This window comes from Musa acuminata, chromosome BXJ2-9 (assembly GCF_036884655.1).
Source record: "Musa acuminata AAA Group cultivar baxijiao chromosome BXJ2-9, Cavendish_Baxijiao_AAA, whole genome shotgun sequence".
Taxonomy (NCBI): Eukaryota; Viridiplantae; Streptophyta; class Magnoliopsida; order Zingiberales; family Musaceae; genus Musa; species Musa acuminata.
In genome coordinates, this window is record NC_088346.1 from 21,008,587 (window position 1) to 21,080,675 (window position 72,089).

The 72,089-nt window shown below is 38.2% G+C and overlaps 2 protein-coding genes across 6 annotated transcripts; both read right to left on the reverse strand.

The window, feature by feature from the left end:
* Positions 1–25,827: 25,827 nt before the first annotated feature.
* LOC135581334 (calcium-transporting ATPase, endoplasmic reticulum-type-like) lies at positions 25,828–41,755 on the reverse strand. Of its 5 annotated transcripts, none has more exons than XM_065126096.1 (9): positions 41,566–41,755; positions 39,378–40,860; positions 38,608–38,713; positions 38,395–38,516; positions 28,775–29,053; positions 28,281–28,664; positions 27,775–27,884; positions 27,468–27,696; positions 25,828–26,632 (listed from the first exon to the last, which is right to left on the reverse strand). In XM_065126096.1, exons 2-9 carry the CDS (start codon positions 40,797–40,799, stop codon positions 26,072–26,074), a joined length of 3,213 nt encoding a protein of 1,070 aa, XP_064982168.1. In that variant the 5' UTR covers positions 40,800–40,860; positions 41,566–41,755; the 3' UTR covers positions 25,828–26,071. The 5 variants fall into 5 exon arrangements, with proteins under 5 accessions (XP_064982168.1, XP_064982167.1, XP_064982166.1 ...); XM_065126095.1 differs by lacking the exon at positions 41,566–41,755 and adding an exon at positions 41,406–41,559; XM_065126094.1 differs by lacking the exon at positions 41,566–41,755 and adding an exon at positions 41,189–41,559.
* LOC135623299 (uncharacterized) lies at positions 29,866–33,195 on the reverse strand. The gene is made up of 4 exons (XM_065126099.1): positions 31,582–33,195; positions 30,678–31,487; positions 30,481–30,599; positions 29,866–30,393 (listed from the first exon to the last, which is right to left on the reverse strand). The coding sequence occupies exons 1-4, from the start codon at positions 32,549–32,551 to the stop codon at positions 29,938–29,940; spliced, it is 2,355 nt and encodes a 784-aa protein (XP_064982171.1). The 5' UTR covers positions 32,552–33,195; the 3' UTR covers positions 29,866–29,937.
* Positions 41,756–72,089: the final 30,334 nt, after the last annotated feature.

Below are 72,089 nucleotides of genomic sequence, written 5' to 3' on the forward strand. Positions count from 1 at the left end.
GATGAGAGGAATATTGCATAAAGGTTTGTTTATGCAAGACACTACTCCACATATCATGAATGTAAGTGTCTAAGAGGAAATGAGATGAGGTGAACAGTGCATACCTATGGCATTGTAGGCTAGGTCATATCCATGAGGGAATGATTCAAAAGTTACTAAATGATGGATATCTAGATCCATTCGACTATGTGTCATATGCAACTTGTGACCCTTGCATTCGTGGAAAACTAACCAACTCTCCATTTAGTGGAACTCAAGAGGGATCCATTGAGTTGTTGGAACTCATACATAGTGATGTATGTGGACCCATGTCAACTCATGCCATTGGAGGTTACTCCTACTTCATTACATTTACTGATGATTTCTCAAGGTATGGATATGTGTACTTAATGAAGTACAAGTCCGAGGCCTTTGAGAAATTCAGAGAGTATAAGAATGAGGTGGAGAACCAGACTGGAAAGAGTATCAAAACTCTTCGATCAGATCGAGGAGGTGAGTACTTAAGTACGGAGTTTACTCAGTTCCTCAAGGACCATGGGATATTATCCCAATGGACACCTCCTTATACACCTCAACTCAATGGTGTCTTTGAAAGGAGAAATCGTACGTAATTAGACATGATACCGTCCATGATGAGTTTCGCTGACCTACCCATCTCATTCTAGGGATATGCCCTAGAAACTGCAGCTTATCTTCTGAACAGAGTTCCAACTAAGTCGGTAGTGTCTACACCATATGAGATATGGAAAGGGAAGAAGCATGATCTTAAGGTTGTTAAGATTTGGGATTGCCCTGCCCACGTTAAAAGACACAACCCCGATAAGTTAGAATCAAGGACAAAGTGATGCAAATTTGTGGGATACCCTAAGGAAACTTGTGGGTATTATTTCTATCATCTCGAGGACCAAAAGGTCTTTGTAGCTAAGAGAGCAGTGTTCCCTGAGAAGGAACACATTCTTGGCGTAGACAGTGGGAGAATGATAGAGTTGAGCGAGGTTAGAGAACCAAGCTCAAGCACCACTCTACAGCCCAAGTCTATTCAGGTACCTAATACACAAGTTTCAATTTTACGCAGGTCTGATAGAGTATCCCATCCTCCTGAGAGATATGTAGGACATATTAGAGGAGAGGATGTTGAGGATATTGATCCTCAGACCTACGAGGAGGCTATTATGAGTATAGACTCCGAGAAGTGGTAAGAAGCCATGAATTCTGAGATGGATTTTATATACTCCAATAAGGTTTGGAACCTAGTTGATGCGCCCGAAGGTATTGTACCCATCGGTTGCAAGTGGATCTTTAAGAAAAAGATCGGAGTAGATGGAAAGGTAGAGACCTATAACGCAAGGCTAGTGGCTAAGGGGTATCGTCAAAGGCAAGGTGTTGACTACGACAAAACCTTCTCACTCGTAGCAATGCTAAAATCCATCAGAATTCTATTGGCTATTGCAGCACACTATGATTATGAGATCTGGCAGATGGATGTAAAAACCACATTCCTCAATAGGAACCTCAAGGAGGAGGTGTATATGATGCAACCTGAGGGATTCGTGTCCAAGAACTACCTAGATAAGGTGTGTAGGTTGCTTAGATCCATTTATGGACTAAAGCAAGCTTCTCGAAGTTGGAACATAAGATTTGATGAGGCAATCAGATATTATGACTTCGTTAAGAACAAATATGAGCCTTGTGTGTACAGGAAGGTAAGTGGGAGTGTTAACACCTTTTTGGTGTTATATGTGGATGACATCCTCATCATTGGGAATGACGTAGGAATGCTATCCACAATAAAGACTTGGTTATCTAGACACTTCTCCATAAAGGACTTAGGGGAAGCATCATATATCTTGGGGATTAGAATCTATAGAGATAGATCTAAGAGGATGCTTGACTTCTCCCAATCTAGGTACATAGAAACTATTGTCAAATGGTTTGGCATGGAAAATTCCAAGAGAGGTCTCATACCGATGAGACATGGGATATCGCTTTCTACGAGTATGTCCCCAAAGACTCCAGAAGAAAGGGCGAACATGAATATGATACCTTATGCCTCGGTAATAGGGTCTATCATGTATGCCATGCTATGTACTAGGCCTGATATAGTGCATGCTCTGAGTGTCACGAGCAGGTATCAGGCGGATCCAGGCTTGGAGCACTAGAAAGCAGTAAAGTGTATCCTTATGTACTTGAGAAGGACTAAGGATCCTTTACTAGTATATGGAGGTAATAGCCTTAAGGTTGAAGGCTACACTGACTCAAGTTTTTAGTCTGATGTCGATGATAGCAAGTCGAATTCAGGGTATGTGTACACCTTGAATGGAGGAGCAGTGTGCTGGAAGAGTTCCAAGCAAGATACTACTACTGACTCGACCATAGAGGCGGAGTATATTGCTGCATTAGATGTAGCAAAGGAGGGAGTATGGTTGAAGAAGTTCATTACAGATTTGGGAGTCGTTCCGGATAGCGAGAAGTCAACTTCCTTATATTGCGACAACTATGGGGCGATTACTCAAATAAGGGAACCCGGGTCTCATCAGAAGTGTTCTGAGGAGGTTCCAGCTTATCAGAGAGATCGTAACCCGAGGAGATGTAGCAGTGGAAAGAGTTCCATCCGAAGATAACATTGCAGATCCACTGACAAAGCCGTTGTCTCAGATTGTCTTTGAGCGTCACAGGGGTCTGATGGGGATCAGACACATAGGTGATTGGATTTAGGTCAAGTGGGAGATTGCTAGTCATAGGTGCCCAGCAAGCCAATCACGTGAGTGATGGCACGTGTGACTTGATACAGAATCTTTTCGCTTATTATATTTTGGCATATATCACTTTATAACTATTGCATATGTGCATATATATTGTGATGTCCTTGGATTTATGCAATGGGAATCGGATCGTGATGAGATCACGATAATGAGATCGATTCACCTTTAAACGCATATCCTAAATAATCCTGGTCATAGGTTACTCAAGAGGGACATCGTAATAACCGGACAGACTGGTGTGCTGTATACCCATCCATATGATGGATGCAGCTGGTCTCATAGCTGCTCGTGTAGGGACACTAGGGATATAGTACAGGTGCTCATTGGAGAATGAGTTCACTGATTAATCCGCTTACGGAATGCTGGATGGTTGATGATGCCTTATTGTCAGAAAACAACTATGTAGTCCTAGTAGTGTATATGGTCCTTAGACATGAGACACCAAGGATATCCTGTATGAGTGCTCCACTCTTTGATACCAGACTTATTGGTTTGGTAGTCCCAGATCTAGTACAGCTGGTCATTGGGAGTGGTAGTCGACCTTACGAGGGCTATTGAGTGTCGATAGAGGATCATCCACTCTCGGCGTCATGAGAGGAATATCCCATGTGTTCTTGCTCAGATAAATCCTTGGCCAGGGTCATTCGGGTTGAGAGAGAAAGAGTTCTCCGGGAGAATCCGATTAGAGCGAGACTCGAGTAGAAACCGTATGGGTCTGACAACACCATGCTCGATATACGGTCTCTGGGATATTAGATGGATGAGGGACTATAGGTACACGGTAACTGAGGACAGACATGTCCAATGGATTGGATTCCCCTGTATCTTTTGGGGACTACGGCATAGTGGCCTAGTACGTCCGTAGTTGATAAGTCAAGTGAATTATTACAGAGATAATAATTCACTGAGTTAGAAGGAGTTCTAATGGGTATGACTCACGGCCAGCTCGATATTGGGCCTAGAGGGTCACACACATATGGTAAGCATTACGATGAGTAGAGGTTCGGATATGAGATATTCGACGGAGCCCTTGTCTTATTGGATGCAGATCCAATACCCACTAAGGGAGGACCCATTATGGTTTGATAGGGGACCTCTATAAATAGGAGGGATTCAGAGCCTCATAGGCTAGAGTCTTTGATTGCCTTTCCAATTCTCCTCTCCCTCTCCACCTCAAAGCAGGCCTGGAGTTTTGAGGAGCGTCGTCGCAACCCTACTGTGTGGATCACCGCTAGAGAGGAGGACGCTTGACCTCCTTCATCCTCTCCTAAGGATCTGCAAGGAAACAGGGATATACGATCTCCCTAGGTAACACAATCTACTCTATACGCAGTTTTAAGTTTCGCGGATATTGCGCACCAATCTTCGCACGACGACGAACATCTCTTTGGGAATCGGGGATTTTGTTTTCTTGTTCTTCCGCTGCGCATATGATGTCGCCCCCAAGATTTCCTAATAGTTTCTAATCACGATACTAAGTTCATCTTGCCTATTTCTGAATCCTCATTTAGTACTAATTACCAAATGGTCACTAGGTCTAGGAATAAGCTTTCATACCTCATTTCTCTCAAATTGATTTAATTCCTCATGCTTTGCAAGGACCCATGAATCATCTTTCAGGGCCTCGTCAATACATTTAGGCTCAACTTGAGATAAAAAAGTTGCATTTGCATAAAAAATTTTAAGAGAAGAACGTGTTGAATCTCGGATTTTTATGATAAAATCAATTGATGGGTTAATTGATCTAATCCATATTATTGAGTTAAGTTTGCAGAATTAACTACAATAATCATAAAACATAAAGAAAGAATACCGGAGTCAAGTTCGATGGACGTTTAAGAGTCCGAAGAATCGTTGGAGATGCTGCCAGAACCAACCGAGAAGAAATCAGGAACTTGTCGGAATTTTCGGAAGTTCGCTGAAGAGATCGTCGGAGGTTCGCGGAGATCACCGAGAAGGCTTGGCTACTCGTTAAAGTCGTCATAAGATTGGGAGCCTGCTGGGAATCTGTCGGAAGAAACCCGAGAGCATATCGGAAGTCCTCCGGAAGTTCGTCGGAAAGCTCGCCGAAACAAGTCTCGACGTTGAAAACTTGCTTAGGATGTTTTTAGTTATGTAGTTCACATGTAATTAGGATTAGGATTAAAAGATAATCCTATATCCTGGTTAGGGGCCAACTGGGCCCAAAATTAGACTTGGTTTGGGATGAAATTAAAGCCCAACCTGTGAACCGAAGGGTCTGGCGGTGCCACCGCCCAGCACCCGAGAGCCAAGCGGTGGCACCGCCCAGCACCCGAGTGCTAGGTGGTGGCACCGCCAGTACACTGTTAGTGTCAGACACTAACAGGCGGTGACACCGCCACTGACAGGCGGTGGCACCGCCAGCATCGGGAACCAAACAGAATTCAAATTTTGGAGCCCAAAATTTGAATCCTCTTGAGGCCTATAAATACCCCTCAATTCTCAACTGAGATTACAACTTTTTGAGAAGCAATTGATTAAGAGAAATGTCTTAGAAAAGTCTTAGCAAGTCTTGTTTTCAATTTGCTAAGAGTGTTCACCTCCTTCTTTCTTGCTGAAAATTTGTAAGAGTGTGAACCGCTTGTAAAAAGTTGTAAGAGGGGTATTTTCCCTTCCCTTTCAAGAGATTTGCTAGTGGAAGGTGGGAGCCTCATCGAAGAGGGCCTCACAAGTGGATGTAGGTCATTTGACCGAACCACTTTAAAATCGGCGTGATCTCTGGTTTGCATTTTATTATTTCTATTTACATTACTTCACACCTTCTTACGTGCTTTATTTCCTCATTACCTTTGCTGCATACCTTTACGAACATGCGTTCAAGTTCAATTTTTATCATATCAAGAGAGATGGCTTACTCCGGCATACATGAGGGTCATTCTATCACACGTCCACCCATGTTTAATGGGTCGGATTATACTTATTGGAAGACTCGTATGAGGATCTTCCTCATTTCCATATATTTCGAGCTTTGGACTATTGTCGAAAACGGATTTAAAAAATCTTCTCTTCCGATGAGCGAATGGAATGAATCGGAGAAGAAGGTTTTTGCTTTAAACGCAAAGGCTATGAATGCCTTGTTTTGTGCACTAGACAAAAATGAATTTAATCGTGTTTCAATTTGTGATTCAGCTTTTGATATTTGGAGAACTCTTGAGGTCACTCATGAAGGCACTAGCCGAGTGAAAGAGTCTAAAATCAATGGACTCAAAGCTCTTGGTAAAGATTTTACTAACTTTGAACTAGTAACTAAAATCTTAAGATTTCTCCCTAAAAGTTGGGATCCAAAAGTTACGGCCATTCAAGAGGCCAAAGACCTTAAAACATTCCCTCTTGAAGAACTTATTAGGTCTCTAATGACCTATGAAATGACATGTCAAGTTCATGACGAGCTCGAGAACCCCCTTCCAAAGAACAGGAAGGATATGGCACTCACATCACAAGAAGAACACTTGAAAGGAACATCAAGTGATGAGGATAGTGACAATGACATTGCACTTTTGACTCAAAAATTTAAAAAATATTTAAGAAAGAATAAATTTAAAAATAATATAAAAAATAAATTTGAACACAAGAAGGACCAAGTGATTTGCTATGAGTGCAAAAAACCGGGACACTACAAGAACGATTATCCTCAAGCCAAAAAGAGAACATCAAAGAAGAAGGTGCTCAAGGCAACGTGGGATGATTCAAGCGCGTCCGAAGAAGAGGAGTCCAACACCGAGCAAGTTGGTCATTACGCCCTAATAGCCATCGGGGAAGAGGTAACGGATTTAATTGATGTAGATTTACCTTATCATGAATTATTAAATGCCTTCCATGAGTTATTTGATGAATGTAAGATAATTAGTAGAAAATATAAATTACTAAAAAAGGAGCATGATAGTCTCACTTGTAATTTTGATAAATTAAAGACTAAATATCATGATAGTTTAGCTCCATGTATAAAATGTCATGATCTAGAAACTCTCCAAAAGGAGAACTTGCTACTTAAAGACACCTTGAAGAAATTTGAGATTGGTAGTAAGTCTTTAAACATGATCCTTACAAATAAGGGTTACGTTCCTAAAAGAAGTGGAATTGGATTTGTGAGAAGTCCTCACCAAAATCCAACCACCTTCATTAAAGACCCTGTCTTACATGTTCGACACCAAAGCAATTGCAACTTTTGTTACAAATATGGACATAAAACTTATAAATGTCCATTCAAGAAAATTAGTCCGAACAAACTAATTTGGGTTCCTAAAGGAACTATGATAAATTCTATGCAATATAATGAACAAGTCAGATCAGTTTTAAGGCACCCAAAAGAAAATGGGTACCTAAAAATAATCCCTTCTTGAGAAACATACACTATCACAAGCTAGGAGCAAGATATGATATCTCGATAGTGGATGCTCAAGACATATGACTGGAGATCCATCTCATTTCTCTATGCTCACTAGCAAAGAAGAAGGGTACGTCACCTTCGGAGACAATAACCAAGGTAAAATCATTGGCAAGGGAACCATAGGTAATAAATTAAAATTTTCTATTGATGATGTCTTACTAGTTGATGGATTGAAACATAATCTCTTGAGTGTTAGTCAATAATGCGATAAATGTTATATCGTTAGATTTGAATCAAATGTGTGTATTATTGAAAAACCAAATCATAACATAACTATGATTGCATTAAAACAAAATAATGTCTACACCATCAACCTTGATGAACTAACTAATGAAATGTGCTTCTCCGCTTTAAATGATGATGCTTGGCTTTGGCATAGGAGACTAGGCCATGCAAGCATGAAACTAATATCTAAGATCTCATCTAGAGAATTAGTACGAGGAATTCCAAATATGAAGTTTATTAAGGACAAAGTATGTGATGCATGTCAACTAGGTAAACAAATAAAAACTAGTTTCAAACCAAAAATTCAAATTAGCACCACTAGACCATTACAATTGATTCATTTGGACTTATTTGGACCAATTGATATGACAAGTCTAGGAGGAAGCAAATATGCGTTTGTAATTGTGGATGACTATACTAGATACACTTGGACCTATTTCTTAGCTCACTAAAGTGATTGTTTCAAGTGTTTCTCTAAATTTTGTAAACTCACTCAAAACGAACAAGGCTTCATGATTTCATCAATTCAGAGTGATCACGGTGGCGAATTTCAAAACCGTAACTTTCAAATTTTTTGTGAAGTTAATGGATACAATCACAACTTCTCCACTCCAAGAAATCCTCAACAAAATGAAGTAGTTGAAAGAAAAAATAGAAACCTACAAGAAATGGCAAGAACGATATTAAATGAACATAGTCTACCCAAGTATTTTTGGGCCGAAGCCGTGAATATGGTTTGCTACATCATGAATAGGGTTTTAATAAGACCGTCTCTATCAAAAACTCCCTATGAATTATGGAATAACAAAAAACTAAATGTTTCCTATTTTAAAGTTTTCGGTTGTAAATGCTTTATTTTGAATGAAAGGGATGCCTTAGGAAAATTTGATGCTAAATCCGATGAAGGCATCTTTCTTGGTTACTTTTCTATTTCTAAGGCTTTTCGGGTTTTTAACAAAAGAACCTTAGTAATATAAGAGTCTATTCATATAGTTTTTAATGAAATTTCTAATTTAAAGAAAAATGATTTTGATGATGATCTTGGTTTTGATAATTTGAATTTAAATGAATCCCCTCCTCAAAATAGCAACTTGGATGCACCTTCTTCCGAAATTTCCTTACCCAAGGAATGGAAGTATATAGATGCTCATCCAAAGGAGCTAATTATAGGAGATACATCAAAAGGGGTTCAAACTCGTTCCTCTTTCAAGAATTTTTGTGCTAACACCGCCTTCCTTTTTCAAATCAAACCTAAATACATTGACGAGGCCTTAAAAGATGATTTTTGGGTTATTGCAATGTAAAAGGAATTAAATCAATTTGAGAGGAATGAGGTATGGAAGCTTATTCCTAGACCTAGTGACCATTTAGTCATTAGTACTAAATGGGTCTTTAGAAACAAGCAAGACGAAAATGGTATCGTGGTTAGAAATAAGGCTAGATTAGTGGTCAAAGGTTTCAACCAAGAAGAAGGTATCGACTACGAAGAAACCTTCGCTCCTGTTGCAAGATTAGAAGCCATTAGGATGCTCCTTGCCTATGCTAGTAGTAATAATTTTAAACTATTTCAAATGGATGTCAAAAGTGCCTTCTTGAATGGTTTTATTTTCGAAAAAGTATATATCGAACAACCTCCTGGATTTGAAAATTCTCTTCTTCCTAATCATGTATTCAAATTGACTAAGGCTCTCTATGGCTTGAAACAAGCTCCTAGAGCTTGGTATGAAAGGCTTAGTTCCTTTCTTATTTTAAACAATTTTACCAAAGGCAAGGTTTATACTACATTGTTTATCAAATATTTTAAAAATAATTTTCTTATTGTGCAAATTTATGTTGACGATACTATTTTTGGCTCTTCGGATGAATCACTATGTGAATCATTTGCCAAATGTATGAGTCATGAATTTGAAATGAGTTTAATGGGTGAGTTAACTTTCTTTTTAGGATTACAAATCAAACAACTTAGTGATGGTATATTTCTTAACCAATCTAAATATACATTAGAATTGTTAAAATGATTTAACATGGATAATTCAAAAGCAATAAATACCCCTATAAGTACTTCAACTAAGTTAGATATGGATGAAAACAGTGAAAATTTCGATCAAAAAACATATAGGGGAATGATAGGTAGTCTACTCTACCTCACCGCGACTAGACCGGATATTATGTTTAGTGTTGGACTTTGCATTAGGTTTCAATCTAATCCTAAATTATTTCATCTTAAGAGTATTAAAAGAATATTTAGGTATCTTAAAGGAACTCCAAATTTAGGATTGTGGTATCCAAAATCTGAAAAATTCGATTTAATAGCTTATGCAGATGCCGATTTTGGCGGATGCAGGATAGATAGAAAAAGTACATCCGGAACATGCCAATTTTTAGGACATGCACTTGTTTCTTGGACTTCCAAGAAACAAAATTCAGTTGCACTATCTACGGTGGAAGCCGAATACATTGCTGCAAGTGCATGCTGTGCACAAGTTGTTTGGATGAAAAATACATTAGAAGACTATGGAATTCACTTCAAAAACATTCCCATAAAATGTGATAATACTAGTGTCATATGTCTTACCAAAAATCCGATTCAGCACTCTAGAACTAAGCATATCGATATTAAGCATCATTTCATACGCGATCATGTCCTTAACAATAATATTGTTTTAGAATTTATTGACACAAAGCATCAATTGACAGATATTTTTACAAAAGCCTTAAATGAAGATCAATTTGAATTCATTAGAAGGGAACTAGGCATGTTAAATTGTCCTTGAAAATAAGCTTATTTGAATATATTTTTCGAAAAATATCTCATCCTTTTTCGTTCTTCTATGGATTTGACTTCATCATTCTCCTTCGATTCAAAATAACATATTGAAGTATAACTCATTATATTAACCTATCTTGAGTCAAACACCTCTGAAAAACAAAAGGGGGAAGAAAGATTTTTTTTTTTCTTTTTCCGTAGCACGCTAGCGGTGGCACCGCCAGAACCAACGGTAGCACCGCCTGAGCGCTCGGGCGCCAAGCGGTGGCACCGCCTGAGACACCCTTTAAATACCGAAGGGTTAGGGCTGGCGGTGACACCGCCCCCAACCCGTGAAGACCTCCCTCAAACTCTCCCAAAATCTTCCTAACTCTCATTCTAACCTCTAGAAGTCTTGGAGAGGGATTCTTATTGGTCCAAGCTCTCCATTCTCCAAGAAACACTCCATAAGGTAAAATCTTTCCTTCCCCTTCTCATTGTTTTACCTACTCACTACAATTTCATTTTTTTTATCATCTTATCTAGATAATGGCTCCTAAGAGATCAAAAGGGAAAAGGATTGAAGGAGATTCATATGACCACGATCTTTTTAGATCCAAAGAAGTGGCCCTTAGGTTTCCAAAATTCGAAACAAGATGTATCCATAAGGGTAAACACGTTGATCTCAATGAACTAGGAGACTTAGAACTCATTAGGTGGTTTGCTCATCTAGAGGCCCTACCTCTCTTACAAATAGATGAACCAATTTATCCTAGGTTAGTTAGGCTCTTTTATGCAAACTTATGGGTAGATAACGATAACCTAAGTACTTACCTTTTAGGAACATAAATTAGGATTTTTGATAGTACTATTTGTGAACTAATTGGAATCACTGAAAAAGATAGGGGCTGCTATTTTAGAGGTAAATGAGATGTTAACATAATCGGAGCAACTTACACCGAAGCTGTTGAAACTATTTTTGCAAACTCGGACCTCGGAATAATACCCAAGAGTTGCGAACACTTACTACCTTTTAACTCTAAGATTCTTCATCATATCATAACAAGCATACTATTCCCTAAACAATTTCATCTTGATGAAATGAGTCAAATAGAGATAAGCACCATGTATTGAATTATGACCGGTCAACATAACTATTTTGGATACTCAATCCGGCAACACATGTAGGATATTATAGCTAAAGATACTATATTGCCATATGGGGGGTTAATCACTAGAGTTCTTCTTGCATATGACATTTGTATCCCACCTGATGACGAAACAATTCAAAGTGATAGATATAACATCATCAATAAAAATCTACTGAAAAGACTTAGGTGCACATTTAACAATGGAATATGGGTAAGGCAACCTAGAAGGACTGATCCTATTCCTCCACTAGTAGAACACCTAGAAATACCAATTCTTAGGGGAAATGAATCTCCTCCTCCTAGTCCCTTTGGCTCAGCACCTTCAGCTCCTGTTTCATCCTCTAAAGGACTCATTATGGCAGAACTATCTTAGATCAAATTCCAACAAGACCAACTCAAATCGCAGCAAGAACAGATTCAAATCCAGCAAATTGAAATTTTGAAGGAACTATGACAAATGAATCAAAAAATAGATGTTATGTATCAGCACTATGGATTACCTCCTAAGGATTAATTGATGTATCTTTTTATTCTGTTCTGTTTACTCTTAATATCAAGTTCGAAGCTTGTCATCTTTTGAATGAAAACTGAACCTTCCTTTTAGATGCATTTTTAAAAAAATTTGGATATATGCTGATTTTTTTTCTGGATGAATGCTGATTTTTGTCTTTTGATGAATTCTGGATAAATATTTTTGGCAAATTTGAATGATTAATCTTAATGCTGAATTCTTTCTCTAATGATTTTATGATCATAAATTATGTGCTTCAAAGTCTCATCTCCTTTTTGTTGATGACAAAGAGGGAGAAAAGTGATGACTTGTACCATTTTGATAGCATGACTTATATGAATTACAAAAGCTTGTGTGATATGAATGTCTTATATGCCTTGCAAAATCTTTGAGAATATCGCAAGATTGATTAATCATATTGAAAGCATGCCTTACATCTATATCATGAAATTCATATTGAAAATCTTTATCTCCTGTCATAGTAAAAATCTTCCCTTATCATTTGACTTGAAAATGATTTTCATCGAAGTTTCGTATTTACTATTGCTTAATGAGAATAATCATAAGTTCTACGGTTAGAACTTATCGGTTTATGCTTGAATTCAATGGGATGGAATTCAAGTGTTTTTATCTTCTTATAGCATATAGATAGGGGGAGTTACGTTTAACTCCGTCATCAATTGATTATCATCATCAAAAAGGGAGAGATTATTGAATCTCGGATTTTGATGATAAAATCAATTGATGGGTTAATTGATCTAATCTATATTATTGAGTTAAGTGTGTAAGATTAACTACGATAACCAGAAAACATAAAGAAAGAATACCAGAGTCAAGTTCGATGGACGTTTAAGAGTCCGAAGAATCGTCGGAGATACTACCGGAACCAACCGAGAAGAAATCAGGAACTTGTCGGAATTTTTGGAAGTTCACTGAAGAGATCGTCGGAGGTTCGCGGAGATCACCGAGAATGCTCGGCTACTCGTTGAAGTCATCACAAGATTGGGAGCCTACTGGGAGTCCGTTGGAAGAAACCCGAGAGCATATCGGAAGTCCGCCAGAAGTTCATCGGAAAGCTCACCGGAACAAGACTCGACGTTGAAAACTTGCTTGGGATTGTTTTAGTTATGTAGTTCACATGTAATTAGGATTAGGATTAAAAGATAATCCTATATCCTGGTTAAGGGCCAATTTGGCCCAAAATTAGACTTGGTTTGGGCTGAAATTAAAGCCCAACCTGTGAACCGAAAGGTTTGGCGGTGGCACCGCCCAGCACCCGAGAGCCAGGCGGTGGCACCGCCCAACACTCGAGAGCCAGGCGGTGGCACCGCCCAGCACTCGAGTGCTGGGCGATGGCACCGCTTGGCTGGGCGGTGGCACCGCCAGTACACTATTAGTGTCAGACATTGACAAGTGGTGGCACCACCAGCATCGGGAACCAAAGAGAATTCAAATTTTGGAGCCCAAAATTTGTATCCTCTTAAGGCCTATAAATACCTCTCAATTCTCAGCTGAGATTACAACTTTTTGAGAAGCAATTGATTGAGAGAAAGGTCTTAGAAAAGTCTTAGCAAGTCTTATTTTCAATTTGCTAGAGTGTTCACCTCCTTCTTTCTTGCTGAAAATTTGTAAGAGTGTGAACCGCTTGTAAAAAATTGTAAGAGGGGTATTTGCCCTTCCCCTTAAAGAGATTTGCTAGTGGAATGTGGGAGCCTCATCGAAGAGGGCCTCACAAGTGGCTGTAGGTCATTTGACCGAACCACTTTAAAATCGGCGTGATCTCTGGTTTGCATTTTCTTATTGCTATTTACATTACTGCAAACCTTCTTACATGCTTTATTTCCTCATTACCTTTGCTGCATACCTTTACGAACACGCGTTCAAGTCAAGCTTTTCAAGTTCGATTTTTATCGTATCAAAAGATTTGTCGAAACCAAAATTTTAATCCGTTGCACTAATTCACCCCCCCCTCTTAGTGCCGCTCCGATCCTAACAGAACGAGTTTGAACACCTTTTGAAGTATTTTCAATAATTAGCTCCTTAGGATGAGCATCTACATACTTCCAATCCTTAGGTAAGGATTCTTTGGAAGAAGATGCACCCAAGTTGCTAGTGGGAGGAGAGGGTTCATTCAAATTTAAACTATCAAAATCTAAATCATCATCAAAATCATTTTTTTTGGATTCGGAAACCTCATTGAAAACAATAAGAATAGATTGTTCGATAACTAAAGTTCTTTTACTAAACACACAAAATGCTTTAGAAGTAGAAGGATAACTAAGAAAAATGCCTTCATTAGATTTTACATCAAATATTCCTAAAACATCTTTTTTGTTTAAAATAAAATATTTATAATCAAAAACTTTAAAATATGAAACATTGGGTTTTTTATTATTCCACAACTCATAAGGAGTTTTGGAAAGTAATAGTCTTACTAGAACCCTATTCATGACATAGCATATCGTGTTAACAGTTTCGACCCAAAAATATTTGGGTAAGCTATATTTGTTTAACATGGTTCTTGCCATTTCTTGTAAACTCCTATTTTTTCTTTCAATTACTTTGTTTTGTTATGGGTTTCTTGGAGTAGAGAAATTATGGTTATACCTATTTGATTCACAAAAGTTATGGAAATCATGGTTTTGAAACTCATCACCATGATCACTATATATAGATGAAATCATAAAGCCTTTTTCATTTTCAACAAGTTTATAAAATTTTAAAAAATTACTTAAAATAATCATTTTTGTATGCCAAGAAGTATGTCCAAGTGTATCTACTATAATCATCAACAATTACAAAGGCGTATTTGCTACCTCCTAGGCTTGTTGCATCAATTGGTCCAAACAAATCAATATGGATCAATTACAATAGTCTAGAGGTGCTTATTTGATTCTTTGACTTGAAACTACCTTTTATTTGTTTTCCTAGTTGACATGCATCACACACTTGGTCTTTGACAAACTTGATACTAGGGATTCCTCTTATAAGTTCTCTAGATTAAATTTGGGAGATTAGTTTCATATTAGCATGACCTAACCTCTTATGCCAAAGCTATGCATCATCATTTAAAATCGAAAAGTAAGTTTCGTTACAAAACTTATCAAGATCAATGGTATAGATATTGTTGGTCCTTAAGGCAATCAAAGATCTATTCATATGTGGTATTTCTATAATGCAAGCATTAGATTCAAACTTGATGTTGTAAGCTTTATCACATGATTAACTAATGCTTAGCAAGTTATATTTTAAACCATTTACTAATAAAATATTTTCAATCAAAAGGTTTGATTTGTTACCTATATTTTCTTTTTCAATAATTTTTTCTTTATTATTATCTCCGAATGTGACAAATCCTTCATCTTGGGAGCTTAGAGAAGTATGTTGGATCTCTAGTCATGTGCCTTGAGCATTCACAATCAAGGTGCCATCTCTTGCTCCTAACTTATGATTGTAGACATATCTACAAGAAATAGAGTTTTCTTTTAGGTACCCACTTTATCTTTGGTTCCTTATAAATAGATCTACCTAACTTATTTACATTGAGTCATTTAAGGTTCCTTTAGGGACCCAAATTAACTTATTTGGGCTATACCTCTTAAATAGACATTTATGAGCATAATGTCCAAATTTGTAACAAAAGATGCATTTGTTTCAGGATGAAATATGCAAAGTTGGGCCCTTAACAAAGATGGTTGGCTTTTTGTAAGTGTTACTCATAAAGCCAATTCCATCTTTTCTATTAACATGATCTCTTTTTGCAAAGATTATGTTTAAGGATTTGCTTCCTATTTCAATTTTTTCTAAGGTTTCATGTAGTAGCAAATTCTCCTTTTTAAGCATCTTTAATTCTTCACATTTTGTACAAGGAGATAATATTTCATTATCATGCTCAATATTTAATCTATTGAATTCACTAACAAGAGAGGAATGCTCCTTTTTCAATAATTTATACTTTTTGCTAACTAATTTACATTCACCAAATAAATCATGAAAAGCATTTAATAATTCATTAAAGGATAAATGAGCTTTAATTAAGTTACTTACCTCGTCGCCGAGCACCATTAAATCATAGTTAGCAACTTCTCTGTTGGTTGGCTTCTCGTCTTCAAATGTGTTTGAATCGTCCCAAGCAGCTTTTAGCGTTTTCTTCTTTTTCGGTTGCTTTTTCTTCACTTGGGGGCATTCACTTTTGAAGTGCCCCGACTTCTTCCATTCATAGCAAATTATTTGGTCCTTTTTAAATTTATTTTTATTTTTAATATCATATTTAGTTTTGTTCCTTTTAATGAATTTTTTAAATTTTATTGTTAGAAGTGTCAAGTCATCATCATCATCATCACTTGAGTTTTTTCTCAAGTGGTCTTCTTGAATTCTAAGCGCTAAATCCTTCCTGTGTTTTAGAAGGTTGTTCTCAAGTTCTTCATATGTATTATACATCATTTCATAGGTCATCAAAGACCCAATAAGTTCTTCGAGTGAAAAGTTATTCAAGTCCTTGGCTTATTGAATTGTGATTACTTTAGGATCTAACTCTTTAGAAGGAATCTTAATATCTTATTAATAAGTTCAAAATTAGAAAAACTTTTACCAAATGCTTTTAGATCATTAACGATATCCGTAAACCGGGTGTATATGTCTCCAATAGTCTCGCTTGGTTTTATATTAAACAATTCATAACTATAAACTAAAAGATTAATTTTTTACTCCTTAACTCTACTCATGCCTTCATATGTGATTTTAAGTATATGCCAAATTTGATAAGCTGTGTCACAAATAGAAACTTGATTGAATTTATTTTTATCCAAAACACAAAATAAAGTATTCATAGCTTTGGCATTTAAAGAGAAGGTCTTCTTCTCCAAATCATTTCAATCGTTCATTGGAAGACAAAACTTTTGAAATCTATTTTCAATGATATTCCATAACTTGAAATCCATAGAAATTAAAAAAATTCTCGTTCTAGTTTTTCAATAAGTGTAGTCCGTTCCATTAAACATGGGAGGACGTGTGATAGAATGACCCTCATGATTGTCGGCAAAATTTATCTCTCTTAAGTTTTAAACCAAATCAAGAGTAACCTTGCTCTGATACCAATTGGTGAATTAGTGTAGCAACAAAAATTACATTGATTTGAAAATTTTCGTTTGATAAACTCATTTCGACAAAGCCTACATCGGAAAGTAATGAAAGTAATGCATTAGAGTAAATGTAAAGTATAGAGTGCAGCTAAGTAATGAAAGAATGCATTAAGGAAAGAACACACTGGATTTATAGTGGTTCGGTTGTTGTGACCTACGTCCACTTCCAATTCCTCCTCTGTCAAGGTCATCGGCATCCATTAATGGTCTTCCTTCAATGGGTGAAGACTAACCACCTTCTTACAAAGCTTTCTCCTTTTCATGGATTTAAGAGACAACCCTTATAAGCCTCACACCTCTTCTCTAATTATTACAAAGCTGAAGAAAGAGGAGGAGGACTCTTAGTACTTTTACAACACTTTTATACCCCAACACTTAAATATTTTTTCACACTTTTCTGCTATTTTTATTACCCTTCCAAACAAAAAGGAGTGGGGTATTTATAGGCCCCAAAGGTTTCAGAATTTGAGCCAAAAAGTGTTTCATCCTAGATTTTCGGGACACTAGCGGTACCACCGCCAGTACTGGGTAGTACCACCACCTGACACTCTAATACTAGGTGGCACTACCGCTTAATAGAGCCTCGGAGACTAAGCTCTAGCAATACCATCGTTTGGCAGCATTAACTATTAGTGGTACACCGCCCAGTCTAGGTTGTTCCATCGCCCAAACCACCTTGGAGGTTGAGTCTCAAGTGGTTCCACCACCCACCCTCGGCGGTGCCACTGCCTAGCATGGCTCCAAGTGGCCGAGTGGGCCTTCTATCCAGCCCAACTTAGCCCTAAATCGGGCCCAACTGGCCCCTAACTGAGTTAGTAGGATTACCTCCCAATCCTAACTCAATCTAAGTTCTAACTACGACAATTAAGGTATTAACTAAGTAATCTTTGTCTGGTATGTCAATTATTCTTCTGGTGAAGTCTCGACGAACTTTCGATGAACTCTTGGCTCCCTTTCGACGAACTCCCGACGAACTCTCAGCGAACTCCCGACGAACTCTCGGCGAGCTCCCAATGGACTCTCGGTAAACTCTTGACAAACTCTTAGTGAACTCCTAACGAACTCTCGGCGAGCTTTCGACACATCGTCCGAATCTTTGACGTATCATCCGATCTTTAACTCCGACCCAACATCTATTTATGCCTTATTCATTATCATAGTTAAACCTATAATACTTATCTCAACATATGGATTAGATCAATAATTTATTAATTGATTTTATCATCAAAATCTGATATTCAATAGCTTTAACTGAGTTAGTTTACTGTGAACCAGGGTTCAATTGGAATTGATCCATGTCAGGGCTCAAGTGGCCTGAACTGACTCTAGATGGTCTAAGCCGATGAATTGGTTTGAATCTACCTCAATTGGTCCAGACTGCAACTCAACTCAATTCTCTGAAGTAAGATATTCGCTTGTACTAGTCATAAATGGTTTGAATCTACCTCAATTGGTCCGAACGGCAACTCAACTCAATTCTTTGAAATAAGATATTCGCTTGTACTGGTCTTAATTGGTTTGAACCGAAACTTAATTTTTTTGAATCGAGATTTAAGTGGCGACCCAATTGGCCTTAAACTAGTCCAATTATACCTAAACCAGGTTTAGTACACGTCCAAGCCTAGCTACAATCCAGACCACCGGTTCGGCCAGACCGAGCCTAACTGCTTTGATTCAAACCCAAATTGGTTTAATTCTGACCGGTCCTTGCCTTTCTAGGCACCAAATCTGAATATATGACCCAGTTCAACATGTTTAGATTCGGCCCATTGTCTTTTAGCCCAATAAAGATGGTCATGCTTGTGCTCGTATGGGTGCGCTTCTTGGGCTCGGGCCTAGGTGCAACTTAGTCAGATTCAGCAAGCGCGCGCCTGGGTCCTAATCACGACCAACGGAACCATTCTCCTTGATCGGGTCAACAGGATCCGACCAAAGTCAAACCTGGTTAAGAGCCGCCCAAACCTGCACTTAGGCATTGTTGAATCTCGGATTTTGATGATAAAATCAATTGGTAAATTATTTGATCTAATCCATGTGTTGAGATAAGTGTGCAGGAATAACTATGATAGCAGTAAGACATAAAGCAGATGATGGGCCAAAGTCGAAGACTCGAACGATATACCAGGAGCTCGCAGAGAGTTCATCATGAGATCACCGGAAGCACATCAGAAGACTCACCGAAAGCTCATCGGAAGATCGCCAGAAGCACTCTGGAAGACTAGCCGAGAGTTGGTCGGGAGTTCGCCGGAAGCTCATTGGAAGACTCACCGAAAAGTTCGCCGGAAGATCGTCGAGTGAAAAATCGACATACCAGACCATGCTTGCCTTAATCATAGTTAGAACAGTAATTAGAGTTGATTTGGAATGAAATCCCATCAACTCTGTTAGGAGCCAATTAGGCTCAGAGTTGGGCTGGTTTGGGCCGGAGTCAAGGCCCAACCAGGATGCTGAATTCTTGGCCGGCAGTGGCACCGCCTGGAAAGCAGCACCCCAGCTGGTCTGGGTGGTAGTATCGTCGGTAGTTATTGCTACCGGCAGTGGTACCACCCCTGTTAGACGGTGGTACCACTAGAGCTCGGTCTCAAAGCTCTGTTAAGCAGTGGTACTGCCCAAACTGAGCGGTAGTACCACCCAGACTAAGCGGTAGTACCGCTCAGTGTTAGGTGTTAAGCGGTGGTACTGCCCAGTAATGGCGGTGGTACCACCAGTACCACGAAAATTCGGGATGAGACACTTTTTGGCTCCATTTTTTAAAGTCATGGAGGCCTATAAATACCCCCCTTTTATGCATGAAAAGGTACTAAAGTGTGATTATAATCTTGAGTTATTGGGGTGTAAAAGTATTGTAAACAAGTGCTAGAGTTCTTCTCCTCCCTTTCTAAATTTTGAGATAATTCAAGAGAGGTGTGAGACTTGTAAGGGTTCTCTCCTAAACCCGGGAAAATGAGAAAGTGCTATAAAGAGGTATTTGGTCTTCACCTATTGAAGGAAGGTCTTTAGTGGATGCCGAAGATCTCGTCGGAGGAGGAATCCGAAAGTGGATGTAGGTCTCCTCTTAGTGCCACTCTCGATTATGAAGAAACCTTCACTCTTGTAGCACGATTAGAAGTTATAAAGATGCTCCTTGCCTATGCTAGTAGTAATAATTTTAAGTTGTTTCAAATAGATGTTAAAAGTGCTTTTCTTAATGCCTTTATCTCCGAAGAAGTTTATGTGTTTGAGAATGATAATTTTCCTAATCATGTATTTGAATTAACTAAAGCTCTCTATGGATTGAAACAAGACCCAAGGGCTTGGTATGAGAGACTTAGCTCATTTCTAATTCATAATAATTTTTTTAAAGGCAAGATCGATACTACATTGTTTATTAAAAATTTTAAAAATATTTTTTTTATTGTTCAAATTTATGTTGATGACATTATTTTTTGTTCTACAAATGAATCCTTATGTGAATCATTTGGCAAAAGCATAAGTCTAGAATTTAAAATGAGCCTAATGGGAGAACTAACCTTCTTTTAAGCCTTATAAATTAAATAACTTAGCAATGGTATTTTTCTTAATCAAACAAAATATGCTTTAGACTTGTTAAAAAGATTTAATATGGATAGTTCAAAAGCTATCAACACTCCTATGAGTACCTCCACTAAGTTAGATATTGACGAAAGTGGAGAAAGCTTTGATCAAAAAACTTATAGGGGTATGATAGGTAGTTTGCTTTACCTCACCGCAACTAGACCGAACATCATGTTTAGCATAGGACTTTGTACTTAGATTTCAATCTAACCCTAAGTAATCTCACTTAAAAGTTGTTAAAAGGATATTTAGATACCTAAAAGGAACTCCTAAACTAGGATTATGGTATCCTAAATCTAAGAACTTTGAATTGCTTGGTTATGCCGATGCGGATTTTGCTGGATATAGTTTAGATAGAAAAAGCATACTCGGAACGTGTCAATTTTTAGGACACACACTCTTTGCATTATCTATAAACGAATCTGAGTACATAGCTATAAGTGCATGCTGTGCTCAAGTTATATGGATGAAAAACACTTTAAAAAATTATGAAATTGACCTGAAAAACATACCTATAAATTGTGATAACACTAGTGCAATATGCTTAGCTAAAAATCCTATTTAACATTCTAGAACTAAACACATTGACATTATGCATCACTTTATATGAGATATTATTAATAATCATGATGTAATAATCATGACATTATGCATCAATTAGCCGATATCTTTACAAAACCCTTAAATAAAGAACAATTTGATTTCATTAAAAGGGAATTAGGGATGTTAAATTATCCGAACTCATGAATTTGTTAAATTTTTATTTTTGGACTTTCTTGATCACTCACCTAAATCATAATCTTATAGTATGTGCAATGAGCCATATGCATTTTTCCATATGAGTTATTAGGTTGCTTGCGTATAAATTTTATATGGTGAATCATGAAATTACAATAAGCATTTTTTTTACAAGTTCTATACAATGTTTGAGTATAGTATGTATTATATGATGAATCATGAACGTATAATCTTCAATACGAATCTTCTCCTCTTATGATACGAATTTTACATGATGAAGTAAATAAAGTTGTGTGCTTCACAACAATAAAAATCTTGCAAAATTGAAATCACCTGTGATAGCACCACACACCAATGTGAGCAGTGCTTACTGCCTATAGGCGATGGCACCCCAGCTAGCGGTAGCACCGCTAGTTGTCACGGGTGGAAGGCAGTAGCACCGCCCAACTAGCGGTGCCACCGCCCGCAACCTCTGCCCTATAAAAAGGCACTTAGGGCTGATGGTAGAACCGACCCTAAGCATTCCTACATTCCTCCAAACACCTCTCCACCCCTCATTCTCTTTGATCCTCCTCTAAAAGCTCAAGGAAACCCTCCTCTTCTTCAAATTCAAGGATCAATCTCAACGAAGATTACTGCAAGGGTAATTCTCAAACCTCTTCTCTTAATTTATTAATAGATCTTGCCTCTTATGTGTAGTTCTTTCATCATTTATGTGTTTAGTCTCATGGCTTCTAGAAGATCCTCTAGGGACAAAGGGAAGAGGAGATTAGATGAAAATTATGACTCCCTACTTTTCGATTCTAATTAACATGCCATAAAATTTCCATTAATATAGTCTAGACATGTTCATAAGGGTAAATATATTGATTTAGACGAATTAAGTGATTTGAAACATATTCAATGGTTTGCTAATTTAGACATTCTCCCAATCTTTCAAATGAGTGATCCTCTCTATCCTAGACTTGTTAGGTTATTTTATAATAATTTACATGTAGATGAAAATGAAAGGGTATTTACCTATCTATTAGTACATTATATACCCATTACGGATAGATCAATTTGTAACATCATAGAAATTCCAGTAAAAGAAATAGAGTGTTATTTTAGGAACAATTTTTGGTAATCCTAACTTAACGATTCTTCCAAAAAGCTGTGAACATTTACTACCTTTAAGCACAAAAATATTTCATCACATCCTGATAAGTATCATTCTCCCAAAGAAATATCATCATGATGAAGTAAGCCACATGAAACTAGGTACCATGTGTTGGAGTATGAAGGGACATAACAATTATTTTGGTTACCTAATCCAATAAAACATGATTAAACTATCAAAAAAGGACATGATACTTCCATATGATGGCTTAATCACAAGACTACTCCATGCCTATGATATTACCATTCCACCCGATGAAGAAGTTATAAAACTAGACAAATTTAACATCATAAATAGAAATCTACTTCGACGGATGAGATGTACATTCAGAAATGATATATGGACTAGACTGCCTAGAAGGACTGATCCCCTCCAACTTGAACCAGAACCTAAAACACCAATTTTTAGGGGTAATCTATCTCCTCCAACTGGTTCCTTTGAGGAATCACCTCCAGTAGAGCAAGTACCTCCCTCATTTATCGACGACATAGGGAATCAGATAGATCGATTTGAACAACATCAAGATCGACTTGAACAATGCCAAGATCAAATTTTGATTGAGCTGCAGTAGATTCATCGACAACTCAATACCTTGTTTAGACATTTTGACTAGCCACTACCTGAATAATTAATTATGGCCTTTTGCTAATGACAAAGGGGGAGAAATGGATGAAATCTCCTTCTTTTATTCTACTTACCTTAATATTCTAATCCTATGTTGTTTACCTTGATGTTGTAAACTTAAAATGCTACTTACTTTGATGATTATAATTCTATACTTTGATTTCCATGTTATCTCTTCAAATAATGAGTATGATATCATGCTTACCTTGATGCTGAAAATTTCTGTCAATATCATGCTTACTTTGATGCTAAAAATATATGTGATTTTGACTCGAAAATGGATGTCATGTCTTGACATCATTTTTATCGTCGAATATGTGATATCATCTTTAGATTTGGTAAATCATGATGTGCATGATGATAATAAGTCTAAATTAGCAATTTAATGCTTGAATTCAAAGGCGTTGAATTCAAGAGTATCTTTTCTCAATTATGGCACATAGATAGAGGGGTTAGGATTAACTCCATCACCAATTGGTTGTCATCATAAAAAAGGGAGAGATTATTGAATCTAGGATTTTGATAATGAAATCAATTAGTAAATTATTTGATCTAATATATGTGTTGAGATAAGTGTGTAGGATTAACTACGATAGCAATAAAGCGTAAAGCAGATGATGGGCCGAAGTCAAAGACTCGGACGATATACTGGGAGCTCGCCGAGAGTTCATTGTGAGATCACTAAAAGCACGTTGGAAGACTTACCGAAAGCTCGTCGGAAGATCACCGAAAGCACGCCGGAAGACTAACCGAGAGTTGGTCGAGAGTTCGCGGGAAGCTCACCGGAAGACTCACCAAAAAGTTCGCCGGAAGATCGCCGAGTGAAAAATCGATGTACCGAACCATGCTTGCCTTAATCATAGTTAGAATGATAATTAGAGTTGATTTGGGAGATAATCCCATCAACTTTATTAGAGGCCAACTGGGCTCAAAGTTGGGCTGGTTTGGGCTAGAGTCAAGGCCCAACTAGGATGCTGAATTCCTAGCTGGCGGTGGCACCGCTTGGAAAGCAGCACCATAGGTGGTCTGGGTGGTGGTATCATTGATAGTTATTTCTACCGGCGGTGGTACCGCCCTTGTCAGGTAGTGGTACTGCTAGAGCTCGGTCTCCAAGCTCTGTTAGACGGTGGTACCGCCTAGACTGAGCGGTAATACCACTCAGTGTCAGGTGTCAAGCGGTGGTACCGCTAGTACCCCGGAAATCTGGGATGATATACTTTTTTGCTCCATTTTTTAAAGTCATTAGGGCTTATAAATACCCCACCCTTTTCAGCATGAAAAGGTACCGAAGTGTGATTATAATCTTGAGTTATTGGGGCATAAAAGTGTTGTAAACAAGTGTTAGAGTCCTCCTCTTCCCTTTCTAAATTTTAAGGTCATTCAATAGAGGTGTGAGACTTGTAAGAGTTCTTTCCTAAATCCGAGAAAAGGAGAAAGTACTGTAAAGAGGTGTTCAGTCTTCACCTATTGAAGGAAGGCCTTTAGTGGACGCTGGAGACCTCGTTGGAGGGGGAATCCAAAAGTGGATGTAGGTCACATTGACCGAACCACTCTAAATTCTGGTTTGCTTTTTATTTGTACAATTTACTTTACTATAAACCTCCTTAATCTTCTCTTGCACTTTTACGAAAACTTTCAAGTTCAACTTCTCTCCGAAACAGATTGAATCGAAACCATTTTCATCGGAATCAGTTTTAAACGAAACGAACAATTTTCTGAAATCGCTTAATCCTAACAGGCATGAGCCGGCCCTACGCACAACCCTGATGTAAACCGCGCGGCTTTTCCATCTCTTTCGTGTTTTACCTTTTTCTTTTAATAAAAGTTAAATTGAAATATTGTAATCGAGAAATTAAATTCATAAATCTAAAATTCTTATACTTAGATTGCATGTCAAATTACATAATTTAGTGACATGATTTAATTCTAAGAACAAGCCATATCCCATATGATTGATTATTGACATTCTTTCATGTTTTAATTCTTTGTTATTATAAATCCGGAATTAACAGAATGTTTTTTTTTAAATCATTGAATCATGGTTCCATATCTTTTTTTCATGAATCTCTTAAATGATGTCTTCCATAAAAATCTAAACATGAAGCAACATGTATAAAAAAAATTCTAAAACAAATAATATTACATTATTTAAACGAATATAAATTGTTTAAACACAACAAATAATGAGGAAACCTACCTCTTGGCCATAGCTCCCCCTCCTCCAAGCACCCATAAAAACTAAGCCAATTTGTGTGTGGAGAGGGCGTAGGCTAGGGCTTAGATAGCTGTTCAGATGAGCTAGTTCTAGTGTTTAAAAATGTTAAAGACTCTTAGGCATATTATCTTTAGGGATAAAATATATTTTATAAATTCAAATATTAATACAAAATGCATAAAATCCTAGTAAAAAGAAATATCGGGTGTTAAAAATATACTGTAATTAGATTCTGTATGTCTATCGGGGAAATTTGTTCTAAGTGTTTATGTTTTATCTTTTAGTTAATAGTATTTTGATTTTCTTATTTAAAATAATTTACTCTATGTTAAAAATTAATAAATTTAAATCAAATTAGTCAATATTAACATATATCAATTTGAATATCGATTCAATCCAAATACTTAAGCTTATTAGATTGTGTCAAACCCTATATATATATATATATATATATATATATATATTGAACAATAGCAAATAACAAATCAAAATTGTTTGCTCGAAATAGGCATTTTGCCACTTGGTCTCTAGTTAACAACTCTTTAACTCAGTACCAAAATAGAAGTTACAAGAATTAGAAAGAAAAGAATAACACATTGACCAGTTATATAAATTTTCACCAGTAACTTTTACAGATTGCGGTACAAGGCGCAATACATTAGCACCGAGGAAGATACAGAAACACTCTTCACCTGATGGTTTCTAAAGAACTAAACGCTATTTGATTTATAACAGAAAATTCTACTGTACGATTTAATCAGTGTCTATGAGAGGGTTACAATCTTTCGAATGTTCAAAATACTACTAGGTCACGGCATCTATGCCATCTTTTGCTTATGAATCCTCCACCATCGCTTCCTACCGGCATACTTCAGCACCTCATCAATTAGCACCACAGGGACAGACACCGATACAACCAGAAGCCATTCATTCAGGCTCAACGGAACGATTCCAAAAATATTTGCCAGAAAAGGGACATAAACAATGATAAAATGGAGCCCAAATGAAACCAGCATTGCAAGGATTAGCCAAGGGTTCCTCCATGGGGGCACATGAAGTAAGCTATTGTCTTCTGATAAAGCATTGAGAGAATTGAACATCTCAGTTGCTACTAAAACAGATAAAGATAAGGTCATTGCCTTGACTTTCCCAACTGTGAAATAGTCACAGGGATCTGTGAAAGAAATCACTCGGTCACCAGCTACAAATGAATTAGGATAGAAATCAGGCCATGCAGCGCATTCTCTCCATGAACGGAGTTCAGCTAGAGAGATAAACGTGTGGCCATCACTAGCAAGATCTAGGCCCATGAAAGATGGCTGAGTGTACCACAAGATGAAGACACCAACAGATGCTAAACCAACATAAGCACCGATCACCTGATTAATCAAAAACAGGCATAGCTCACAATCAAATTGTACAATTCAAAAATATTTGATCTAAGTGAATGCACAAATGTGACAGTTTAACAATCATAGTTAAAGATTTTACTTATTAAAGCTGTTCCACTTTGACAAAAAATGTACTATGATTTATCTCAGAAAAGCAATAATACCAAAAAAATACCATCATAGAATCTGACAGAAACACATTCAAGATAAGCATCCAGCAAGTTCCTCTGCTTATACATCTCTATGAACTCAAGTGATTGGCCCAAATTTAGTAGACCTTATATAACACTTAATACTAAACCGAGCATTTTATTGTTTTGAACACATACTACATTTCTGTCATATGCGAGAGAGAATCCTTTTAGTTGTGCACTAAATTCCTAAGAAAAATCAGATAGGTAGCTGTGCACTCGATGAATGAGAAACAGAGCCCACGGAGTGGGGTGCTTATGTGAGTTTTTTGGTTGATTTTGCCGTTGTGCATTGAGCCAGCAGTAAAAAGTTTTGTTAGGTCACTTGATTTCATTAGTTGCAAGAGATATTCTTTTCAATTGAATTCAATTAGTAAAAAGTGAGTTTCAGGGTGCATTATCAAGCTCTTTCTGCTATAGGGCTTTTGGAACAAGTATGAAATACAACACTTGCAAACAAAGAGCTTTAGAGCTTGTGATGTATCACAAGTTTACTCAGACAACTTTAGTTCTGCGGTCTGCAATCAGGTACTATATTGTTAGTTATAACAATATAAAGATAAATCTTTGTGCAAATTTTAACATCTTCAGACAACTACAGAAGGGCTTAAAACATAAAGCATTATACTTACCAGGTAACGGAAGAGAACCCAAGAATTAATAAGAGCAGCATTGCTTTTGCAGGGTGGTTTCTGCATAATATCAACATCAGCAGGGTTAAAACCCAGAGCTGTTGCGGGAGGCCCATCTGTCACCAAATTAACCCAGAGAAGCTGAACTGGTATTAGGCATTCCGGAATGCCAAGTGCAGCAGTCAGAAAAATGGAAATTACTTCCCCCATATTAGATGATATCATATATCTAAACAGAAAGAATCATAAAATGAGCATAGAGGTCACAGTAAGTCAAGAAAACAAAAAATACTCAGAAAAAAGGTACCTAATAAAAGATTTCATATTACTGTAGATAGCACGGCCTTCTGCAACAGCTGAGACAATTGTACTGAAATTGTCATCTGCCAGAATCATATCAGCAGCTTGCTTTGCAACCTGAAACAGAAGTAATTTGTAAGACATTTAAGATCACTTATTTTTAGTAACCATAATAGAAAATCCTAAAATTTGGACAAAGAGGAGTAGGAAAGATAATCCTTAAAAAAGATATCTCATGTTTTTGAAGTAAAGAAAGACAATCCAATATCTTACTTCAAGCAAAATAACATAAAAGAGGCATTATTAGCAAGGAATACCTCAAAAGAAAATGTGTTCATAGGAAAGCCAAGTCACAATACCCGTCAAATGAATTCAAAAGTTACAAGTTCATATCTGAATTAACCTCTAAGTGAAAACATGAAAATGCCAAGAATTGTCAATTGAGTGATTGATAAACGCATTTATTGCTCTCACAATTCCACTATATTCATAAAGCATGCATGCTCCACTTACTTCTGTTCCTGTTATACCCATAGCAATACCAACATCAGCTAGCTTTAGTGCAGGTGCATCATTGACACCATCTCCAGTCATTGCAACTATCTCACCCATGTCCTTTAGTAGCCGCACAATATCTTGTTTATGTCTTGGCTCAGCCCGTGAAAAAACTACACCTCCAGGCTTTGACAAAATTTCCATTTGTTGGGCAGCTGGAAGGGTCATGAACTCTTTACCAGTAAAACTTTTACCTCTGACGCTTGTCTTGTCACTAAATAGTGCAATTTCCTTGCATATTGCCTCTGCAGTGGACTTATTGTCACCAGTTATGACCATAACTTTGATACCAGCACATCTACAATCTTCAATGGCCTTGTGAACTTCATCACGAGGAGGGTCCTACTCAAATTTGCAAGTTCATAGTCATCAGTGCATAAGAAAATATTTACAATTCAGAGAAGCAACACGGAAGAGTATAACAAATTATAAGAAATAACTCAAGGAATTACCCTCAGACCAACCACTCCAACAAAAATTAAATTACTCTCAATTTCAGGGTAGTTAGCAGGATCAAGCAACCTCTTGTAAGCTGGATGAGTTTCTGAATTGTAGTCAGAAAACTCTCCTAAGTCATCCTTAAAAGCAAAGCCCAGACATCTTAATCCCTTCGAACTCATTGCCTGGACATTTGACGTTATTAACCATTTAGATGCCTCATCCAGCAAAGCAACTGATCCATCTGAAAGCTGGACATGAGAACTCCTCTCAAAAACACTTTCGAAAGCACCCTGACAATGGAAACAAAATTAATGTACAAGAGAGAGTATCAAATGTGATTAAATATTATCCAGTAAATATAAACTTTTAATTGAAGTTCATTTAGATGTAACAAACAATATCAAGCAGTTTTAGCATAATTATGTATCCTTCAACAAGAACCAACTCATACAGTTGATATCTTGAACTGCCAATTTTTTTTAACTAAAGAATTTACTAGATAGTTATTTGATTGAAACATTCTTTTCTTCGTCATATTCTTACACATTCATTTAGTGAAAAGACATTTCTTTGGATTCTATGAGTTAAACCTTTTTCATTTCTAATTTTCTCATGCTTGTATGACACTTTTACAGGAGTTCAGAAACAGAGATGCCTAATGAGTCATGCAACCTCCTCTGTTACTCTGTGATTTACTGAAGAAGTTACCACCTACAGTGGTGCAACACTTACGTCATGGACCTGGCACATTCAAAATGGTGAAGATGAGATTATTAGTAAGTCTTCTCATATTCAAATGTTGAACAATGGATGTGAGACATAAATGCTATTATAATGGTTGTGTATTTTAAATGTACTGATCATGCATTGGAGCCTAAGAAGAATGGACACAGACATGAGACATGAGACATGGCTAGTGTTACGGTAAGCAGTGATTTAAAAAGCGCTAGGCGCCAAAAGGCGCCAAGGTCCAAAAACGCCCGAGGCGCTAGGCGCTCGCCCGAGCGAAGCGAGGCGCTAAAATATAAAAATATATAATATAATTAATAAATATAATTATTTAAAATTTTAAATAAAAATATGCTATTAAATTAAGAAAATCTAAGATACAAAATCACAATGTCACATTAACAAAAAGTTTCAAAATTCAAAACATTAACATTTTACATCAAAATCATTCATCATAATCAATATTATCGTCATTTTCACACAAATCATCTTCATTAAATTCGTCTTCTTCCTCTTGTTCTTCGATTCCTTCCTCTTCATCAAGATATGTTTCATTCTCTATGTCTTCAACAATAGCAGGAGCCGGGCTTGATGCTTTTGCACTCATTTTTCTCTTTGACATCTGTCTTGTATATGTTTGTAATTCTCCAGCACCTGAAGCTCTTGCCACATCTCCCCACGTTAATCTATCATCTTCAAATACAAGCTCGTCTTCAGCATCTTGCAAGTTAGCACCCATTTCTCCTACTAACCACTCATTTGAATCATCAATATCTTGCAATGAGATTGAATCAAATCTATTTTTCAAATCATGACGAGTCTTCAAAGCTTGATTATACTTTATGTAAACAAGATCGTGCAATCGTTGATGTTCTAACCGATTTCTTCTCTTCGAGTGAATCTGTCATGTCATATAATTTAAAAATATATTAATACATATATCTAAATAAATTAATTAATTAAAATAAAAATATTTAGTAATACTTACATGCTCAAAGACACTCCAGTTTCGCTCACAACCCGAAGCACTACATGTCAAACTAAGTACTTTGACAGCAAATTTCTGTAAGTTCGGGGTGGAATTTCCAAATAGACTCCACCATTCAGCTGCAAAATTTATGTTATTATTAGCAATAACATAGTAACATAATATATATGAAATTAATTATATCAAATTATTAATACCTGGAGAGGTAGTTGTCCTGGATCGAACGACAATTGGAATTCCAAAAAGACCTTCAGCATTTTTATATAAAGATAATTCATGAATAATCTTATCTTGAACCTCAATGCTGGGAACTAATCTTGCAACACACTGATATAACCCACCCAAAACTTCTGCATCAAATCCAACAGATTTAATCTTATAAAAGAATTCAGGGTTCAAATAATATCCTACTGCATGTAAGGGACGATGAAGTTGACAATTCCATCTTTCGTCAATGATTGTAAAAATTTTCTCATATTTTTCTTCATTTTCATTAAAAGATCTTTTAATCGTCTCCTTTGCTCTATCCATAGCCTCATAAATATATCCCATTGCAGGCTTATTTTCATTATCCACCAATCGAAGGACTCGAACAAGAGGGCCCATTACCTTTAATATATAAACTATATGATTCCAAAAGGATGGCATTAAGATGATATCAGCAGCCCTCTTGCCTTTTGCTTCTTTTGCCCATTTGCTTGTCACCCATTTCTCAGAGGTAAACATATTTCTCAGAGTATGTTTTTGACGATGCACGCTCTGTAATGTCAAGAATGAAGTAGCAAATCGGGTAACACCATGTCTCACTAATTCTTTATTCCCTGTAAATTCTCTCATCATATTCAAAGCCCCAATGTGATTATAAAGAAATCCAACAACAAAAATTGCCCTTTCTAAGGTTTTCTTGATTGCTAAGATCTTTCCAATATCTTCCAACATTAAATCAATACAATGTGCTGCACATGGAGTCCAATACAAGTGTTGTCTTTTTGATTCAAGCAATTTACCTGAGACAAAGGATAACAAAAATGATAAGACTTAAGAGTTTAACACACTTAATTGAAGATAAAATAATTAACAAAATCAAAAGATGAATATTACCAGCTAAAACATAGTTGCTTCCATTGTCGGTTATGATTTGAACGATATTTTGTTCTCCAATTTCTTCCACGAAGTTGTCAAGTAAATCATATATCTTGTCTCCAGATTTTACAAAAGATGAAGCATCTATTGACTTCACAAACATAGTCCCTAAAGAACAATTAACCATAAAATTAATTATACTCTTGCGCCTCCTGTCAGTCCAAACATCTGACATAATAGAGCAACCATGTGTTGCCCATGATTCTTTATGACCCTTTAGTAAGTCATTTGTATAATTCAACTCTTTTTGCAGCAATGGAACTCGCATCTCATAATAACTTGGAGGTTTTAATCCTGCACCATATCTTCCAATAGCTTCAATCATATCCTTAAAACTGTCTAAACGAGTTGTACTAAGGGGAAGACCAGCCTGATAGAAGAAGCGAGCAATGTGCTGAATTGTTCTTCCTCTTATTTCTTTATCACAAGCATCACTTATATTTGTTTGTCTCAATTTTGAGCCTCCTGCTTGCCCTTGTTGTTTCTGGGATCCTTGAAGCATATATAGATCCATCGGTCCTTTTCTACCTTTTTTAGTACTCATAACTTCTTTTCCCTTTTTGTCGTATACTCTTTTTTCACTTGGGTTAATACTCGTAGAATAATCTTCTTCTTCATCTCTGATATGTTCAACATTGTCTTCTGGTAAATTCCCATAAGATTCATTCTTTTGTGTCTTCTTTTCATTCATATAATTCAGCAACTCTTCTTTTACCTCAGGTGGACATTTTTTGCAAGCTGCTGCATTCTTGAAATTTCCTACTAGATGTTGTTTTACACGAAAAATACCACCTCTGGTAGTCTTATCGCAGAATATGCAAGTCACTGTATTAGGATCTTTCGGATCCTTCAAATAATTATACTTCCACGCAGGATCTTTTTTTGATACCATTGGAGACTCTATTGAGTTGCTTTCTGCACTTGCCATTTATGTTGAAACCTAACAATAATTTCAAATAAATAAAAATTAATAACATTAAAATCAAAATAATATATTATTAATCTATTAACAGAAAATTAATCATTTTAAAATTCAAATAAACTTAATATTAAGAGTATACTGAGCCTGATGAAGAAAGGAGGAAGCAGCGGCGAGCGGCAGCAGCAGCGGCGGCGGCAGTAGCGGTGAGCGGCGGCAACAGCAGCAGCGAGCGGCGGCAGCAGCAGCAGCAGCGGCGAGCGGCGGCAGCAGCAGCGGCGAGCGACGGCAGCAGCAGCGGCGAGCGGCGGCAGCAGCAGCGGCGGCGAGCGGCGGCAGCAGCAGCGGCGGCGAGTGGCGGCAGCGGCAGCGGGAAAGGGAAAGGGAGAGGAAGGCGCGAGCAGCGGGAAGGCTCGCGGGAGGGCTCACAGGAGGCGAGAGGGCTCGCGAGAGGCGCGAGCAGCGGAAGGGCTCGCAGGAGGCGCGAGGAGCGAGAGGGCTTGCGGGAGGCGCGAGCAGCGGGAAGGCTCGCGGGAGGCGCGAGCAGCGACACCGGCGAGCAGCGGCAGCGGGAGCAGCGGCAGCGAGCGACGAGATCGCGATCGGGATCGGGATCGAGAGCGGCAGCGGCAGCAGGTTAGTGTTGGGTTAGGGTTGGGGTTATATCGGTTTAGTTGGTTCGATTGAACCAACTAATAACCGAACCAGGACCGAACCAGACCTAAAATTCTGGTTCGGTCGCCTTGGTTTACCCAGGCGCTCGCCCGAAGCGCCCAGCGCCTGGGCTCGGGCGAGCGCCCAGGCGGCGCCTGTTTGAAGCGCGCCGCCTGGGACATTAGCGAGGCGCTCGGGCCTCGCCTCGCCTCGCCCGAGCGCCTAGGCGAGCGCCCGAGCGCCTTTTGCAATCACTGACGGTAAGTAACTTTTTAAGCCGTGGCCTCGGGGCCGTCGCAGCTCGGTTCGGGGGTCCGGATGTCGGGGATCTCGGGCGGCGTCCCTCGGGGTCTCCCGGCGGCCGAGCACGGTGGTTCAGGTCGGCAGGTCGGGTCGAGAGAAAGCTCCGCCGCAGCGCCGGGAAGCAGCGACACCGTCTCGCACCTGCACACAGGTCGGGCCGGGAGCTCGGCCCGACCCCTCCGACGATCAAGTTAGAGAAAGATGTGGAGGGGGTTTCAAGAGAAGAAGTGTTTTGGAGTGTGTCCCCGTAGGGGTTGTGTGTATCCCCCCCCCCCCCCCCCTTCTCCTTTAGCATGCAAGGGTATTTATAGGGAAGCTTACTGTGCCTGAGCTGCCCGCTTGCAGGGGGCAGGCTGGTACTTCTGACAGTAGCGATGGCGTAGCGTGTTGGACTTGGCTTTTACAGGATATTAATGTGCCTCGATCAGCGTTCTGATCAATTCCGAGGTGCGTGATGTCATCTGGAGCAGCTGACATTGTCCTGAGACTGATTGCCATTTTTACCCTTATCAGCTAGGACATATGTATATATATATATATATATATATATATATATATATATATATATATATATATATATTCGATTAACATGAGTTTTGTAGTACTTGTACTTAAATTTTATAAACTCAATAATGTAAATAAATAAATATCATTATAGGTTAAAACAATTAAGATTATACAAATGTAAGTATCCAAAATAAAGGTTGAGTATACCAAATAGAATTTAACAATCTCTAAATATAATTGATATATGTTTCCTTATGACGATCTCTAGTAGTGATTTAAAAAGCGCTAGGTGCCAAAAGGCGCCAAGGTCCAAAAACGCCCAAAACACTAGGCACTCGCACGAGCGAAGCGAGGCACTAATCTTGCAACGCACTGATATAACCCATCCAAAACTTCTGCATCAAACCCAATAGATTTAATATTATAAAAGAATTTAGGGTTCAAATAATATCCTGTTGCATGTAAGAGACGATGAAATTGACAATTCCATCTTTCGTCAATGATTATAAAAATTTTCTCATATTTTTCTTCATTTTCATTAAAAGACTTTTTAATCGTCTTCTTTGCTCTATCCATAGCCTCATAAATATATCTCATTATAAGCTTATTTTCATTATCCACCAACCAAATGACTCGAACAAGAGGGCCTATTATCTTTAATATATAAACTACATGATTCCAAAAGGATGGCATTAAGATGATATCAGTAACCCTCTTGCCTTTTGCTTATTTTGCTCATTTGCTTGTCACTCATTTCTCAGAGGACATGTTTCTCAGATTATGTTTTTGATGATACACGCTCTGTAATGTCAAGAATGAAGTAGTAAATCGGGTGATATCATATCTCACTAATTCTTTATTCCTTGTAAATTCTCTCATCATATTCAAAACCCTAATATGATTATAAATAAATCCAACAACAAAAATTACCCTTTCTAGGGTTTTCTTAATGTCTAAGATCTTTCCAATATCCTCCAACATTAAATCAATACAATGTGCTGCACATGGAGTCCAATATAAGTATTGTCTTTTTGTTTCAAGCAATTTACCTAAGACAAAGGATAATAAAAATGATAAGACTTAAAGAGTTTAACACATTTAATTGAAGATAAAATAATTAAAAATTTTAAAAGATGAATATTACCAGCTAATACATAGTTGCTTCAATTATCGGCTATGATTTGAATGACATTTTGTTCTTCAATTTCTTTCACGAAGTTATCAAGTAAATCATATATCTTGTCTCCAGATTTTACAAAAGATGAAACATCTATTGACTTCACAAACATAATCCCTAAAGAACAATTAACCATAAAATTAATTATACTTCTGCGCCTCCTGTCAGTCCAAACATTTGACATAATAGAGCAACCATGTGTTGCCTATGATTCTTTACGACCCTTTAGTAAGTCATTTGTATAATTCAACTCTTTTTGCAACAATAGAACTCGCATCTCATAATAACTTGGAGGTTTTAATCCCGCACCATATCTTCCAATAGCTTCAATCATATCCTTAAAACTATCTAAATGAGTTATACTGAAGGGAAGACCAACCTGATAGAAGAAGCAAGCAATGTGCTGAATTGTTTTTCCTCTTATTTCTTTATCACAAGCATCACTTATATTTGTTTATCTAAATTTTGAGCCTCTTGCTTCCCCTTATTGCTTCTGAGATCCTTGAAACATATATAGATCCATCGGTCCTTTTTTACCCTTCTTAATACCCATAACTTCTTTTTCTTTTTTGTCATATACTGTTTTCCAACTTGGGTTAATACTCATAGAATAATCTTCTTCTTCAACCCTGAGATGTTCAAGATTGTCTTTTGGTAAATTTCCATAAGATTCATTCTTTTGTGTCTTCTTTTCATTCATATAACTCAGCAACTCTTCTTTTACCTCAGGTCAGTGATTGAAAGAGGCGCTCGGGCGCTCACCTAGGCGCTCGGGCGAGGCGAGGCGAGGCCTGAACGCCTCGCTAATGTCTCAGGCGGCACGCTTCAAACAGGCGTCGCTTGGGCGCTCGCCGGAGCCCAAGCGCTGGGCGCTTCGGGCGAGCGCCTGGGTAAACCAAGTGACTGAACCAGGATTTTAGGTCTGGTTCGGTTGTTAGTTAGTTCAATAGAACCAACTAAACCGATATAACCCTTACCTAACCCTAACCTGCTGTCGCTCCCGATCTCGCTGCTCGTCGCTCTTGCTCCCGCTGCTGCTGCTCATCACTGTCGCTGCTCGCGCCTCCCGCGAGCCTTCCCACTGCTCGCGACTCCCGCGAGCCCTCCCGCTGCTCGCGCCTCCCGTGAGCCCTCCCGCGAGCCTTCCTGCTGCTCGCGACTCCCGCGAGCCCTCCCGCTGCTCGCGCCATCCCGCGAGCCCTCCAACTGCTCGCGCCTCCCGCGAGCCCTCCCGCTGCTCGCGCCTCCCGCGAGCCCTCCCGCTGCTCGCGCCTCCCGCGAGCCCTCCCGCTGCTCGCGCCTCCCGCGAGCCCTCCCGCTGCTCGCGCCTCCCGCGAGCCTTCCCGCTGCTCGCGACTCCCGCGAGCCCTCCCGCTGCTCGAGCTTCTCGCTCCCTTTCCCTTTCCAGCCGCCGCCGCCGCTCGCCGCTGCTTCCTCGTTTCTCCGTTAAGCTCAATATACAGTATACTCTTAATATTAAGTTTATTTGAATTTTGAAATGATTAATTTTCAATATTGTTAATAGATTAATAATATATTATTTTGATTTTAATGTTGTTAATTTTTATTTTGATGTAAAATTTTATTGTTTTGAATTTTGAAACTTTTTATTAATGTGACATTATGATTTTTTATCTTAGATTTTCTTAATTTAATAGAATATTTTTATTTAAATTTTTAAATAATTATATTTATTAATTATATTATATATTTTTATATTTTAGCGCCTCGCTTCGCTCGGGCGAGCGCCTAGCGCCTCGGGCGTTTTTGGACCTTAGCACCTTTTGGCGCCTAACGCTTTTTAAATCACTACCTCAGATGGACACTTTTTGTAAACTGTTGCATTCTTGAAATTTCCTACTAGATGTTATTTTGCACGAAAAATACCACCTCTAGTAGTCTTATCACAGAATATGTAAGTCATTGCATTAAGATCTTTCGGATCCTTCATATAATTATACTTCCATACAGGATCTTTTTTTGATGCCATTGGAGACTCTATTGAGTTGCTCTGTACACTTCCCATTTATCCTGAAACCTAACAATAATTTCAAATAAATAAAAATTAACAGTATTAAAATCAAAATAATATATTATTAATCTAATAAATACAAATACATTACTATTACTAATATATTGTTAATAGTATACTTTCGAAAGAAGAGAAGGAAGAGGAGTGTGTAAGGTAAAACCGAGGGTGCAGCGACAGCGGTAAAAGTGAGCAGCGGCAGCGAGAGCGACGAGCGGCGACAGTGGCAATGGCAGCAGCAGCGATGAGTAGCGACAGCAAGAGCAGGAGCTGCGAGCGACGACAATGAGAGCGGTAGCAGCGAGCAGCAGGAGCGGCGACAGCGGCAACAGGAGCGAGAGCGAGCGGCGGCAACGGCGAGCAACGGCAGCAGGAGCGGGAGCGGCGAGCGGCAACGAGCAGTAGCATCGGTAGCGTGAACGCGAGCAGGGTTAGGGTTGGGCAACGACAACTGATATAGGTGGTTTAGTTAGTTTGATTGAATCAACTAAAGCATCGGAGACCAAACCAGACCTAAAACGTTGGTTCGGTAACCTGGTTTAACCCAGGCGCTCTCCCGAAGCGCCCAGACGACACCTCTTTGAAGCGCGCCGTCTGGAAGTGAAACAAGGCGCTCGGGCCTCGCCTCGCCTCGCCCGAGCACCTAGGCGAGCACCCGAGCGCCTATTGAAATCACTAATCTCTAGATTTTTTTCCTTTCAATGTCGACAATTCGTCTCCATGCAGAATCTGAGTGTAGCACCGCATATGAGGGCCACACGATGAAGCGCCTAGGAGTGAAGTGGGAGCGGTGCCATGTCCCACAAATAGAAATCAGAATAAATAAAAAAGACAGCTGGAGACATGTCGAACATATGTTCGATCGTGTCTCGTGTCTGACCCATGTCGGACACGGACACGTCCACCAAAAGCATGTGTTCGTGCTTCTTAGATTAGAGCCATATGGCCAACAACAGGTCTTGTGTCTTTCACTTCTATTACTAGTAGTTTAATTCTCATGAAATAAATGCAGGATGTACCTCCTTTCAACTTCAAAAAAAAGGAGGGAGAGATGATTTATAGAGTAATGGGGACAAAATAGTTGAGACTTAAGACTGACTTAAAGACAATTAGAGGTTTTTCAGAAAATAGAATTTTACTCTAATCCAAATGCAATAGAAGTAAATCATAACGATCAAGCACCTTCACAAGAAGATGGTTGCTTCCAGTTGGTCTATGGACAATAACACTCATAGACTTGCGCACACGATCGAACTCCAATGTCGCAAGCCTCTTAGATCTCTTTGTCCACCACTCACAACAGTCTGTCGCAGAAATAATTGAATTAGAAAACGAAATTTTCTTGACAATTAGTATAGTCTGAAAGACCAAAGAGAAAAACATATTTCTCCTCACCTAATCTTATAGTATTATGGTTGATGGAAAAGTCAGAAGCAAACTCTGTGTCACGAAATCTGTTCCTTACTTTTGCACCTGGAAGTCCCATCTTCTCAACCAGTACCTTTAAGAAGGATAATATTATCAGATAATTTATGATGCATGAGAAGAATAAAAATATATAGAAAATATAAGATACATGGGCTAATTTAAAAATTCAGAATAACATTAAACAATAAAAATAGAAAAATTTGTTTGTTTAACTGCTTTTTGCTTGAAATGCATAGTTTTTTATTGTTTATATGGAAAGATGAGAAATTTTGGTAAACATTCAAAGTTGGTTATGTATAATTCGATATAATGCCACATAACTTTATTGAAGGCACTATGTTGTTCTAGAAATATACAACATTAAATTTCAATTATGTATCATAAGAAATGCAAAAAATATCTTACTCAGTGCTTTATTATAAATCTGCCCTCAAACAGTAATCATGCAGTCTACCATTATGCAGTTACTATTTACTTTGCACAAGCTTGGTTAGCATTATTCAGATGCACTTCAAAATTTATAATTACATTGTTTATTCACTAGTCGCTTTACATTCTATTACCATTACACTTATTTTCGCACATTACATTCAAATATCTGCAAAAAATATGTAACATATTTTATCATGAGTTCATTAGGGTGTAATGTTGAATAAGTAATCATTTCACAGTGTAATCTATGTAAAATGGTACATGCTTGTATGATAAATGCAAGTCAATTTGTATATAGCATGAACCTTGAGAGCTGCCTCTGTAGGCAAACCTGTAGCACGGAAAAGATAACCGTCACGATAAATTCCAGCATCATTGCAGATTGCACATATCTCTGCTAGAGCTTGCAAGCTCTCACCCATGTTGCGGTTGCACCAACCACTTATTCCTCCATCCTTTGGATTGTATGTTGTACCATCTACATGAAACACTCGAATAGTAGACAGCTTCTCACCGACAGTAAAGAATTCATTCACAGACATCTGGTTGGTTGTTAGTGTTCCAGTCTTATCTGAACATATTACAGTTGTACATCCTAAAGTTTCCACACTTGGAAGCTTCCTAACAATTGCATGTTTTTGAGCCATCTTCCTAGTACCCAAAGCTAAACATGTTGTGATTACAGCTGGAAGACCTTCAGGAATAGCCGCCACGGCAAGGGTTACTGATATTTTGAAATAATATGTGCATTTCTCGAATGAAAAGTAAAAATTCCACATTGATGTGTTTACACTATCCCAAGTTATAAAATTCCGGAAGTTCATGGCCCAAACTACCAAACAAACTATCCCAATTGCAGTAGTCAGCATTTCACCAAACTCATCTAGCTTCTTTGTGAGGGGTGTGTCTTGCTCCTCCTGTGAAGCTTCACTGATTTGAGCCTGAATCTTTCCTATTTCGGTGTTCATACCAATGCTAGTTACGAGACAAATACAGCCACCATTGACAACAGTAGTTCCTGCAAACAGCATGCAATCTTTTGCTTGCAATTCACAATCATCTAAAAGCACAGGGCTTGTCCCTTTGATCACTGGCATGCTTTCCCCGGTCAACGAGCTTTGCTCAACTCTGAAACTTGAGGTAGTTAAAGTTGCTATTCTCATGTCTGCAGGGACCTTATCTCCAACCCTTAATTCCACAATATCCCCCGGGACTAGCTCTCGGGCAGGCAAGTCAGGAATATAGCGCCCATATCTCTGAACCTTAGCATATTCACACTGCATGCTCTTCAGGGCTTCAAGGGCCTTTTCAGCATTTGTCTCCTGCCAGACACCCACCACTGCGTTAATGATAAGAATCGAAAAGATCACAAGTGGTTCCACATACACCTCAAGCTCTGTGTGGCCAGATTCATTTCCCTCCAGGTAAGCAAGTACAAACGAGATAAATGCAGCCACAAGGAGAATCTTGATAAGCATATCATCAAATTGTTGTAAGATCAAACGCCACAAAGGTTTTCCTTTCTCTTTCTTAAGCTCATTCCATCCGTACATCTCCCGCCTCTTTTCAGCTTCAAAAGAACTTAAACCCTTGCCCAATTTGACATTGTGCTCTTTCAAGCAATGCTCCACAGATCTAGACCACGCTGGGAATGGTTTTTCCTCCATATTATAGATAAAACAAGTCAAACATTCCAATGGATATATTGACTGTTTCCTTAGCAGCATTAAATCAAACAGGAAGAGCTCATCAAATACATGATCAGCGAAGTACGTCCAGAAATATAATCTGAAATCCAAATGACAAGAATTAATACCAGACCATGTTGAAGAAACAGTTGAAGTATACTCATCTAAATGTAGTTTTTTATATTCGTTTCCAAAATGATTTTTATTCTCTTACAGTTCTGAATCACGGATTAGGAGGCAAAATAAAAAGAGAAGACGTGGGTTGCAAGTACCTGAGTCAGAATATAACGCGGACAGATTGCAACGAATCAGAATCATTAATTGCAGAAAACAAAGCATTGCAGAGGAGGAAACAATGAACCCTGTCTCCCAAAAAAAAAAACCCGTCCCATAAAAAATAAAGAAAAAGAAAACAAGCATTCCCCTACCGAGACACGCTACGTTGGCAAGCCAATCCATGAAATCAAATAAAATTATACGCACTAAGCGAATCAACATAAAGGAATCATTTTTTTTCTCTTCCGCACAAGCCAACGACAAACTCGGACAATCCAAAGCAACTGCGAAGAACGATGGGGCTATAATTGCATTATGACACAAACACAGATAAGCAGACTCCAACAAACAAGAGAATGACACCATAACTGCCACGGGAGAGAATTATTTGTGCCGCCGAAGAAATTTTCATTTTTGCTATCTCTTTGTTGGAAAAGAACTACTTTTAAGTTTTGGTTAGTAGCAAATCTGTGGAGTAAACTGTAAAAAACCGGGGAAAAAAAAAGACGACGAAGCGAAGCGGCTGCACCTTCGCGGATGGGGCGAGAGAGAGACGGAAGGGCGGGCAAATCATCCACTTGCTTGGGACCAAAGCAAGGTATCGATGTCGATAAGCCTGGGCAAATCATTCTTATTTGCTTGGGACCAAAGCAAGGTATCGATGTCGATAAGCCTGGAGTGGATGACGCACATACCTTGCGTGGCCTTAAATTAGTCCCTCAAAACTCTAATAACAGCCGTCTGCCTTGTGAAACCGCTCCGGCTTTTTACTCTTCGCAAACAAAGGGGGCGCACTTGTGGTGGCGTCGTCACAAACCGCCCCGCCGTTTAACCCTTCAGTAAAAGGCGGTGTGAGTTCGTAAATTTGGAGTCGTCAGCTATTTTAATTGATAAATATTTTAATTGTTCCCGCCTTCCATCACTTATTTTAAAAATCATAAATTTAACTGTGTGGAGAAACCCATCGTGTGGGTCCCAACGTTCCTACGGATAGGCCCCTTTGTCTTTCGTCGCTCAGCAGGAGAGACTGGCATGAACACTTACTGCTACGACCGTGCAGTCACATAATTGGGTCCCATGTCCTCTGGACAAGCCACAAAATTAGTTGCAGACCTGCAGCCATCTTGTGCAGGATACTCTCATGAGATCCGTAAGATATATGCCATGGGGATTGCAGAATAACTGAGTCACATGAAGTGTCGTATCATCACCTCTATCTCGATACTTGGGCGTCTAGTATCACCCGTTTCATGGTCAATAAATTAGGTTAAAAGACGTTCACAAAGTAGGAGAATTTAGGCCGTTCACGTAGTTACTGTGGTAAGAAGCATATTTATGGAAATTATCCAATAAATTACGGGAAACAAACTGTCTGAAAGATAATGTTCAAAAGAACACTTCTTCAGAATAAAATTATCATTTTTTAATCATTGGGGCGTTTATGTAAATTTTGAAAACGGAATATGCCATGCAAGAAAAGGGATAGTTCAACTTTTTTGGGAAATTTATCCAAAATATGTGGTTTTTATCAGCATCATATCACAATTACAAATATCAAAAATTAAAATTTGAAGTTATCAAGAGAAAAGAATATGTTTCATGCTTTGTTATTATTAGTGAAAACAGACAAAGCTTCGAAAGTTGAAGATGTTGATGATAGCAGATAAGATTTTTTCGACTACATGAAAAAATATCATTACTTTGTTAAGAAAAATTCTTCCTCCTCACCTGTATAAATAAGAAACATGTTAATAAACTTCTCATCATCTTTTGTATCGTAATTCTCGTTTGGTAATGAACTATCGTAGCTCTCTAATCTCTACGGCACTACAAATAGCTCCTTCTTGGGAGAAGACCATATCATTGCCTATACTCCAAAGCAATCTCCAATTTCCTCTCTCCAAAGCAATCTCCAAACCAGATCATTGCTAGGCCCAATATTAGCAGCGTGGTCTACGAAATCTTCACTTATTTCTCATGGACGATGCTCCCAAAGGAAGCGCAAGTACTACCACCTTCGGCCATCAATGATCATATCACCGCTTTCCTCTTTGATGGACGACGCCTATCTTCTCTCGCTGTCGCTTTGTGCCAACGTCTGCTCACTATAGCCCAACATGCCCTCTATTAGCAACATAAGATCTCATATCCTCTCCGCTGCGATGCCTCTAATGTTGTGTTTACCAGCATTGCTCCCCCTTCTTCCTTGCTAACAGCCATCGCCTGATCTGCACCAAATGGTCTCCCCTCCTCCTCCTACGATCATTCCCTGGGAACCAATAGGGAGGTGGAACTTCTTGTGAGAACCTTTGCCTCGAAGGACATATCTCGGTGGCCGCTACCAGTTACACCGCCGAAGCTTGCTATGCGAAAGACAGCGATAGACTTCTTCCTCTTCTGATCTGCCTAACTAACGAATAAGTAGTAGCAGCCCTTTGCAACTGATTTCTAAACTCTGCCATCGATTGCTACTCCAGAGATCGACAGCTACACCTTCAGGTGCTCTTATCAGAGCAGCGGCACCTTCAGCAACAGGACTGATGAGCTCATGGGACTTGGAGCCAAGCAACTCTCCCTCATTTCCCAGCTTGGTTCCTCCATCAACTGCAAGTTCTCCTACTGCTTGGTTCCCTTGTTGCAGCCTTCCACCACTAGCAAGCTAGTTTTCGGTGATGGTTCTGGCTCCTCTTGTCACGGACAAACTTCAAAACAGGATGTTTGATGTAATACTTATGTATGTCCGTGTCTTTTGGTATGTTCATGCTTTGTATAGCATGTAGAGGGACGACCGAAGGCTTAATAGTCTCATTTTAGTTGGGTTGGTGGCCGCTTTAGGCTTGTAAATAAAAGTTGTGTCATGTGGACACGTGTGAGAGATTTTTGGTCTGTAGTGGACCATTTTACCCTTTGTTGTGCAACTGTTCAGAACTTGTAAAGTCTGTTTGTAATTTGCGTTGTCTATGAAGTGTTTCGGAGATGTTTGCTTATGGATCCCGAGTGAGGTGTTCTCTCTAATCCGTTCTATCTTTTGTTGGTCCTAAGGGACAATGGGAGGCTTCGGGGAGGATGACCTTTGCGGACGGACACGCAAGGGTGCCGCACGACTTAGGCAAAACCAGCTAAGTCCGTGACAGATGGTACCAGAGCGGGACAAGCACTCACAGAAACACTTAGCATGCAAATGTGGGGGCCCTAGTGGGGGGCTGCGTTGAGGGCAATCAGCACACGCACGACCGTTTGGGGGGAAAACGAGTATGGAGATGTAGGGAAAAGGAGTCGCTCGAAGGAGCGGACATCTATCATTGCCATTCAGAGGAATGATCAACCCTTCACGCAAGAGGCACCATGAGAACAGGCAAGCTTGGAAGAATGCAGAGTGCACAAAGGTTGGGATGGCTGAGTTTGAGCTATGGCTCAACGTTAACAACTATACTTGATGGTGCTCAAGGCAAGCGAGGCGCTTGGTAAAGGATGAGACCATGCAAGGTGGAATGAGTTGCTTAACGACCAAAAGAGTTATGCAAAGCTCACAGAGGTGAGGGGAATTACTAGCTCAAAGAATTTGGTACTCATGCATGGGTTTATATGCGGACGATGGAATGTTCGTGGCCATCCCAAGGCGATCGAAACTCGGCACCATGGAGCATTGAAACTTTCTCTTCGGCATGTGAAGGATACGTCCGTAGGAGGCTGAAGTATGCAATGAGTTCAGCATGTTGCTAGGCCTTGAGTGGTGCAGCGGGGGTTGTATTGACGTAGAGTCACAATCTAGCAAGTGCATTTGCAGGAGGCAGAACAATGCATAGTTTGTTTAGCAGATCAGAGTAGTCCAAGGGGATGGTTGTCACGCCCCCCCGAATTATCACATTCAAGAAGTGTGACCCTGTCTAAAATCAATAATATTATAATTCATCATCAATTCAATCCAGGATCCAATCTAACAATTTGATGATACTAAGAATCATTCAAAAATCAATATTCACAATTCATAAACATGTACGTTACATAAATCATAATCCACTTCACTCAGAGATTCACAAAATCCAAAGGCAACTCAACTAAACATCAACCACAACACAAATCCATAAACATAGAAGTATATACAATCACAAAAAGATAATTATTTACCATGAGTTCTTATCCTTATACAACTTAAACTTATCATTCGATACACATGAGCGGTCCTTTAAACTTTTACAACACATAAGTATCAACAGATCCTTAACATTACATCAGAAGTAAAGTTTACTATACAACAAAAACCATCATCCAACAAAATTAGCTCAAAAATCTTCTAGTCTTTCACTACTTTAACTCAATTCTAGCTTTTCAGTGCGTGACAAGCTACCCTGAAAAATTTATATAGCAACGGGGTGAGCATAAAGAGCTCAACAAGCGTCTAACATATCCATGGTGATAGGAGAAGTTCAAGCAGGCTTAGTATCAAGTTACAAAAGTAGAAATACAAGTGTTCATTTGAAGTTATCTCATTTGATATAAAATCACAAAGGTTTACCTCGTTCAAAAACAGGCATTAGACATAACAATAGGAGAAAGGAAATTGGAGCATTTCATTGGCAAAAGAAGCATTTAGGCACATATCAAAGGCATAAGAGTGTTTGGGGGCATAATAATGACAAACGAAACACTTCAAAGTATAACAAGTGAAACACTTCAAAGCATAATATGAACACTCTTAAGCATGTCATTTTTGAGATGTACAAGTAAGCATGTTTTGCTTCTTGAGATAAGCAAGATTGCACATTTGGTATGCAAATTTATAGTATGCAAGTTATCAACTTTTACACATAAAAAGTTAGCAAAAAGATATGCAAGATGGACTATTTTGCCTCTTTTCAAAATATGTAACTTGGCACATATTGCTTCTTTGAGATTTGTAAGATAGCACTTTTGCTTGAGATTACAAGATAGCATTTCTTGCTTTTGAGTTGAGCAAACTAATAAGTTTTACCCCTTTTTACAATGTGTACGTTTGTAATTTTTTTGCTTCTCTTGTCTTGTGCAAGCTAGCTATCTTCCCCTTTGTCATTGTTAAAAAAAAGGGAAGACCCTTTACATCAATTATGACAAAGGTAAGTATCAATGTTATTTGTGCATTATTATATTTTTAAATTAAAATATGCACATTTTCAAAAACCTTATATTTCATTCATGCAAGATATTGAATAAATCGATCAACATTATGAGGATATCATACATAATACTTAAAATTTTTAACTATTTATCAACATTTTGATCATGATACCAAACATTCATCATTTAGAGCATTCATGATACAAAACATTAAATCAACATTTATAATACATCATTTTAGCAACAACTCATAGTATTTTAAATCATGATTTACATCATATGCAATAGATCACATCATAATTAGAAAGCACAAGTATTGCATGCATCATTGCAAATCATAAATGTTTCATGTCATGATGGTATCAATTTTGTCAAATTATATCCTACCATGTATGATCAAAACTTCTCCCCATTTTATCATTGAAAACAAGAAAAAAGTAGGGAAGAGCATAAAAGTGTAAAATATTTCAATCATTTCAAGGCATTTGTATCATAGATACAAAGAAATCATATCATCAAAGAAAAGACCATTTGAAAACTAAAAGACATGATTCATTTTATCAAATCTCTTATTTTTATAAATAACAAAAATTGTTGGTGTACAAAGAAGAGATTGTAATTAAAAAAGAATCTCAAGTAGTAAATCCAAGAAATCAAGATCATAATTTGAATACAAACTCATTCAAATTCAAATCATCAAATTCATCAAAATCTCAACATTACTTTCAAGAGATTCAAAATGGTATACATAGATTTATCATAATAATCATCAAGATCAATAAGATAGAGAAAAATAATTTTTCAAGGAAAAAATATTTTTCTCTTTTTAGTTGTTTCAATTCATATGATTTTATTGCATTTATGCCAAATAAAAACATGTATCATGTTTAAAACCGAAAGTGTAAGATTTATTACAACAAAGATCAATAAGGCACTTCCATTATAGTAAAAATCAATAATCCGTAAATCGCAAGATTCATCATGCATAATTTTAAAATTTATTAAGCATGATCATTATGCATGATAATAAAACATGGTTTTAAAATGTTTAATATTTTCATTACACAATTTCATCATTATGCATCATCATATTTTCAAATTCGAACATGCACAATTTCAAAACTATACCTTTCATTTTTCATGCATGATACAAATAACTCAATCATCAATATGGGCATATCATACATGATATTCAAGCATTCATGATATATCATTTTGGCAACATGATCATAGCTATTCAAATGATAGTATCTAAATGTCAAAATTCATTACATCCTATCATGCATGATCATTAACTTCTTATTTGTATTTCATGCATTATTTTGTTTTATCACATAAGGAATATCAAGAAGATTTATTGGGTGATGAGATAAATATTTCATGAGTACAAGGAATTGCATAAAAATCATATCATGAAAAGATAATAATAGAAGACACGTTTTCTTTTGAAAAATCTCCTCTTAAATAATCAAGGGAAAATCTTAGGAGATCATGATATAGATAAAATTCATTCAATCTTATAAGAGAACAAGACAAGCATATAAAATTTCTCAATTCATTATGAATCATAAAAAGAATTGTGGTTCCGAAAAATCACGATTCATTTAAGAAAATTTTCTCTTTAGTGCACGATAAGAAGAAATATAGTAATGATACCAATCATAATTCATTTGGATAGTAGATGCTAAAAAAGAACATTGAGGATATAAGATCTTGATTTTTATAGAGTAAATCTCAAGTTATAAATCTCGAAAAATCAAGATAAAGCTCATTCAAATTCAAATCATCAAATCAAAATCATTTTCAAGAGATTCATAAAAAGATGATAAAATAGATTCATCAAACCAAGAATTTTCAAGAAAAATACTTTTATCTATTTAGTTGTTTCATATAAGCATGCCTTTGTCCTTTTTGTGCCAAAATATATATATATATATATATCATCAATCATTTAGGATCGAAAAATAAATTTCTTCATAAAAACCATCAAGATTATTATGTATAACTTTTAAAATCTCATGCATAAAATGGTATAAAAAATTTTAATATTTTCATTCCATCATTTTGCATTGGTTTTATTGAACATAATTTTGAATGATTCTTATAGATAACTAAAACTTCTTTAGTTTTAATTTATATGATTGACTTTATCTTAGCATGCTCAAATTTTGTTCATATGTCAAAACCATACATCATTTTTGAAAACCAAAGACAAGGTTCATAAAAAAATCATCAAACCTTCCATTCAAAAGCCATGCATCGTCATTGAAAATCAATATGGAAATCATCAAAATACACATTCTTGCTTCTCAAGCACATACATAAGATTAATCTTACTATGTGTACAAGCATTAGATTTATATCTAACATTTTATTGCATTAACATAAAACATGCAATTTTCATTGTCATGACATATTTTTGTATTTTTATTTTTAAACATTTAATTTTCAAAAAAATTGATTCAAAACTAAATTACAAAAAAAAATGCATTATGAAAAGCATTATGTAATTTTGAAGTAAATTAGGGGGATTTCGATTACCTCATCATTGAAAGTGGTTTAGGCGTAGTTTGCCACCTCCCCTTTCTTGATTTTCTTCTCGTTTTTGGAGGAGCTCGATTCATCCTTGTTCCTTTTCTTGCGTTCAAAGCAAGTAGTTATGTTCTTTTTATTCTTAAAATTTTGTTTCATTAACTTTTTAAATTTATTAGTGCGGAGTTTGATTTCACCATCACTTGAGCTTATGCTCAAGTGGTCTTCATGTGTTCTATGTCTCAAATTTTTCCTGTCCTTTGGAAGGTTATTTTTGAGTTCCCTGTTTGTCACATTGTTCATTTCATAGGTCATTAAAGACCCAATTAGTTCTTCGAGTGGAAATATTTTAAGGTTCTTGGCCTCTTGAATGACCGTAACTTTTGGATCCCAACTCTTTGGAAGGGATCTTAAAATTTTAGTTACTAGTTCAAAGTTAGAAAAATCTTTGCCAAGAGCTTTAAGTCCATTGATGACATCCATGAAATGGGTGTACATGCCTCCGATGGACTCGGTTTCATCCGGAAAAGTTCATAAGAATGCACAAGAATGTTGATTTTGGACTCTTTCACTCGGCTAGTGCCTTCATGATTGACCTCAAGAGATCTCCAAATATCAAAAGCCGAATCACAATTCGAAATGCGATTAAATTCATTTTTGTCAAGTGCATAATATAAGACATTCATAGCCTTTGCGTTTAAAGCCGAATCACAATCTTCTGACATGTTCCTCCGGCACAACATGATTTTTTCTGCTTTAATTGTCTTATTCTGATCGAAGCATCCTGCATCACTCAAAATACAGATTAAATCATAAACACATATCAAGTGGTTTCATCATCAAAATACGAGATTCAACACAATCATGTTAAATATGATAAAATGAGGAGAAATTTTGATCATGCATGGTAGGATATAATTGCTATAATGAGAATTTTACACTATTACATGCCTTAATAACATGTTGGAAACTATGTGTTTTGGATACAAAAATTTCCATGATCATGAGCATGTTTTATCTTCATGATTGTGTTTAAAAATCTATAGCAAAACCATGTCCGAATGCATGAAAGTGTTAAATTTTATTTTCGGATCTTCTTGATCATAACAATCGGATTTTCTCGATACATTATTCTCTTCCGGACTTAATAAACAAATGTAATATCGAGTTTGATTCATATTATTGATTTTTGAAATATGGAATCAACTAGCAAATGCATCTCTCATAGACTTATCATGTGAAAAATATCTTTCGAGAAATGGATTTGATGATTCCTTCTTATATCTTTAGAGAAATAGTTTTACGTGCAAGGATTTGATTCACACACATATCTTGATCCTTGTAAAAATGAAGTGTGCTTTAATATCTTATCAATTTTAACTTCATTCGAGTAAGCTCACAAGTGACTTTCCTCCATGCAAAAAGATAATAACAAATAAAGAGGAAGAAGTAATGAAAGCTATCTCCATGTCATGTTTTTCTTGAGATGTTTGTATAATTAATATCCTATCACTCATTGTTGAAAAATGACATAAACCTAGTTATGGCATGAATCATTACCGCACTTACGTTTAAAATTTGTTTATATCGTTCTCCTTTTTGTTGATGACAAAGGGGGAGAAATATATGAATTGATACTATTAGTGCCATATTTGAATTTGAATTATGTTAGATATCAAAAGAAGCTTGCATCGAAATATATGGTAAATTGATGATAGAAATGCTATGATTGCCATATGCCATGTTAAGATATCAAGAACTTGCATCGTAATTTTACTTGCTGATATCTTGCCATGTGATGAAATGCTATGATTTGTTGCTAAAATGATGCATGCAATACTTATGCCTTTTATTATGATGTATGTGCTGTATTGCATATGATGTGAATCATGATTAAAATTGCCTTAATTTGAATTCAAGGTTTATCTCAATTATGGAATTTTGAAATAAGAATGATTACTCACCTTTGTCATAATATGAAAATTGATATAAGGGTCTTCCCTTCTTTTTGACAATGATAAAGTGGGAGCAAGAATTTCTAGTGTGGACATCATGAAAAGAGGTAGACTAGCTAGCTTGCACAATTCAAGACAAAAGCAAAAATTCCACTTCTCAAAAGAGAAGAAATTGCTATCTTGAACATCACCGATAATTGCTAGCTTGAAATCTCAAGAAAATGCAAAAATGTTCTATCTTGCCTACCTCAAGATGCTAAACATGCTACACTTGTACTTTGCAAAGAAAACAAAATTGCGAGCTCAAACATTGCAAAGGAAGCAAGAATCATGAGTTTACACAAGAAAATTATCTTGCATTAGCATTCGAAATATTTGCTAGCTTGTATTTAGTAAAACTTGCATATCGTAAAAATTGCTAGCTTGTAACTTGCACATCTTTAATTGCTAGATTCCATGATGATAAAATTTGATACTATGTTTTTCATGCAATGAGTTGAACATATATTCCAAACACAAGAATAGTTGGACTTCTCCTTTTTGTTTATGACAAAGGGGGAGAAGTGTGATGTTATGCATAAGTTCTGTTAGGATCGAGAGCACTAAGAGGGGGGGGGGGGGTGAATTAGTGCAGCGGAAATCTTACAGCGATTTAAAAATGAAAGCTGCGTTCGTCCGATAAAAAACGATTTCGATATAAAAGCAGAATCACAGTGCAGTTTGCGTCTAAGCGCAGTTTGCGTCTAAGCGCAGTTTGCATCTAAACACAGTTTGCGTCTAAGCGCAGTTTGCGTCTAAACACAGTTTGCGTCTAAGCACAGTTTGCGTCTAAGCGCAGTTTGCGTCTAAACTCAGTTTTACGTCCAAACGCAGTTTTGCGTCTAAACGCAGTTTTGCGTCTAAACGCAGTTTTACGTCTAAACGTAGTTTTACGTCTAAACGTAGTTTTACGTCTAAACGCAGTTTTGCGTCTAAACGCAGTTTTACGTCTAAACATAATTTTACGTCTAAATGTAGTTTTGCGTCTAAAAGCAGTTTTGAACCTTGAAAAGCGTTTTACGTAGAAAGCAATTTGCAGTTATAAATGGAATCCGAATGTAAGCGTAAGCTGCAGTGTGAAGATCGTACGAAAACACGATTTACGTTTGAATGCAGATTCTGAAAGATCAGAGCTTAGAAACTTGTTCGTAAAGGCGCAGAGGGCAGTAGCAATGTAGGAGGTTTGCAGTAATGATAAAGTGCTCAAAGTAAAAGCAAACCAGAGATTTAGAGTGGTTCGGTCAGTCTTGACCTACTCCACTTTTGGCTTCCTCCTCCGACAAGGTCACCGACGTCAACTAGCTGCCTTCCTTCAATGGGCGAAGGCTAACTGCCCTTTTACAGTTTCTCTCCTTTTGACAGGCTCAGGAGACAACCTTTACAGATCCTTTCTCTCCTCTCTTTACAACTCAAGGCTTTGAAGAACAGAAAGAGGAGAACTTTTGGACTTTACACAATTTTGAGCTCTTAGAATCACAAAAAAGATCATGAATTCGGAGTGGATCTGTATACTTTCTGTGCTGAATGGGTGGGGTATTTATAGGCCCCAACCCAGTTCAATTTTGGAGCTCAAAACGATCAAATCCCGGAATTCCGGGATCAGGCGGTTGCACCTCTTGACTAGAGAGGTGGCACCGCCTGGCAGAGCTCGAAGACTGAGCTCAGGCGATTGCACCTCTCTGCCAGAGCTCGAAGACTGAGCTCGGTGGTTGCACCGCCTGGCAGAGCTCGAAGACTGAGCTCGGTGGTTGCACCGCCTGGCAGAGCTCGAAGTCTGAGCTCGGTGGTTGCATCACCTGGCAGAGCTCGAAACTGAGCTCAGGCTGTTGCACCTCTCTGCTAGAGCTCGAAGACTGAGCTCGGTGGTTGCACCGCCTGGCAGAGCTCGAAGACTGAGCTCGGTGGTTGCACCGCCTGGCAGAGCTCGAAGTCTGAGCTCGGTGGTTGCTCCGCCTGGCAGAGCTCGAAACTTGAGCTCTGGCGGTGCTACCTCTTGACAGAGGAGGTTGCACCGCCCAGTCTCGCTTGGAGACTGAGCCCTGGGCGGTTGCACCTCTTGGCTGGGGCGGTTGCACCGCCCAGTCTCGCTGGAAGAAATAGCCTGGGCGGTGCTACCTCCAACCCTGGCGGTGGCACCTCTTTCACTATTCCAGCTCACTTGGTTTGGCTCCAAACTTGGTCCAAACCAGTCCGAACTTGGGCCTAATTGGCCCCTACTTGGGTTATAGGATTAACACCTAATCCTAACCCTAATTAACGTGCTAACTATGAATTTAAAGACATTTTCTAAGCTATTACAAAGTTCGCAAGTCAAGACTTCTTCTAGCGAGCTTCCGGCAAACTTCCGGCGGTCTTCCGATGAAATCTCGGAAACCATTCTGCGGACTCCCGGCAAGCTCCTAGACTTCACGATTTGATCTTAGCGAGTTTCAACGAGCTTCGTCGGCAAGCTCCGATCTTTCTCGGCGAGCTCCGCGAACTTCCAACGAACCTTCCGGCGAGCTTCCGAAAAACCCTTCGGCAAGCTCCCAACTCATTCTCGGCTAGTTCCGGTAGCATTCCCGACGAACCTTCGGACTTCCGTCGAACTCTCGAACTCGCAACAAATCCTTCGCGCTTGACTCCGACACTTTGTTTCGCTTTATGTCTTTCATCGTTATCATAGTTAATCCTGCACAACAAAAACAAAACTTCGATCGAGACAATTAATCCTAAGCAATTAACCAAGTTGTCCGACATGTCATTGGTCCCTCGACGCTTCGTCCGATTCTTCGGCGCATCGTCTTCTCCTGCAGCCTATTGCCCAAACGGCTAGTTGACCCCGCAACTCCGATATCCTTGGCACAATACCCGCTCTTCTTGGCCCGATGCCCGAGTCCACGGCCCGAAGCCTTCTGTCGATACGTTGACCGATCCACCGGCCCAACGTCCAATCTTCTGACATGTTCCTTCGGCACAACATGATTTTCCTGCTTTAATTGTCTCATCCTGATCGAAGCATCCTGCGTCACTCAAAACGCAGATTAAATCATAAACATATATCAAGTAGTTTCATCATCAAAATACGAGATTCAACAATCTCCCCCTTTTTGATGATGACAACCACTTGATGACGGAGTTAAACTTAACTCCCAAAGTTTAAATAAACTCCCCCTATCAATATGCCATATTGATAGAACCTTGAATTCAAACTGAATTCAAGTCATTGCAATATTCATCATGAATATTGCAACACGTCAACATGAACATATGCATAAACTTATGCATCACATGTCATATCATCAACATACTTCTCCCCCTTTGTCATCAACAAAAAGGAGAAGTATCACAATTAATCGTTTGTGTGTGATATTGGTTCAACTCATTGCATGAAAATCATAATATCAAGTTTTATCATCATGCAATCTTGGAGCTAGAAGATTTAGCAAGTGTTACATCATGCTTAGAACATTCATGCTATCAAGTTTTAGATATGCAAGTTTTATAGCATATAAGATAGCACTTTTGGTAATGTTTAAGATAGCAAGTTCTACATCATGCAAGCTAGCAAATTAGAGATGTTCAAGAAAGCAAATGCAAGATAGCTTTCTTGTGTAAGCTCATGATTCTTGCTTCCTATTGCAATGTGCAAATTGCAAGTTTTGCTTCTTGAGATATTCAAGATAGTGATGTTCAAGAAGACAATTTTTCTTCTTGAAATAAGCAAGTTAGCAATCTTTGCTACTTAAAATAGGCAAGCTAGCAATCAAGTTTTTGCATCTTCTTGACTTGTACAAGCTAGCTATCTCCCCCTTTGTCATTGTAAAAAAGAAAGAGAGAATACAGTTTTGTAGTTCTCTTTTCCTTTTACATCGATTTCAAAATCATGACAAATGATGAATAATCAAGTTATGAATGTCAAGACAATTTTTCATCATGAATATTTTATCATTGCATGCATCATTATCATAAATTGAAGTATTACATGCATGATATCATATCACCATTCATAATTACATTAATGTTTCAATATAACAATTTCTTCTCAAAATGTGTAACTCGACACTCATAGCATTTTAAATCATGATTTACATTATATGCAATACATCACATCATAATTAGAAAGCACAAGTATTGCATGCATAATTGCACATCATAAATGTTTCATATCATGATGGTATCAATTTTGTCAAATTATATCCTACCATGCATGATCAAAACTTCTCCCCATTTTATCATTGAAAACAAGAAGAAAGTAGGGGGAAGAGCATAAAAGTGTTAAATGTTTCAATCATTTCAAGGCATTTACATCATAGATCAAGTCATGATTCGTGATTCATCATAAAGCAAGTTAGTTTTCAATCATCACATAAGGCATTTAAGGAATTTTTGAAACATAGGAGACTGATTAATTTAAGCATACAATGTTTCAATCCAATTCAAGTCATGAATATCAATGCTTTCATATTGTGAGTATCAATTCATGAATATCACAAGATATTATTTGTGACTTCAATTTTGCAAGATCAAGATTATGATTTAGATAAAACTTATTCAAATCAAATCATTAACTTGAAATTCATAATCAAGTCATTAAAATTAATTTCAAGATTCACAAAATATCATGAAATCATTAATCTCGATCAGATGGGAAAAGCATTTTTTTTTTTTAAGAGATTCTTTTTCATCTAAGCATGCCTTAGTCTTTATATGCCAAATTAAGATAAGCATGAAAATTCAAGATATAAGACAAAGAAATATTGTATTATGAAATATATGATATCAAGGCTCATGATTCATTCGAAAAGATATAGTACAAAGAGCAACTTGAAACATTCTTATCAAGATCACATTTTAAAATATTCCAAGTTTCAAGATATCAATATGACACTTCATTGAATTGCATTTCATTTGAAGAACTCCACTTTGATAAATGTAGGGAGCATAATGAACGATCTTGATTTATAAAGAGCTTCATGTTATAATTATCAAGATCTTGATTATGATTATTCTCTTTAGCAAAGAATCACAAAAGCACTTTATTTTTGCATGAGAAATCTCATTGTATTATGATTTATAAATTCTTTTTCTGCACATGAATCATAGGAGATATGAATGTGAAACAAATCTTTGCAAGCAAAAACACTATCATTCATATTTCAAGATAGAATTTATAAGCAGGAATCATTTCATCAAATCCATTTTAGAAAAATATTTTTCATAAGTGTATGAGAGAATCTGATTGTTAGGATACCAATTGTTAAGTGAATCCGAAAATGAAATTAACACTTTCATATATTCAGACATGATTTTTGCTATAGATCTTGAAATTAAATCAAGAAGATTAAATAAGCTCATGATCATGGATAACTTAAAATCTCATGCATAAAATTGTTAATAACCATTTAATATTACATCTTTATGCATTACTTTAAATCAAACGTGATTTCATTCAACAATGTTAATCAAACATGATAAACATTATTACTTCTTAACTATGATCAAAATCATTTTATTTGTTTATCATGCAATATTATCATTTTCGAAATTATCAGCATGATCATAATTTATTGTATTTTTATTTTTAAACATGTAATTTTCAAGAAAATTAATTCTAAAAGAAAATATATCATGAAAGCATCAAGTAATTTTAAAATAAACCAAAGGCATTTTAATTACCTCAATGTCGTAGGCTAGTAAGGCGTAGTTTGCCGCCTTGCTTTTGTTGACTTTCTCGTCTTCAGAGGAGCTCGATTCATCCCAATTTTTGTTCTTCTTCTTGCGTTTAAAGCAAGTAGTTCCATTCTTTTTGCTTTTTAATTTTCGTTTCATTTGTAGTTTAAGTTCACCATCACTTGAGCTTACGCTCGAGTGGTCTTCAAATGTTCTATGTCCGAAATCCTTCCTGTTCTTTGGAAGGTTGGTTTGTTCATCATTGTCCTCATCACTTGAGTCATCGCTCAAGTGGCATTCATTTGTCCAGAGTTCCAAATCCTTCCTGTTCTTTGGAAGGTGATTGTGTTCAACATGTTCATCATGTGCATTGTGCACCATTTCATATGTCATCAATGAACCAATTAGTTCTTCAAGTGGTAAGTTGTTTAGATTTTTAGCTTCTTGTATTGCAGTTACTTTTGAATCCCACTTTTTAGAAAGAGAATGCAAAATCTTGTTTACGAGTTCAAAATCCGAAAAACATTTTCCAAGAGCTCTTAAACTATTGACGACATCCGTGAAACGGGTGTACATGTCGCCTATAGTCTCGCTTGGTTCCATTTGAAAAAACTCAAAATCATGCAATAAAAAGTTAACTTTCGAGTTTTTGACTCTACTAGTTCCCTCGTGCGTGATTTCAAGAATTCGCCAAATGTCAAAAGCCGTTTCACATGTAGAAATCCGATTGAACTCATTTTTGTCCAATGCGCAAAATAAGGCATTCATAACCTTTGCGTTTAAAGAAAAATTCTACTTCTCCAAATCCGACCATTCGTTCATCGGTTTGGAGGGAAGTTGAAAACCGTTTTCAATGATACTCCATAAGTCTAAATTCGTAGAAATCAAGAAAACTCTCATTCGAGTTTTCCAATAAGTGTAGTCCAATCCGTTAAAGAACGGTGGACGAAAGACCGAAAAGCCCTCTTGAAGAGTCATTTCTCTCGGGTGTAAATCCGAAATGAGAAATACCCTGCTCTAATACCAATTGTTAGGATCGAGAGCACTAAGAGGGGGGGGGGGTGAATTAGTGCAGCGGAAATCTTACAGCGATTTAAAAACGAAAGCTGCGTTCGTCCGATAAAAAACGATTTCGATATAAAAGCAGAATCACAGTGCAGTTTGCGTCTAAGCGCAGTTTGCGTCTAAACACAGTTTGCGTCTAAGCGCAGTTTGTGTCTAAGCACAGTTTGCGTCTAAGCGCAGTTTGCGTCTAAACTCAGTTTTATGTCCAAACGCAGTTTTACGTCTAAACGCAGTTTTACGTCTAAACGCAGTTTTACGTCTAAACGCAGTTTTGCGTCTAAACGTAGTTTTACGTCTAAACCCAGTTTTACGTCTAAACGTAGTTTTACGTCTAAACACAGTTTTGCGTCTAAACGCAGTTTTACGTCTAAACGTAATTTTACGTCTAAATGTAGTTTTGCGTCTAAAAGCAGTTTTGAACCTTGAAAAGCGTTTTACGTAGAAAGCAATTTGCAGTTATAAATGGAATCCGAATGTAAGCGTAAGCTGCAGTGTGAAGATCGTACGAAAACACGATTTACGTTTGAATGCAGATTCTGAAAGATCAGAGCTTAGAAACTTGTTCGTAAAGGCGCAGAGGGCAGTAGCAATGTAGGAGGTTTGCAGTAATGATAAAGTGCTCAAAGTAAAAGCAAACCAGAGATTTAGAGTGGTTCGGTCAGTCTTGACCTACTCCACTTTTGGCTTCCTCCTCCGACGAGGTCACCGACGTCAACTAGCTGCCTTCCTTCAATGGGCGAAGGCTAACTGCCCTTTTACAGTTTCTCTCCTTTTGACAGGCTCAGGAGACAACCTTTACAGATCCTTTCTCTCCTCTCTATACAACTCAAGGCTTTGAAGAACAGAAAGAGGAGAACTTTTGGACTTTACACAATTTTGAGCTCTTAGAATCACAGAAAAGATCAGGAATTCGGAGTGGATCTGTATACTTTCTGTGCTGAATGGGTGGGGTATTTATAGGCCCCAACCCAGTTCAATTTTGGAGCTCAAAACGATCAAATCCCGGAATTCCGGGATCAGGCGGTTGCACCTCTTGACTAGAGAGGTGGCACCGCCTGGCAGAGCTCGAAGACTGAGCTCAGGCGATTGCACCTCTCTGCCAGAGCTCGAAGACTGAGCTCGGTGGTTGCACCGCCTGGCAGAGCTCGAAGACTGAGCTCGGTGGTTGCACCGCCTGGCAGAGCTCGAAGTTTGAGCTCGGTGGTTGCATCACCTGGCAGAGCTCGAAACTGAGCTCAGGCTGTTGCACCTCTCTGCTAGAGCTCGAAGACTGAGCTCGGTGGTTGCACCGCCTGGCTGAGCTCAAAGACTGAGCTCGGTGGTTGCACCGCCTGGCAGAGCTCGAAGTCGGAGCTCGGTGGTTGCTCCGCCTGGCAGAGCTCGAAACTTGAGCTCTGGCGGTGCTACCTCTTGACAGAGGAGGTTGCACCGCCCAGTCTCGCTTGGAGACTGAGCCCTGGGCGGTTGCACCTCTTGGCTGGGGCGGTTGCACCGCCCAGTCTCGCTGGAAGACATAGCCTGGGCGGTGCTACCTCCAACCCTGGCGGTGGCACCTCTTTCACTATTCCAGCTCACTTGGTTTGGCTCCAAACTTGGTCCAAACCAGTCCGAACTTGGGCCTAATTGGCCCCTACTTGGGTTATAGGATTAACACCTAATCCTAACCCTAATTAACATGCTAACTATGAATTTAAAGACATTTTCTAAGCTATTACAAAGTCCGCAAGTCAAGACTTCTTCTAGCGAGCTTCCGGCAAACTTCCGGCGATCTTCCGATGAAATCTCGGAAACCATTCTGCGGACTCCCGGCAAGCTCCTAGACTTCACGATTTGATCTTAGCGAGTTTCAACGAGCTTCGTCGGCAAGCTCCGATCTTTCTCGGCGAGCTCCGCGAACTTCCAACGAACCTTCCGACGAGCTTCCGAAAAACCCTTCGGCAAGCTCCCAACTCATTCTCGGCTAGTTCCGGTAGCATTCCCGACGAACCTTCGGACTTCCGTCGAACTCTCGAACTCGCAACAAATCCTTCGCGCTTGACTCCGACAATTTGTTTCGCTTTATGTCTTTCATCGTTATCATAGTTAATCCTGCACAACAAAAACAAAACTTCGATCGAGACAATTAATCCTAAGCAATTAACCAAGTTGTCCGACATGTCATTGGTCCCTCGACGCTTCGTCCGATTCTTCGGCACATCGTCTTCTCCTGCAGCCTATTGCCCAATCGGCTAGTTGACCCCGCAACTCCGATATCCTTGGCACAATACACGCTCTTCTTGGCCCGATGCCCGAGTCCACGGCCCGAAGCCTTCTGTCGATACGTTGACCGATCCACCGGCCCAACGTCCAATCTTCTGACATGTTCCTTCGGCACAACATGATTTTCCTGCTTTAATTGTCTCATCCTGATCGAAGCATCCTGCGTCACTCAAAACGCAGATTAAATCATAAACATATATTAAGTAGTTTCATCATCAAAATACGAGATTCAACAAGTTCATGATGACGTGTTGTAAGTATTCATGATAAATATTGCAATGACTTGAATTCAGTTTGAATTCAAGGTTCTATCAATATGGCATATTGATAGGGGGAGTTTGTTTAAACTCCGGGAGTTAAGTTTAACTCCATCATCAATTGGTTGTTATCATTAAAAAGGGGGAGATTGTTGAATCTCGTATTTTGATGATAAAACCAATTGATAATTGTGTTTATGTTTTAATCTGTATTTTGAGTAACATAGGATGCCTCGATCAGGGTGAGACAATTAAAGCAGAAAAAATCATGTTGTGCCGGAGGAACATGTCAGAAGATTGGACGTCGGGTCGGTGGATCGGTCGACGTATCGACAGAAGGCTTTGGGCCATGGACTCGGGAATCGGGCCAAGAAGAGTGGGTATTGCGCCAAGGATATCGGAGTTGTGGAGTCAACTGGCCCATTGGGCAATAGGCCGCAGGAGATGACGATGCGCAAAAGAATTGGACGAAGCATCGAGGGACCAATGACATGTCGAACAACTTAGTTAATTGCTTAGGATTAATTATCTCGATCGAAGTTTTGTTTTATATGTGCAGGATTAACTACGATGAAAGTAAGACATGCAGCAGGAGTTATGCCGGAGTTAAGACAATGATCATGTTGGGAGTTCGAGAGTTCGACGGAAGTCCAGACGGTCGTCGGAGGTTCTACGGGAACAAATCCGAGAAGTCCAGGAGCTTGCCAAAAGAAGCTCGTCAGAACTCTCCAAGTGGATCATTGCAAGTCCAAGAGTTTGCTAGAAGTCCGCAGGAGCATCACCGAGGGTTCATCGGATGATCGACGGAAGTTCGTCGGAAGCTCGCCGGAAGAAGCGATTGACGCACCGGAGCAAGTTACAGTAAATGTCTTAAGAAATATCGTAGTTAGCATGATGATTAAGTTAGAAATGGGAGGTGATCCCATTAACTTAATCTTGGGTCAATGGGGCCCTTGACAGACCCAAATTGGGCCGAATGGATCAGCCCATTTGGACCCAGATTTCTTAGCCAGCGGTGGCACCGCCCAGGGCTTAGTCTTCGAGCTAGGCTGGGCGGTGCAACCACCCCTGACAAGCGGTAGAACCGCTTGAGCTCGGTCTGTGAGCTCTACCAAGTAGTGCAACTGCCCCAATCAAGCGGTGGCACTGCTTGGGCTCAGTCTCCGAGCGAGACTGGGCGGTGCAACCCCCCTGATAGGCGGTGGAACTGCCTGAGCTCGGTCTCCGAGCTCTGCCAAGCGGTGCAACCACCCCTAACAGGAGGTGGCACCGCCCAGAGGCTCAGTCTCCGAGATCTGCCAGGCGATGCAACCACCCCAGTTAGGTGGTGCAACCGCCAAACCCCGGAATTCCGGAAGATGATAGTTTTGAGCTCAAAATTCAAACTGGTTTGGGGCCTATAAATACCCCACCCTTTGAGCAATGAAAGGGAAACAAAAGGCACCGAAAATCCAATCTTACTCTATGATTTTTAGAGTTCAAAAGCGTTGTAAAGGCTAGAAGTTCTCCTCCCTCTTTTCTTCCAAGTTTTGAGCTTTCAAGAGAGTAGAGAAATTCTGTAAGGGTTGTCTCTTAAGCCCGTCAAAAGGAGTGAAACTGTAAAAGGGTGGTTGGCCTTCGCCTATTGAAGGAAGGCCTCTAGTGGATGTCAGTGACCTCGTCAGAGGAGGAAGCCGAAATTGGATGTAGGTCACGTTTGACCGAACTACTCTAAAATCTGGTTTGCATTTCCTTTGTGCTATTTATCTTAACTACAAACTGCCTTCCTTACTTTACTTCAAATATGTTTCCATAAGCTTTCAAAGTTATTATCTACACGAAATGATTTTTACATCGAAATCGGATTTCAATGTACAAACACAGTTTCAATCATCGAAAGTTTTCCACTGCACTAATTCACCCCCCGCCTCTTAGTGCTCTTGATCCTAACACAAATAAGAATGAGGCCTGAAGATGATTGGAAAATAACATTTAAAACTAGAGAAAGCTTACATGAATTGTTGGTTATGCCATTTGGGCTATCTAATACTCCTAACACTTTCATAAGATTTATGAATCATATACTTAAGCCATGCATTGAGACTTTTGTTGTGGTTTACTTTGATGATATATTTGTTGAATCTCGTGTTTTGATGATGAAACCAATTGATAATTGTGTTTATGTTTTAATCTACATTTTAAGTGTTGTAGGATGCTTCGATCAGGATGAGACAATTAAAGTAGGAAAAATTATGTTGGGCCGGAGGAACATGTTAGAAGATTGGACGTCGGACCGGTAGATCAGTTGATGTATTGACAGAAGGCTTCGGGCCGTGGATTTGGGCATTAGGCCAAGAAGAGTGGGTATTGCGCCAAGGATATCAGAGTTGCAGAGTCAATTGACCGATTAGGCAATAGGCCACAGGAGGGGACGATGCGCCAAAGAATCGGACGAAGTGTCGAGGGACCAATGACATGCCGAACAACTTGATTAATGCTTAGTATTAATTGTCTAGATCGAAGTTTATTTTACATGTGCAGGATTAACTACGATGGCAGTAAGACAAGCAGGAGGTGTTGCGCCAGAGTCAAGACCAAGATCACGTTTGGAGTTCGAGAGTTCGACGGAAGTCCAGACGGTCGTCGGAGGTTCTACGGGAACAAATCCGAGAAGTCCAGGAGCTTGCCAAAGAAGCTCATCGGAACTCGCCAAGTGGATTGTCATAAGTCCAGGAGTTTGTCGGAAGTCCACTAGAGCATCGCCGAGGGTTCGTCGGATGTTCGCCGGAAGCTCGCCGGAAGAAGCGATTGATGCACGGGAGCAAGTTGTAGTATTAATGTCTTAAATATCGTAGTTAGCATGTAGATTAAGTTAGGAATGGGAGGTGATCCCATTAACTTAATCTGGGGGCAATTGGGCCCTTGATAAACCCAAATTAGGCCAAATGGATCAGCCCATTCAGACCCAAAATTCCTGGCCGGCAGTGGCACCGCCTAGAAGCTCAGTCTCCCAGGAATGCCAGGCGGTGGTACCACCCCTGTCAGGCAGTGGTACCGCTTGAGTTCGGTCTCCGAGCAATGCCAAGTGGTAGTACCGCCCAGTTTTGGCGGTGGTACCACTAGGACCCCGGAAATCCGAGAGATTACACTTTTGAGCTCCAAATTCAAACTAGTTGGGGCCTATATAAACCCTACCCTTTCCTGCATGAAAGGGCACCGAAATCTTGATCTTATTCTGAGAATTTGAGAGCTCAAAAGTGTTGTAAAAGGCCAAAAGTTCTTCTCCCTCTTTTCATTTAAGTTTTGATCATTCAAGAGAGGAGTAAAAATCTATAAGGGTTGTCTCCTATGCCCGTCAAAATGAGTAAAGCTGTAAAAGGGTGGTTGGCCTTCGCCTATTGAAGGAAGGCCTCTAGTGAATGTCGGTGACCTCATCGGAGGAGGAAGCCAAAAGTGGATGTAGGTCAAGATTGACTGAACCACTCTAAATCTCGATTTGCATTTACATTTTGCTCTCTATCTTAACTTCAAATTGCCTCCATTGCTTTTCTTCAACTGTACTTCCCTTAATCTTAAGTTGAAGAACTTTCCGAAATGGTTTTTCATCGAAAGTGTTTTTATCGTGCGAACGTCGTTTTAAATCGTGGAAAGTTATCCACAGCACTAATTCACCCCCCCTCTTAGCGCTCTTGATCTCAACAATTGATATCAGAGCCTCGTTATTTCTCAATTGGATTAACACTCAAGAGAAACGGCTCTTTTCGGTAACCAAGATGGTTGCTTTCTCATTCGTCCTCCCTTCTTCAATGGGACGAACTATACTTATTGGAAAACTCGAATGAGAGTTTTCTTGCTTTTATTGAATCTTGATTTATGGCACATAGTCGAAAACGGATTTGAAATGTCTTCTCTTCTAATGAACCATTTGAATGATTTAGAGAAGAAGACGTTTTCTCTAAATGCAAAGGCTATGAATGCCTTGTTTTGCGCCTTAGATAAAATGAATTCAATCGGGTTTCTTTGTGCGAAACGGCTTTTGATATATGGCACACTTTTGAAATCACACACGAAGGCGCTTCTAGAGTTAAAGATTCGAAAATCAACTTTTTAATGCATGATTTTGACCTTTTTCGAATGAAGCTAAGTGAAACCATTGTTGACATGTACACCCGTTTTACGGATGTCATCAATGGTTTAAGAGCTCTTGGCAAATATTTTTCGGATTTTGAACTCATAAACAAGATTTTGCATTCTCTTAATAAAACTTGGGACTATAAAGTAATGGCCATACAAGAGGCCAATGATTTGAACTATTTTCCACTCGAAGAACTAATTGGGTCTTTAATGACCTACGAAATAAACAATGTGGCAAAAAAAAAACTCGAGAATAACTTTCCAAAGAACAGGAAGGATTTGGGACATAGAACATTTGAAGACCACTCGAGCATAAGCTCAAGTGATAGTGAACTTAAACTACAAATGAAACAAAAATTTAAAAGCAAAAAGAACGGAACTACTTGCTTTGAACGCAAGAAGAAGAATAAAAATTAGGATGAATTGAGCTCCTTCGAAGATGAGGAGAAAATTAAGAAAGGCGAGGTGACAAACTATGCCTTAACTGCTTTCAATGATGAGGTAATCGAAACCCCCCTAATTTACTTCGAAATTATATAATGCCTTTCATGATGCATTTTTTTTAATTTAGTTTTGAATTAATTTTCTTGAAAATTAAATGTTTAAAAATGAAAATGCAAAAATATGATCATGCTCGTAATTTTGAAAATGACAAATTGCATGTTTTATGTTAATGCAATAAAATGTTAGATATAAATCTAATGATTATACACCTAGTAAGATTAATCTTATGTATTTGCTTGAGAAGCAAGAATGTGTATTTTGATGATTTCCATATTGCTTTTCAATGACGATGCATGGCTTTTGTATGGAAGGCTTGATGATTTTTTTATGAACCTTGTCTTTGGTTTTGACATAAGAACAAAATTTGAGCATGCTAATATAAAATCAATTATATAAATTAAAACTAAAGAAGTTTTAGATATCTATAAGAATCATTCAAAATTATGTTCAATGAAACTTTGCTTGATGTTGTAAAGTTATACATGATGACGATTTTATGCATGAGATTTTAAAGTTATACATGATGATTTTTATGAGTTATTGGTCTTGATGGTTCTTATGATGAAATTTATTTTTCGATCCTAAATGTTGATGCACATTTTTGTTTGGCATAAATAAAATAAGTTACATGAATTGAAACAACTAAAAAGAGAAAAGTTTTCTCCTAGAAAAATTTATTTATTTTTCTACTTTCTTGATTTCTCCAAAAAGGAGATAAATGAATCTATTTATATCATTGTTATGAATCTCTTGGACCATGAAAATAATTTTGATAATTTAAATTTGAATAAATTTTTATCGAAATCATGATCTTGATTTCTCGTGATTTATAACTTGAAATTGTTTATGAATCAAGATCTTGTTTTTTTTTTACTCCCATGTTTCTTCTTGTCGTTTACTAAAGAAGAAAAATTATCCAAATGAATCTTGAATATTCTTTTGGTATTCATGAATTGATTATAACTTGAAAGATTTGTTATGAATCAATATTTTTTTATTAATCGTTCTCCTACCATTCTACTTGGTATTTTCTTAAAAGGAGATTTTCTAATGAGTCATGATTCTTCTTGTGAGTTCTTGGATTTATTACTTGATTTTCTTTTAAAACAAGATCTCTTCTTTGTATTCCTATGATTTTTCTTGATATTTTATTTAAAGAAGAGATTTACTATATGAATCATGTCTTTAGGTATTCAAGTGATTTTTTCTTTCATGACATGATGTCATTGTATTTATGGCTTGTATGCCTTGAAATGATTAAAATATTTTACACTATTTTATTCTTCCCTTCTTCTTTCTTGTTTACAATGATAAAATGGGGAGAAATTTTGATCATAGGATATAATTTGACAAAATTAATACCATCATGATGTGAAATATTAATGATTTGAAATACTATGATTTGTTGCTAAAATGATATATTATGAATGTCTTAGAATTATGTATGATGTGCTCAAAATAATGATAAATATTTTGAAAATAAATATTTGTATCATGTTTGATGATTTTACATTTTAATAATATGCATGTTGAGTTGCAGTTATGATTGATTTATTTTTAATATCATGCATGAAAAAAAAAATAAAATGTAAGGTTTTGAAATTGTGCATGTTTTAATTTGAAAAATTATGGTGCATAAATAAGAATGATACTTACCCTTGTCATGATATGAAGATTATGATATGAAGATTATAGTAAAGGGAAATGAACTACACTATTGTATTATTATTCTCTTCTATTTGACAATGACAAACTTGCTAACTTGCTAATCTCAAAAAGGAAGCAAGAAGTGCTATCTTGCAAATCTCAAGAGAAGCAATATTTGCTAAGTTACACATTTCAAAGAGGGGCAAAATAGTTCATCTTGCACATCTCAAGAGATGTAAAATTTTGCTAACTTTTTATGTGTAAAATTTGATAGCTTGCATGCTATAAATTTGCATACCAAATGTGCTATCTTGCCCATCTCAAGACAAAAAACATGCTAACTTGCACTTTGCAAAGGAAGTAAAACAATGGTACTTCTCAAAAGAGAAGAAAGAGCTTGCTATCTTGAACATCTTAAGAAACAAAAATTGTAAAAGTGCTATCTTGTATGTTGTAAAACTTGCATATCTAAAACTTGATAGCTTGAATATTCTAAGCATGATGTAACACTTGCTAAAATTTCTAGCTTCAAAACTGCATAATGATAAAACTTGATATTATGTTTTTCATGCAATAAGTTGAATTAATATCATAAACACATAAGAGTTGGAACTTCTCCTTTTTGTTGATGACAAAGGGGGAGAAGTATGTTGATGACATGCATGATTTGATCATGACATGTTGCTTGGATTTTTGAATCCAAGAGTTTCTAACAATAAGCCATATTGATAGGGGGAGTTTGTTTAAACTCTGGGAGTTAAGTTTAACTCCATCATCAATTGGTTGTCATCATCAAAAAGGGGGAGATTGCTGAATCTCGTATTTTGATGATGAAACCAATTGATAATTGTGTTTATGTTTTAATCTGTATTTTAAGTGATGCAGGATGCTTCGATCAAGATGAGACAATTAAAGCAGGAAAAATCATGTTGGGCCAGAGGAACATGTCAAAAGATTGGACGTCGGGCCAGTGGATCGGTCGACATATCGACAGAAGGCTTCGGGCCATTAATTCGGGCATCAGGCCAAGAAGAGCAAGTATTGCGCCAAGGATATTGGAGTTACGGAGACAATTGGCCGATTGGGCAATAGGCTGCAAGAGAGGACGATGCGTCGAAGAATCGGACGAAGTGTAGAGGGACCAATGACATACTGGATAACTTGATTAATGCTTAGTATTAATTGTCTAGATTGAAGTTTGTTTTATATGTGCAGGATTAACTATGATGGAAGTAAGACATGTAGCAGGTGTTGCGCCGGAGTCAAGACCAAGATCACGTTGGGAGTTCAAGAGTTCGACGGAAGTTCGGACGGTTGTCGGAGGTTCTACTGGAACAGATCCGAGAAGTTCAGGAGCTTGCCCAAGAAGCTCATTAGAACTCACCAAGTAGATCATCGCAAGTCCAGGAGTTTGCTGGAAGTCCATTGGAGCATCGCCGAGGGTTCGTCGGATGTTCGCCAGAAGGTCGCCGAAAGCTCGTTGGAAGAAGCGATTGACGCACCGGAGCAAGTTGCAGTATTAATGTCTTAAATATCATAGTTAGCATGTAGATTAAGTTAGGAATGTGAGGTGATCCCATTAACTTAATCTGGGGGCAATTGGGCCCTTGATAAACCCAAATTAGGCCAAATAGATTAGCCCATTCGGACCTAGAATTCCTAACCAATGGTGGCACCGCCTAGGATCTCAATCTCCCAGGAATGCCAAGCGGTGGTACTGCCTGAGCTCGGTTTTCGAGCAATGCCAAGCGGTAGTACCGCCTAGTTCTGGTGGTGCAACCGCCCCTGATAGGCGGTGGAACCGCCTGAGCTCGGTCTCTGAGCGAGACTGGGCGGTGCAACTGCCCCTGACAGGCGGTGGAACTGCGTGAGCTCGGTCTCTGAGCTCTACCAAGCGGTGCAACTGCCCCTGATAGGAGGTGGCACTGCCTAGAGGCTCAGTCTTCGAGATCTGCCAGGCGATGCAATCGCCCCAGTTAGGCGGTGCAATCGCCAAACCCTGGAATTCCGGAAGATGACAGTTTTGAGCTTAGAATTCAAACTGGTTTGGGGCCTATAATACCCCACCCTTTCAGCAATGAAAGGGCAACAAAAGGCACCGAAAATCCAATCTTACTATGTGATTTTTAGAGTTCAAAAGTGTTGTAAAGGCTAGAAGTTCTCCTCCCTCTTTTCTTCTAAGTTTTGAGCTTTCAAGAGAGGAGAGAAATTCTGTAAAGGTTGTCTCCTAAGCCCGTCAAAAGGAGTGAAACTGTAAAAGGATGGTTGGCTTTTGCCTATTGAAGGAAGGCCTCTAGTGAATGTCGGTGACCTCATCGGAGGAGGAAGCCAAAAGTAGATGTAGCCCAAGATTGACCGAACCACTCTAAATCTTGGTTTGCATTTACATTATGCTCTCTATCTTAATTGCAAACTGCCTCCATAGCTTTTCTTCAACTGTACTTCGTTTAATCTTAAGTTGAAGAACTTTCCGAAACGGTCTTTCATCGAAAGTGTTTCTATCGTACGAACGTCATTTTAAATCATCGAAAGTTATCCGCTGCACTAATTCCCCCCCCCCCTCTTAGTGCTCTTGATCCCAACAATATTAGTGTACAATAAGAGTGCAAATGACCATATGAATCATCTTAAGGAGATCTTTTTTTTTTTTAGATATTAAAAGCTTTATGCTAATATGAAGAAGTGTGATTTTTTTACTCATAGTGTAGTGATTTTGAGTATGTTGTTTCGAAAAAAAGAATCATGATAGATCAAGGTAGAAGCTATTCTCAATTAGCCAACACTTGTTTAATTACATGATACGAGGAGTTTCCATGGCTTAACTTTCTTTTACAGAAGATTCATTAAGGGTTTCAGCTCTATTGTTGCTTCAATAACCGAATGTCTGAAATGTAATAAATTCAAATGGACTAGTGAGGCTAATGATGCTTTTGAGCTTTTAAAAAGAAATGTGACCGGAAGCTCCTATCTTAGTACTACCTAATTTTGACAAGGTGTTTGAAGTTGAATGTGATGCATATAATATGGGAATTGGTGTTGTTTTGAGTCAAGATATAAAGCTCATTTCCTTTTTTAGTGAGAAGCTGAATGATACGAGAAGGAAATATCCTACCTATGACAAGGAGTTTTATGTCATTTATCGAGCTTTATCTCATTGGAGCCAATATCTTCTTGCAAAGCCATCTGTCCTATATTCTGATCATGAGGCTTTAAAGTTCATTAATCACCAGCACAAGCTAAATAAGAGGCATACAACTTGGGTAGAATTCTTACAATCTTATAATTTTATAATTAAGCACAATCTGGTGTTCAAAATGTAGTTACTGATGCATTGAGTAGAAAGCATTCTTTGTTATCAGTAATGAAAGTCAAAGTGGTTGGATTTGAGACATTCAAAGATCTATATGAGAATGATGTGGATTTTGACTCAATATGGTAGAATTACGAATCGGGTTCCTTTCAACAATTTTCTATCTTTGATGGGTTTCTTTTTCGAACTAATGCCTTGTGTGTTCTATCTTGTTCTTTGAGACAAGTAATTCTAGCTAAAGCTCATGGTGGTGTGTTTTGGGAAGATATTTCGGTAGGGACAAGACTCTAGCTCTTATTCAATCAAATTTCTATTAGCCAAAGTGTTGAATCTCATATTTTGATGATGAAATCAATTAGAAAATTATTGATCTAATCCATATATTGAGATAAGTGTTGTAGGATTAACTATGATAGCGATGAAGGCATAAAGCAATATGTTGGGCGGAAGTCAAATATCGTACAATACGTCGAAGATTCGAACTATGTGCCGGTGGTTCACCGGAAGCTCGTCGAGAGTTCGTCAGGAGATCGCCGATAGTTCGTCGAGGGTTTACTAAGAGTTCGTCGGGAGTCTGCTGAGAGTTCACCGGAATTTTGCCGAGAAGTTCATCGGAAGCTCGCCAAGAAGTTCGCTGGAAGCTCACCGAGAAGTTTATCGAGAAGTTCGTCGGAAGAACAATTGACATACCAGACCAAGATTCCTTAGTTAAATGTCTTAATTGTCGTAGTTAGACTATAAGTTTAGTTAGGATTGGGAGGTAATCCAACTAATTCAATTAGGGGCCAATTGGGCCCTTAACAGGGCTGAATTGGGTTGGTTGAATACCCCATTCAACACCTAAAGTCACGGCCGACGGTGGCATCGCTTGGGACTCGATCTTCGAAGTGGTCTGGGCAGTGGTACTGTCGACAGTTAATGCTGCCAGGCGGTGGCACCGTCGGCAAGTAATGCTGCTAGGCGGTGGTACTGCCTTGTCAAGCGATCGTACCGCCCAGATTGAGCGATAGTACCACCCAATGTCAATCTACAAGGGGTGGTACCGCCCAGCACCCCGAAAATCCGGGATGAGACACTTTTTAGCTACAATATTGAAGCCATTGGGGCCTATAAATATCCCACCCTTTTCTCCATGAAAGGGCATGAAAGTGTGAACAATATCTTGAAGTTTTTCGGTATTAAAAGTGTTGTAAAAGTGCTAAGAGTTCTCCTCCTCCCTTTCTAAGTCTTGTGATCATTCAAGAGAGGTGTGAGGCTTGTAAGGGTTGTCTCCTAAACCCGTGAAAAGGAGAAAGTGCTGTAAAGAGGGTGGTTAGTTTTCGCCCATTGAAGGAAGACCATTAGTGGATGCCGGTGACCTCGACGGAGGAGGAATCGAAAGTGGATGTAGGTCACAATGACCGAACCACTATAAATTCCAGTGTGCTCATTTCCATTCTGCTTTTTATTACTGCTATTACTTTCTAAGTTAATTGCTAGTTCATTTAATCTAAAGTCAAGCACTTTCCGAGATTGATTTTCAAAATATCATACAAAACTGACGATTTTTCCTCTACACTAATTCACCCCCCCTCTTAGTGTCGTTCTTGATTCTAACAATTGGTATCAGAGCACGGTTACTCTCAATTTAGTTTAAAACCTAAGAGAGATGGCTTTTGTCGGCAATCAAGAGGGTCATTCTATCACATGTCCTCCCATGTTCAATGGGACGGATTACACATATTAGAAAACTAGGATGAAGATCTTCTTAATTTCTATGGATTTCAAGTTATTGAATATAGTTGAAAACAGATTGTAAAAGTCTTCTCTTCCGATGAATGAATGGAATGACTTGGAGAAGAAGACTTTCTCTTTGAACGCCAAAGCTATGAATGCTTTCTTTTGTCCTTTGGATAAAAACAAATTCAATCAAGTTTCTATTTGCAAAATAGCTTATAACATTTGACATATACTTGAAATCACACATGAAAGCACAAGTAGGGTTAAGGAGTCAAAAATCAATCTTTCGGTTCATAGTTATGAATTGTTCCGTATGAAACCAAGTGAGACCATTGGAGACATACACACTCGGTTTATGGATGTCGTCGATAGTCTAAAAGCCCTTGGTAAAAGTTTTTCTAATGTTGAATTTGTTAACAAGATATTAAGATCCCTTCCAAAAAGTTGGGACCCTAAAGTAACTGCTATTCAAGAAGCAAAGGATTTGAACAACTTTCCACTCGAAGAACTCATCAAGTCCTTGATGACCTATGAAATGTCATGCAATGCATATGAATAACATGAGAACAACCTTCTAAAGAATATGAAAGATTTGATACTTAGAACTCAAGGATATCACTTGAAAGAAAACTCAAGTGACGATGATGATGATGATGATGATGATGATGATGATGATGATGATGATGATGATGATGATGACGACGACTTGGCACTTCTAATAAGAAAATTTAAAAAATTTATAAGAAGAAACAAAACTAAAAACAAAATTGAGCTAAAAAATGACCAAATCATTTGCTACGAATGCAAGAAGCTAGGGTATTTCAAAAGTGAATGTCCCCAAGTGAAGAGGAAGCAACTAAAGAAGAAGAAAGTGCTTAAAGCAACTTGAGATGACTCAAGTGCATCT

Bases quoted from the DNA above. Each gene is read 5' to 3' on its own strand.
- LOC135623299 (XM_065126099.1), bottom strand. From the start codon at position 32,551: ATGGCAAGTGCAGAAAGCAACTCAATAGAGTCTCCAATGGTATCAAAA. The intron at 31,488-31,581 runs GTAATATTCATC...CCTTTGTCTCAG, and splicing joins AAGCAACTATGTTTTAGCTG to GTAAATTGCTTGAATCAAAA. The intron at 30,394-30,480 runs GTAAGTATTACT...ATGACATGACAG, and splicing joins ACTGGAGTGTCTTTGAGCAT to ATTCACTCGAAGAGAAGAAA.
- LOC135581334 (XM_065126096.1), bottom strand. From the start codon at position 40,799: ATGCTGCTAAGGAAACAGTCAATATATCCATTGGAATGTTTGACTTGT. The intron at 38,714-39,377 runs GTTCATGCTATA...TCCTTCTTAAAG, and splicing joins CTACAGAGGCAGCTCTCAAG to GTACTGGTTGAGAAGATGGG. The intron at 38,517-38,607 runs GTGAGGAGAAAT...TTTCTGCGACAG, and splicing joins CCATAATACTATAAGATTAG to ACTGTTGTGAGTGGTGGACA.